Genomic DNA, 59,140 nt, shown 5'->3' on the forward strand with positions numbered 1-59,140 from the left:
ACAAAATATGGTGGAAGGCTGGTTCAACAATCGCTGCATTTCTAAACACATGCTATGTGTGAGGACATTTTTTTTCCAATTTTTTTCTTTTCATTTGCAGGGCCAATAACTGCACGACCCTTCCGTTCAGAAAACTGTGTACAACCTGATAAAAATACAGGAAGTAATTTTGAAGAATCTGGCCCAATTAAAGATCAGCTACAATACAGCCAAATCATCCTCCAGCCTGATCACCTTCCTTTCTTCTGGGTATGAAAAGGTTTGGTTTGGTTTGGTTTATGGGGTTTAACGTCCCAAAGCGACTAAGTCTATGAGAGACGCCGTAGTGGAGGGCTATGGAAATTTCGACCACCTGGGGTTCTTTAACATGCACTGACATTGCACAGTACACGGGCCTCTAGAATTTCTCCTCCAAAGAAATTCAACCGCCGCGGCCGGGATCGAACCCGCGTCTTTCGGTTCGATCCCGGCCGCGGCGGTTGAATTTCTTTGGAGGAGAAATTCTAGAAAACACAAGCTAAAAAAACGTGCTAGGCTATCATCATCATCACCACCGCCAGCCTAACTACACCCACTGCAGGACAAAGGCCTCTCCCATATCTCTCCAATTCACCTTGTCCTGTGCCAGCTGCAGCCAGCTTAACCCAAGCAACTTCCTAACCTGATCTACCCACCTGCCTTTCTGCCGCCCCCTGCTATGCTTGCTTTTTCTTGTAATCCAGTCCATTACCTTTAACGATCATCGGTTATCTTGCCTTCGCATTACACTCCCTGCCCATGCACATTTCTTCTTCTTGCTTTCGACTAGGATGCCATTGACCCGCATTTGTTACCCGACCCATTCTGCTCTCTTTCCATTTTTTAACATTACACCAATCATTTTCCCTTCCATAGCTTGCTGCGTTGTCCTCAAATTAAGTTCAACCCTCTTCACCAACCTCCATGTTTCTGCCCCATAGTAAGTCAGGTACACAGCTGATTCATGATCTGAGAGTACCTGCCATATGCACTCCACCCCATTCTTATTCTCCTCATTATTTCACTCTTATGGTCCAGATCTGCAGTCATTACCTGTCTTAAGTAAATGTATTCAGTTTCCACTTCTAAAAATTCACTGCCTATCATAAACTGCTGCTCCTTTCTGAGACTGTTGAACATTACATTAGTTTAGTTCCTACTCTGCCTGTCTAAGTCATTACTCAAGATTTGTAATTTGCCCCCTGAGCTACTTATCAAGGCAATGCCATCAACCAATCACAATTACTAATGTATACTCCAATAGCTCTTACCCCAATTTTTCCCAACCGAGATCTCTGAATACCTCCCTTAAACAAAAGGTGAACAGTATTGGAGATCTTGTCTTCCTGTCCGACACCCTTCCTAATTGGGATTTTATTACTTTATCTCCGCATGACTACAATGGTTGTGTAGCCACTACTCCAATACATTTACATATACCTCTTCTACACTCTGGCTCTGTAATGCTTGCATGACTGTTGAGGTTTTGACCGAGTCAAATGAATGTTTTCCCCTAATCTATGAAGACTCTATGATGGCTATGTATGTGGCTTGGTTATATTCCAAGCATTTCTCTGTCACCTCACTGATAATCTGAATGTGGTTTACTGCCGAGTGACCTTTATGAAAGTTAGCCTTAGTTGATTTAAGTCTAAGGTGGCCCTGATTCTATTAGTGATTCCCTGGGTAAATACCTCATACGAAACACAGTAAGCTGACATGTATGTAATTTTAAGGTCCCTGACGACTGCTTCCTCACTCAATGGGCTCAATGTCGCGAGGCATTGCGTATACAGGGTGGCCAGTTTTTCTAGAAACAATCTCTCTACCGGATCTGCAGTCACCTGATCCTAACCAGCTGCTTCCCCCTATGCATTGCTTCTAAAGCTTTCTTTACTTCCTCTTTCGCTACCCATGAGATGTCCAATTCCTCTGCACTGCTGCAGCCACCATTATTACATTGATTATTTTGGCTACTGTACAGTTCTGTGTAGACCTTTTTGGCTACTGTAATTATATTAACTATATTGGTAATGACATTGCCCTCTGTCTCTTAGTGCGTACATTTGATATTTGCCTATGACTAGCTTCTTCTCGACAACTTTTAGGACTATCTCTGTTCCTTACAACGTGCTCCAAATCTCTCCATACCATATTTCCTTATGTAGATTACTTTACACTCATTGATTAACTTTGGTAACTAAATTCGACAGCTCTGCCAGTTCTATTCTATCTTTAGGGTTAAAGACTTCATGCTTTGGCATTCCTTAATCAGATCTTTAGTCTCTTGAGAACCCAGGTGAAAATATTTCCCAGCTCAACTGGTTTATGGAACAATTTCCAGTTGGTTCCAGTTAGAACCAAGTGGAACCCAGTCGGTTCCAACTGGAACCAACTGGAAATTGTTCCATAAACCATTTAGGCTGGGAAAGATTTTCGCCAGGGAAAGCTTACCGGTATCCTGTCTAGCTATCCTACTCCCTATTTCAACTGCACGCTATATAACAATATCTACAAGATCATCACTGATTGCTTGAACATTATGGTTGTTGTCCCTAGACAAAGCGGAATATCTGTTCTGCAACGAGATCCTGCATTCCACTACTTTCCCTCTGACCACAAACTCAGTGGTGGGCTTCCTCCTTACTAGTTTCCTCCATTCCTGCTTCATGTCTAGGCTAATTCGAGACCTTACCATCCTCTCGTCACTATACCTCACCTTGCTGAGCACTTCCACATCCTGCACAATGACAGGGTGTGGAGGTACTCGGATTTCTTAGATATTTAACATCTTAGATTATATTTATTATCTCAGATATTTAACAGAGATTTAACATCGACATGATGTTAAATAAACGTGGCTGATATAACCTTAAAATATTTACCATTACAATCACTACCTAGAAAGCAACCTGCTTTTTATCCCATCATAATTTGTCTCTTTTCAAGGACACATGCACAAAGTAGGTATACTATATTATCACAGCTGCCAAACGTAAAGCCATCCACTTCAGCCACATCAACCAATGCTGCTGAAGATCACCTCCCTAACAATGTTTATTTGGTCTCATTCACTGCTTGCTTCATATATTTGCCGACTCTGAACTGGAGCCAATACAATATACAAATAAGCAAGCATCACCTGAATAACAGTGATTGGGAAGATGTACTGGCTCTTGTCAGGTGCCTGCCCAGTCTGGCTGTGCTCAGCATCGGTACATTCCTCGGCCGCATCCAGTAGGATCCAGTGAAGAGTATACAGTAGCTTGGTCTCAGCTGCCCCGAGTTTCTCCAAGCAGCTCTCCTTTCTAGCATACAGCAGGGCAGCACAGCAGTGCATCACGTGCGGCAGGGCTGCCCGTACCAGGCGCCATCTGACGGCAGCACGAGACAGCAAAGCAACATATTTCAGAAGCTCCAAAACAGACCACCCACACAAACATTTCGCCTTTATCAAGATTGCACTACAGTGGAATGCCGAGCAAGTCAGGCAGCACTTTTCTTTAAAGAAACATGAAACACGACTAAATTAGAAAAGGAACACCACAAGTGTTTGTGGAGTGTTGCCACCCACTACTAGTGTAGTTGTGCTACACATCTATTCAGTAGATAAGCCCCAAGAGTGACCAACTTGCCTGATGTGACAAGCAGAGCAAACCATTGAAAATTTCAATTTTTAGTTTACCACTGCCATTTACACTTGAAAACTCTAATGAAGCTGTATGCAGACAAACTTAAAAATTGGAAGACACTCATGTGTGCGTAATGAAATGGTCCTGACATACATCACATACAGAACATGACATAGCATGTAAAGTAGCCCCATCCTCTTTGCATCCACATCACAGAACACTGTACTAGTACTAAAAAATTAGTCTGGGTTGACAACTCATCACGACAGAAATCAAATTTTGCAAGTTTTTGGCAGGTGACACAAACAGCTGGCTTCATGTAAATCCCAACACAAGTGCACATCAAGTGCAATGCAACTCACATTCATATGAAAGAAAAGGTATCCCATTTGTACAAAAACCAAAGGGAGGACACAAACCTTTTGATGCTTTTGATAGCAACAGTCAAACTGGGTGATAGGCCAAACTGAATGTTTTGCACCAGAACTTTCTCAAAGGACTGGAAACAAGAAAAAGAGCACTATCAGCATGCCCGCTTGATTCAAAATGATGCTTAGTGTACCATACTATGACCTTTAAGTGAACATAAAATTGTCTCTTCAATGCACATATCAAGAGGACCTCAACGCATTATATTAACACACATTAATTCCAAAACATAAGTGCATGAATGAGCCAAAATATTAAATACACTGCTTTCTGTGCCTACATGTATGTCTTGCTTTCTCTTTTCTTTCACATGTTTTTCAGCACAGTAAGAGTAACAGCAGACAAGTGGTGCGACTTTACCTATTACAATTTTAACAGCCGCCAGAAAACATTTTGAAGAAAAGAACACAGCAGGCAGAAAGAGCTTTAGCGCATGTACACAAAAATAGTGCATTTTAATATTTTCATTATCACTTGCCTATAAATAAAATCATTGCCATAGCTAGCACGGTACAACAAATATGAAAGACAGTACAAGCTGTACTGCTAAGAATGATGCTCATGTATACCAAACATGTTCAAGTGAAGTAGGAGGTAAAATATGAAGCTACTAACCTTGCATGCTTCTCGTTGCTCCTGCAGAACAAATACAAAATTAATCAACTTTTGTTTTTGTTTTTGTTTTTTTTTTTTTCAGTTTGCACCAAGAGTGGAAAAACTATTTTACAACATTTAAGCCAAGCACACATCCCACACGTATACAGCCTGCAGTACACCAGCATTAATTGACCACAAGTGTTTCCGATAAAAATCAACAATTCCACAAGCACCATTACTATCACAAAATTATGTGACACTGGAACTGAACAAAGCAAGTCATACTTTGCTCAATTTCCTTCTGCTGCCATAGATGCTCCTTGCTAAAAGGTTACTCAGCAAAATATATATGTACCTAACATAATGACATGCCTAAGACCAATAAATGTTCAAGGAAACCTCAATTAGCAAAACTTACCACTGCATCAAGGTCCTGTCGCCTCTCAACTTCCCTTCATCTCTGCATCACATAAATCTAAGGCATGCACTAAACTGCTAAAGTCCCAGCACTATCTAGCATATAAATAACACAAACAATGCAATGGCAAATGCATCATGCTCATATCACTGCTCTGTGCACCAAGCATTTTGCCGGAACTATGCTCTCGTGTAGCACTGTCTCTGATTGAAACGATGCATGAGAGATAATTTACTATTAAATGCACCTTGTCACCAAAATTGAAAGCGCGAATTAGGCAAACTGCAACACAATGAACTCAAAATCTGAACAGGCAGGCACCTTCTCAGTGCCGACTGCTTCTTTCGTATATAACATTGACAGTGAAACTGATGTGCCTGACCTTGCAACCAGCTTTCGCTTGCATGTTCTTACACCACTGATTTATTTTCTCCAGACAAGTAACGAAAAGGTTCACCCAGGCACAGAATGCAAGTATTTGGTAAATGCCTAAAATAGAAGGAATCTGACTTGTTTTCTGGCTTGTTTTTCTTTCACAGGTGCCTGGAAGTGCTTCAGACCTACTCTTATTTTTCACATTGCAGTGTCTTTTTTTAGCTTCTCATGCTCATTGCACACTTTTGTTGCCATTACATGTGCACCAATGTCAAGTCTCCATGATGTTCCTAGGCATGCAATAATGAATGAACGAATGAATGAAAATTAGCAAGCATCTGAAATCAACAAAAAAAAACCCACTGTCAGTCCAATAACGAGTGCAGTAGGCTGATTGAATAACACCGCACCGACGTTAGCATGTTTAATGCATTGACCATCTACTACTGAACCAAATAGTATACCACATTGAAACAATTTACACGACAGCTGCGCACATCCCAACGCATTGCATACTGCATACATAGCAGCAGAGACCACTGGATAAAGTGTGCAACTGGCTCTGAAAGATTACGGTTTATACCTATAGGACTAAAGCAGATCATGATGGATTTCAATGGCACAAGGGAAGCTTAAGCCAAAGAGCGCCACAGCACAAAGCATTTTCGTCTGCTCAAAACCCACCTCCCAGGCACCTCACCCAAAATAAGCCGAGCACCAGGACGGGGGAAAGCTTGTACCAGGGACGTATCGAAGAGGAGAGCCGAGGAATCCCACCCGCCCACCTCACTTTTAAAGCCGAGCTCAATCACCCCCCCACTAGCTCTGTTAGAAGTTTCTCTTTAAGCATGGACCGTTAGCCCCCCCCCCCTGGTACAAAATTCTCTTGGGCCCCTCCCGAAAAAAATTTCTGGCTACGTGCCTGACTAGTACCCATAGTATCACCATTGAGTACCCAGTGTCACTAAGGTGAACTTCATACCTCCCGCATACGAGGTGGATGCTCAAATCACTAGCTACCACTGTGGTTTACCGCAAAGCTAGAACCACCTGGCTGGTCCATCTATGAGTGAGCCTACATGCAATGAAAATTGATTTCATGGCTCAATAATATGAGCATGCTATCCAATTTTGAAGTCATAGTAATTCTTGGGTGTTTCGCGTGCAATACAGCTTCCAATAATCTAGGGAATCTAGGGAGTAATTACTTGTTAACATCCCTGAGCAAAAGATATACGGCTACAAAGGAACGTTATACTGCTTTCTCAGAAACTTTTTGCAACTGAAGAAAAGCTCATCCTGGTCCCATGCTAAAACTATGCAAAAACATTGTATTAAACCTTCCTATAGTTAAAGCTGATCACATCAAACATTACTGAACATAGGTGATACGCATGTAAGGGGTTTCCATCATACTGTGACAATAAGGAATTTTCTTAGAATAATCAAACTTGTTCCAAGCAGACACAACTCAATGACAAGCCAATTCACAGCCAGATGAATAAAAATACTGCTCCACAAGGATTTGGAAACTAAAGGAATACTGAGATACAAAAGGCAGCTTATACAAAGTAGCTAAGCATTTTAACTAATATTTTTAGACATTCAATTTCATCACTATGCCGTCGCCACGGTGGCTCAGTGGTTATAGCGCTCGGCTGCTGACCCGAAAGAAGCGGGTTCAACCCCGGCCGCAGCGGTAGAACTTCGATGAAGATGAAATTTTAGAGGTCCGTGTACGGTGCGATGTCAGTGCATGTTAAAGAACCCCAAGTGGTCGAAAATTCCGGAGCCTTTCACCATGGCGTCCCCAATAGCCTGAGCCACTTTGGAACGTTAAACCTCCCTAAACCCATAAACCATTATCACTATGCCATTCATCACATTTGCCGTTTTCAATGACGCAAACAGTACAAGACTATTATGACAGAAATAAAATCTCACATGGACTATAACCATTCATTCATTCAGTCGTTCATTCAACAGACCACTGTTTTCATTCACGGTCTTCTATCCATCACAATTGCAACTTGATCACAATGAAATGACAGCAGCCTCAAGAAGAATACTGTAAATGGTCCCATCTTTCCATTTTTTTTTTTTTTTTGTAAGTAGAACATTTAACAGTCTTGTTCCATACTGAAATTGCAGAATAATCCGAAGACATGAATTCTGTGAGCCTGCCAAACGAGAAGACTGATTACCACCAGAAGGCACTGTATGAAATCAAGACTTTCAGATGATCAACCAATAAATCTCAATTTTGCATCAGTTTGTTCATGTTCTTGACAGAAAATTGACTGTCACAAGAAAGTTTTTTAATGTGTCCTGCTGAAAATATACGCCTCTTCGATATCCCAACTTCTTTTGCGCGAGTGCAGGCCATCCACAAACACTGCAAAAATTAAATTGTTCACAGTATTAAAGGCTACTCATGTGTGAATGGTGGCCTTTAACCAAAGCAAATAGAAAGTAAATCAATTTTTTTCTTCAAAGAGTTTCTGAACTGAAGTGAATATTTTGTTACCATAAACATGGATCAGGATATTGGTCTGCGCTAGTTGGTTCATTGTTATCAACAGATCAGCCCGGTTGATAGCATAAACAGTTGATAGCATAATCTGATAGCATATTTATTTATTTATTTATTTATACAGAATACCCCTAAAGGCCCTCGAGAGGGTATTACATAGGGGGGGGGGGGCACAGGCAATTGAACAGAATAAAAAAAAAACACAAATATAAAACAAACAACAAAAGCACAAATAAGACACACTGGATGAAATAAGTAAGCAAAAGAATCAATCAAAAGCACAAATAAGACACTTTGCATGACATATAAGTAAGCAAAAGAATCAAAAGAATGGCAGCACGGCAAAGAACGAAGATACAGGGAACAGTGAAAATTCACAGACAGAACTTTGGCGAAACTGTATAGGTATAGGGCATTATCAACAATATTCTCCCAGTACAGACAAAGCAGCCAACCTGTAACGATTGAATATAAAGCCAGAGATATGATTAATGCTCTTTTGTTTGCTGATCACCAGAATGGAGTGCATGTCAGAAAACTATCTGTGAGAAACCAGTGAAATCACTTTCATTCCTTTGAGGCAGAAAAGCAAAGGTGTGGCACTAAGTGCAACTGACAGAAAAGAATGAGAGTGTGTGGGTACCCTCAAGGGCAAAAAAAAAAAAGGTAAATGCATGAATCAAGACAATTTAAAAATACTTGTTTTTGTCTTTCCCTCTTCAAGGCTTCCAATGAAGTTGCACTTTTCTGTACACCCAAAATATATGAAAAATTTAAAAATGCCAAACATGGTGTCTACCAACTTAATGAACACAATTTTTTTTCTGAAAAATCTGCATTTGGGCAGTTTGTGCATTCACTAAGAGCATAAAATATTAACAAAAACCTATTTTCACTGCCAAAGCATAATATATGCATTTATCATGCCAATGCATCATTATGCAAGTAAATGTGGAGCTCCTGTCCATAATAAAGCCAAATAAAATATGTTGAATTATGCTGAATTCTTCAATTTGGAATTTAAAAGTGAAGGTATCACCTCACCCTTCATAGAAACAGCGGCTTCCCTTTTCAGCAGCAATTTAATACCCAGCCCTGGATTAAGTTATGATTCTGACATGCAGTTTCATTGGTCAATTAGTACCACTGGTTCAGCATGTGCAAATTTCCTTTCGCAGTGAACGTGCAAAAATATGGAAGCACCAGCAGCACATGCATAAGTGTGAGAGAGAGAGAGCAAAACTTTTATTTTGTTCTCAGAGGTAATAATTAACAATTAATCATACCATTGCTGACGCATCATGGGCTTTGCCAATTTTTGGACGTATGAATGGGCTGCAAATACGGAAGAAATGCATACAATTAATCACCTATACTGCGATACGGATTTAATGTCTAAAAACCAGCGCGGAGAGATTAAAGGGCATTTTTATGACAGAAATAACCACTCAATATTTAAAAAGCTCATTACACTTAACGCAAACATGATAAATTAATTGGCACGCTAATGATCACGTAAAGTTGAGCGGTGTGCGGCATAATTAAGCGAAGACTAGAGCGCAGATTAAAAACGTACACCTAAACAACATATAAAACATGTGTCGGTTCACTAAGACAAAATAAACATATTACGTTTTTGTTCGCAGATCCATAGCGTTAATTTAACGAACATGGAAAGCGAACACTTTGATCCTGAAGGACCTGTGAATCACAAGTAGCCACTACCGCGCTCCTAGACCGGGTACGTTATTTTTACTGGCGAGGAAACTGTTTAAAAAAGGTAGTGCATCATCTCGCCAACACGCAACAGCACTTTTTGCCACCGTTGCGAACGATGCGCAACCTGCAGCCTGCTTTCTCTAGTGTTTTCTGGGAGCAACACGGAATAAACACCTACCTTGTCTGTCGCCAGAGAAACGTTTGTATCGGCAGAGGCACTGACAGCTCGTCGGGTTCATGCTGATCCTCTTCTAGTTTCCGTTTCGGCATACCGATCGAACGTTTCAACGAAAACTAAGGATACCCTTAAATGTCTTTGCGGGATACGTTAACGCGCTACCAAGCAGTAACTAGGGCGTGAACGAAAAAACAATGGGAATGTTGGGGGAAAAAAACATTCGTGTTGAAGGAGCTCGCCGGCGCCTCTTCAAGTATCGTCGTCCATCTTTGGGTGGATGATCCTCCGCCGCCTCCGCATCCGGAGGGCACGTGATCCGCGCGTCCGAGCGCCACCGCGCCGGTCTCAACGGAGTAGCGAGTAATTTTGCAATTTTTAAACGCTTTTTTTTTCTCTCTCTTGAATCGCGCTCGGGCAGCTATATATCTATTACGGTCGAAGCGGGCACAAAAGAAATACATCCTGAAAGGCGTACGTAATACTAATACCTTTCACGGCAGCGTAGAAGGCGTAATATTTTGCAGGTAATCTCGCTATTGCGCAAAGGCAAGCTCCTCCCCACAACGGGCCATTTGCCCGTTGACGCAAAAGCGTCAGGGTAACGGAACCAAAGAAACAAATGCAAATAACAGTGGGGGCATTTATTGCTTCTGACAATATATACACACGTATACACAACTTTTTATTACAGAGAACACATGAACATGTAATGGTTAATCACATTCATCCATGGTTTCTATGTATGAAAAGATATATATACATGCGCAATGCCTTATAGGCACAGACTTATCAGTAAAAATAAAAGGACGCATTTGATCCACTGCACAGAAACTCTGAAGGTACCTTCGATATTATACCCATTCATTCACACAGTATTTTGTTCACACCGAGGGCAAGCACTTCTGTATGCACACGTCAGCCCAGATTACATACTTTTCATGTAGTTTCATGCTGGTGATATGCCAGTAATAGCGGTACTTAACAGCGGCATGTCCCCACTCTCCTCTGTCTCAAGTAAGTGCTGTTTTTAACCGCAAGTAATAGCGATGTTTGACTGGTATCTGGAAAGTGCAAAACCTCACACTAATACCCAGTTAGTGCATCAAAATCAATGCAAAGTGATATGTAAAAGGCACCCTTTACCCAAATGGGTAAATGCACCTGCCCACCCCGCCCTCCCCTTGTACAAGTGCCACGCTCTACAACATCAAAACAGACCTTGTCTGACACATACCCAGCACTCAACCACAGGACACCAAAACAAGCATATGTGACACTTTTCTCTGCTTATCCTGGCACTACAGAGCACGTCCGAACAATAATGACTCGAAACAAGTGCTCAACATGTATGGTTACGAGGGCAAAAAAAGCCAGCAATGCCATAGAAATTGAGACTGAATTCATTTGTACATAAGTTATGTCATCAAAATGCAAAAGTGGCATTCAACAAGGGTAAAGAGAAACAGCATGCCATTAATTCAACCAACAGGTTTCACCGTCACAATAGCTGCTGTGAAGAAACTTTCGCACAAGCACGCACACACAAATAACTGGGCTCTGCGACAACCATTCACACAGTTAAAACCAGCTTCAATGTGGTCAATGTAAGCAAAAATGGTTCTTAAATACAGTAAGCTGACTCACAATACTCTTCCACATGATGTAAACTTTGACATAGCACAGGAATTATAATAGCAGCCTCCACAGTTGGAAATAAATCTCATGTAAATAAGACAGAATCACTGAGGTGTATACAAAGCTAGGTACAATACACACGTGTTGAAAATACACACACAGAGGACGGACCAACAATAAAGTCCTGTCTTCATGCAAACAATACAAGCAGCATATTTTAATTGCCTATGATCCTTTCAATGTCTCAATCAACCTCCCACAGAAGCTCCCGTAGAAGATTGAATAAAGTATTAGTTGCACTCAACAGCAAAAAATCACTGCAGTAGAAAGTCAACAAAAGTTGCAAATGCTGCATTTTCATTTGGGAAAGAAAGACAAAATGCACATTTGGCAATGTGACACCAGAAGAGAGCTCTTAGGTTAATTATTTCAATTTCCCACCAAGTTTAACATTTCAATGCAACGCATGCAGGGACACAGAGTAAACCATAACATTAGCCACACACACACACCTGTGACATAAGGAACATCACTGATGCAGTAACTGTAGCAACATCAAGGTGACAATGGCTAAGTTAGATACCAGCACATGTACGTGCTTCAAATTTTTCAGCAAGAACTACAGTCATTCAACCCACTTTGCTCAATGTTCTTTGAAACAACAGCCACAGCCACCACGCTCCGCATCACAGTGCTCTCCAATGCTTGTCAAAGCTTGCTCAAGACACTGTGCGCATGCAAAAACACTGCATCACACAGGCATCAAATTTAGGCACATGTGGCACTGGATACGGCTGTTGTCAAAATGAACTTGCGAGGCGGCATAGTTGCCTTATTATCCAAAAAAGTTGCCGATCATGACCCGTCAGTGATAGCTTTCTCTAATACAGCAGCCAAAGGAACACAAAATATGCAATTGATAATGGTTATTTACATTTCTTCTAATCATCATCCATAGAACTCGACATTTCCCACTAATAGCCAAGAAGCAACATGACAGATTTCTTTGGGAAGGGTGCCCAAGCTGCCATAAAGACATACCGACAAGCAATGATTACCACACCAATTTGAACAGTTTTGGGACTCGTCCTGAACTAGTTTGAACACCTGATATTCTTGGCGTGACGGAATTGTTTACAAACTGAAGACAATTTGCAACTTTTGTTGCATTTAAATAAAAAAGCAGATTGTTGCTATAGGTTGTCAAAAAAGTCCTCTTCTTCAGCCCAATTTTCATCATCCTCTGCATCTACACTATTGCTCTCCTTTTCCACAGCTGGATCAGTGTTACTCAATTTATGAAACCTGGCAAAAAGTATCTCCTTAGCATGGTTGTACAACTCTACGTCTAAACTGTTAGCAGCTGTAACTTGCTCCACCTCACCTGGTGAAGGAACTGCGCGACCGTGTCCCATTGATCGGCCCCTCAAAAATTTACGAGGCCTAGCCCTTCTCCGGAACTTCAACTTGAAAGTGGCTTCAAACAGAGACTCTGAAAGACGAGGAAACTCTGCAAGGCCAAAAAAAGCCATGTGTTCAAGGTTTTTTTTTGCACTGGCCAAAAGTACTATATCACGATCTTCCTTGGTAAGTAGTAAACCAGCAGAATCATTCTGAGGACAGCCATCAATAAGGTCATGATCTGCAAGCATATGTGTCTGGCGATTGATAGCTGGGTTCGCTGAACAAGATACAAATTCAGCAAAAGTTATATTTTCAGGCCTCCTGCCCTCGAAGCAAACATTGGGAGCAGGCATGGACACTGGCTGGTCCAGGCAAAAATGAGGATGAGGTCGGGAGCCATGCCAGCCTCGATTCTGGTGAAACCGTCGCCATTCACTGCGAAAGCGTGCGACTGGATCTCGCAGCACAGTGATGTAGAAATACCTGCGGGTTCAAAGAAGGCAAACACAAAACTTCGTGCTTTAGTACTGCTGCAGAACAATAGTAAACACCCATGAATATATATTAAACACATGGATGAACACATGCACACCCATTTCCACGGGCAGTGTGAATAGGCCAGCAGTGTAGAGGTACTTTTCTTTTTCTGCCTACCATTTTTTACCATTCCCCATTGCACATATATGTGCTATGGGGAATATATCAGCGAGGGAAGAGCTGTAACTATGACTGTTGTACCAAATGAAGTGATGCGACTTAATTCCGGTTAACTGTTGATTTAAAAACACCTGAAGAAATGCGTAGTCGACTGTGTTATACTTTGGCCATACTAAAACAATTTTTTTTAAACGAATGCACCCACTGTAGCTCTAAAAAGGCAGCCAAGTAAACAATCGACGCAAGTCAGCTTCAATATGCGTATGCCGAATCCACAACTGCGAGATACATTGTATGGATCACACACCTAAATGCACAGGGCAGCGCTCGATTTTTGGATGCATGCTTATGCCGCGAGTTTTTCTGTGGTTTCCACGTTGTGAAAACATAGGCTGCTGAATACGCTACGGTTACTTCACTGTGCGGCAACATTACGACGAACCAGAACTTACCTGCGTTTTGTCGGGCTTCCTTCATCTTCGTCAAGCACACGGTCGACACAGGTGTTAAGTTCTGTCCAATCCGGGTGCACGCCGCATTTCCACCCCAGTGTGTACCTGCTGAACAGCCACGAACTGCGTTTGCGAGGTCTGTAACAGTGACAAATTTTTCGACGTCGTCGGCACGTGCAAGGTCTTTGCAATACCAGGTCTTCGATCAGTCGCCGCTCCAAGAAGTTAGCGCCGGCGTTTTGTATTTGTAAAAGAACTATCACGTCCGCGCCGCCTATGTCGAAGTCCTCGCCCCGGACGGATGGTACTTCATAATTGCTTTTATGCAGTCCGATCCCCGTGTCGTTCGACGGGCTATCGTTTGAATGTTGCGATCTGTGAACAAACTGCAGCCCTTTCAGTTTCTGCCAATAATTGGACGGTTTTAGTCGCACCCAGTGATAGGCAAGTCGCGACGACGAGCTGCCGGAACTCACCAAAATGAACACGAATGCGGTCACAAACGCTGCACAAATGAGGACCGACCGACAAACTGTCGGCGTGATAAAGTGCATGCCACACGTTTCTGTATAGAATTTTGATCTACGGCCACATTGCTCGTCGCTGGAAAAGCACGCTCATCATCGATTCGGAAGCAGAAGCACGTAAGCTGCCATGTTTGTTGACAGAAAGGTGCAGTGACAGTGAGCGGAAAGAGGATAACACCGGACATAGCCTCACCGGAGATCCGCAAATCCCGGAGACCGGATTGACCGCGCATGCGTGTTGCGGCTCGGGCAGCGTCGATTCTTGTATTTGCACGGAACCGCTCGCAGTGGAAAAATCCCGACCAGGCCTCTTGAGTGCATTGTTGTCGCCCAGCTCAGGTGCGCGATAACCGAGGATGCATTCTCAAAGGCTTTTGTAGGCGGAAGCGAAAAAACAAATGCTGGGAGGCGGTGTTCGCGTAGTGTAGGGTGGCTGACGCCACGATTATTCCGGACGCACAAACGCTTTTTCGAATTCTGAAATACCGCCACGATTTCGTCAAACGATTGCCTGTGGCTTTCGTCTAAAAGCGACAAGATATGGATGCGTTGAACTAACCAAGTCGACATAAGCAAAGTCCCAGACAAGTCCTGTCCCGTACGTCCCGATGAAGTCCCGTCCTTCCTCTAAGTCAAAATACGATCGCGGTACGTCCCGCATGGCTATTTTGACCGTTCCACACGTATAATATTGATTGTTGAGTGCTCACGGAAGGGCGCGTTCACTGAAATCGCTCACCCGTGCATGGCCGTTTATGATTTCTTTCTTTTTTTTTTCTCAAAGGCGAATAGCGGGGTATGCTTTCTATGTTCCGCAAACGCTTTTTTGTAGTTCTGAGCATTAATAGGAAAGAATATCAAAAATTATTCTTGCTCTTTCCTCACTGAGACCACCATAAGAATGTTTACTTGCAGTTCCAATAAAAAGATCATCTACTTAGTTCTCTATGGGATATTTGATGCGCTTTTTTTTTTTGGCAAATGCTCTTGCATCATCCAAAATATCCCACACATGCACTGCCGACATCTTCATTCGATGCTTGGTCCCATGATACTCCAAGACATCCCTAGGATGTGCAACATTAACTTGTAACGTTCAGCTAATTTGCCGATATCCTCAGAATGTTACCATCTACGAGTACAAAATTTGGCTTTCTGCTGGTCCTGTGGCACGCTCTGTGCCTGCGGCATTGAATTCACTTCAAAAGACAATGCCCCAGCATAGCAATTAAGGGCATTATGGATCCACAGCTTCGGACACATGGTGTGGACCCACCCAATGCTTTAACTTTTCTCTGTCCACTCTTTCCGCTTCATTTATCCCTTTCCCCATGGTGCAGTTTAGCTGTCAATTGGAACAAGATAGTTACTATGTCATTCTTTTCTTCATAAACTGCTATTCTTAATGGATCCACAAAGGCAACGTCGTGGACAAAGATGATGCAGCTGGCACATGCTTGTGCAGCACTCAAGAAAACCATACCTTCTCTGGCTGGATTGCTCAGTCCCAATGGCAACACTGACATTCAAGGGATGTTCCTGCGAAATCTTGAAAGGACATGGACATGCAGATTTCCCCAGGATGTGCCAAGAAAAACCTGCGGACATCCCTCACATTTTTTGCATAAAAACAGCGCAACAGACGGGACCAAGAAGCGAAGACACAAACACGGGGGCTGACTTTCAATGCAAATAATGTACCAACTAGCCCGGCTTATTCCTCTCTTGGATCCCTCACATATCTTTATGGCCGCACTTCCTGTATCAAAGGGAGGACCACAGGAATTCCCGATGATTTTCATAGGCCTTAACAAGGGCATGTTGGTCAAATAACAGTAAATTTCCCTGGTGATCTTTATGAACTCGAGAGAGAAAAATTGCTCGGCCCCTGTGAAAAATATTTGCAAAGCTTAACTTACATTTTCTGTGATTTAGACTTGAAGAAAGATATGACTACAGCTGATTACAGTGGTGTAGTTGCTTGGCCCAGTGCCAACACTTTTACGGGCAAAATTTTCATTGCGTCTCATGCTGTCACAGAGAACATGTCAAACAAGCAAATGTGAAACAGATCAGGCAACAGAAATGCTACAAACCAGAAGTCATGCAGCGCCAACGCATTAAGCATATGTCCAGAGAATGAAGAATTTCCACCAGCTTATATACTCCAAATCTATGACCCTTCTTTTGAAGCCAGTGGCTCTTACACGTCACGCAGTATGATTTCATTCAATTACAAATCTGTAATGACACGAACAAGAAATGAAAATGGGCAGACCATGTTATCTTCTGTTCGAAAAAACATGAGTCCACTCAGCCATGTTTGTCGCGAGCATTATGCAAATGTAATGAGACGTGTTACCGTAATAACGCCTGAATGGGATACCCACCGGATAACGTGTCAGGACATCTCTACAGAAAGAAATGCATATTAAGTTAGAGTCTATAATATGACCCGAACGGGATATTCACAGGATAAAGTGTCAGGACATCTAAAGCAAGGACTTCCCCCGGACATCCTTCACAAGCATTCAACGGTGTTAGGATATTTGGCTATGATTCCAATATCACTGGGACCTAGAGCTGTCACTGGAGTAAAAGGTTAAAGACTAAGGTTACAGCCCTCTTTGTGTGTGACAGCTGGGTTTTGCCGTGTTAAAAAAAAAACAGTGAATTTATGTTCAGAAACTCCGCTTAAACTAAAAACATTCACTGACCTAGCAGTATAGTTCCTGGCATCCTTGAAAACTCATTAAAATGTTGGTGTCCTGTCAAAGCATAATTAAAAGTGTAAGCACACAGGGCAGAAAAAAAAAAAAGGAAAGCATAGGTCTTGAGCAGAGGCTTTCAGTCGGCAGAAAACCAACTTCATTAAGCTCTGTTAAAAAAAAAACCCGATTTTGTTGCATCTTAATATGTTCGGACTTATCACATCTTAAATGACTGATTTTAAAGGCAGAAGGAGCAAACTTTTTCATAATAAATGCATCGTCAGTTAAGGGCATGCTCTAGAGGCTCTAGCAGGGCTACTTCCATGGCTGTGTGTGCAGCAAGCCAACAAGATCATTGCTTGGGCTACACAGGTACTGTCAGAGTATCACTATGCAGCATTGCCAGAAATGCGTTCAATCATAAAACATTTCTAATACGACTTTCAACAGAAAATTGTTCCTTAATATGGAAAGAACTGTCATCCAAAAATATTTGAAATTTCGCTTCTAAATGCAATGCACGAATTTTCAAAACAGAAATCAAAATCACTAGAGCCTAGCAAACAATAGTGCTGAAGCTTGGCAGCATTTTTTCTAAGCATATCTTTCGTAATTGAACTTATTTGCAGAAAGGCCACTGCTTTTTTTTTTTTAATAGGCATTTGGCAACAGCCTTGCTTCATTCCAAAGGCACAAGCAATAAGCACACACACCCTTGTCATCTTCTCTCTTTATGTAACCCTTGCATGCAATATCAACTTCCGTCTATGCCTCATTTAGGTAACAAATTGGTTTTCATTGAATGAATAAAACAAAGCTAGAGATTATCAGGCATAAAGGATTGCATTAATACCACAAAAATCACAAAGTTCAAATCTCACACTGATATTATGGTAATATGCTCAATAAATATCCAATAAAAAATGATAATAGTCATATTACCACATACAGCAGTACAGTTAAATGTACCTGTTTGTAAATTGCTTTGCCTTGCCTTGACTGCACTGGTTGCACAGCAGGTCAAGCATTTGGTTTGGTTTGGTTATTGGGGTTTAACGTCCCAAAGCAACTCAGGATCTGAGGGACGCCGTAGTGAAGGGCTCCGAAAATTTCGACCACCTGGAGTTCTTTAACGTGCACTGACATCGCACAGCACACGGGCCTCTAGAATTTTGCCTTCATCGAAATTCAGCCGCCGCGGCCGGGACCAAACCCGCGTCTTTCGGGCCAGCAGCCGAGCGCCGTAACCACTGAGCCACCGCGGCGGGGGGTCGAGCACTTCAGATTAGCCATTTCAAAGTGTACCAGGTATAATCAAAACTATGGAGTAAGATTTTACAATTACACTGCAATGATGACGTGATAAATCATGAGAATCAGGTTTGGAGTGTTCATGTCCACCTATCTCAGTTGCATAGTAAGGCAAGAGTGCACCGCTTTGTTCCACATACTTTTCTCCATATCTCATAAGTGTAAATGGAGCTGTTTACAAGGAATACAATAATAAGGCTTGTTTAGACCTCAACACTACTTTGTGCTTACTTCCAGTTGTACTGAAACATCTTGCAGGAAACGTGTCCTATCCCGCATGCTCATTATACATCTGCAATCATGTGCTGAAGTTCAAAATGCAAGATGTACACATCACATAGAAATGTAATCATTCACTAAAGCTGCAAGTAACTTGATTTCAAGGTGCAACACTCATGAAATTAATAGCTTTCTTCTTTCGGTGGTACTTCCCGTAAAAACAGTATTACGCCTAGAAGTGGAGAGTCAATCAGGCCTAGCAAAGTTAGCTTGGCCAGATGCAGTTTCCAGAATTCTTGGAAGATGTCACTACAGTCTCAGTTTTACATAGTTTTCTGGCTTATCTTAACTCTGCCCTCAGTAACAATCACATATTTCAGTCCTGGGACACTGATCGCTCAGTTTAGCTGGACTTAAAATTCTCCCTTTAGAGTCTCGTTAAAGCATCCATAAAAAATATTTTCATGAATGCCTTAGTACATTTCCACTCAACTACTTGGTTGCTTTCAGTTCGAGCCCTTTCTGCGAATGTTGCTCTTATCTCTGCCCAATATGTCCTGAAGACTGCTCACAACCTCTGTGCACTGACAAAGCAGAATAATTCTAATTACACATTGCATACAAGGCCACTCAAAATTCACCAGTTTTAGCCATGCCAAAATAACATCGGTGCATATAATATGCTTTAATTATGCTCTTGTGGCAATACTTGTTTGTGTTAAACAATGAACTGGAGTAAAATGGTTTCCCTTTCCAATTTGTTTGGTTTATTTTGATTTAAAGTCTCAAAGCGACTCTGGCTATAAGGGATGCCGTAGTGCAAGGCTTCGGAAAATTTCGACCACCTGGGGTTCTTTAGACATGCACCGACATCGCACAGCACATGGACCTCTAGTGTTTTGCCTCCATCAAAATGTGACCACCGCGGCCAAGATAGAACCCGCGTTGTTCGGGCCAGCGGCCGAGCACAATTACCACTAAGCCACCGTAGCAGCTCCAGTTGGTTTCTTTCACTGTATATACAAGAAATTAAATAATGGTCTCTCAACTGTACAGCTTATCTTTGAGTTTAGATAAACAAAGTTTGCCTCAAAGCACCACAGCAGCACTCTTCTCTTGCAGGGGAAAGACACACACTCCATGTCCTCGATCTGTAATAAGTCGACACAATCGGAAACTGCTAAGTATGCAGTTTCTGCCACCTTATTATGCAGTTCTCCTGGCGACGAGATGTATGGTAGTGACAGTCGCTGCCTGCTGCTGCCCCTGGTATACCGGCATGAAGAGAAGAGACTTGACAATGAAGCAGTGCGTTTTCAGTGTTGCTCTGTTCTTACCGCTTCATTGTTCAGTCACCTTGCATCATCAGGGAACCATAGCTGTGCTCGTAGCCCGTTTTTAAGATTAAACAGCATGAACGATAAAAGCAATGATGAAAATTATGGTAATACATTGCATAGGGACACAGTGCACTGGTGCTAAACTACATTCTATGGTGCTGACTTGCCAAAAGTAATGTTTCTCTAACCCATCTTTCAATAATAATTAACAATATATACACCACAACAGCTTTTTCTTTTCTTTTATTACCAAGCATTCAATGCGCTATTCTGATGCATGGCTCAGATAGTGAGCATTGGCAGTTTCTTCGCTGAAACCGCACTAGAAAAAAACAAAGTTCACTCGCAAAATAGCTAGATAGGAAGTTGCGTAACTCCAACGCCTTCTGCTATTGGCTAATCTCGTGAGCTCCATTTGAGCGATGAGCGAAATTTTCTGCAAACCCAGGAACTGAGCAACACGGTAAGACAATGGTTCCACAGCCCTCAGCTCATTGTGCGATGCTGCCATGAATTATCGCCACATGTAATTAGCGCTTAAAGTCTGTGTCTGGAAAGCAACAAGCCAGCAGCCAAGTAAGCACTCATTACTTATATGTGGCCATGTGTCAAGTCTATCAAATAAAGACGTCCTTCGAACAATGACCTGACTCCTAAAAAGAAACTGTTGCCCACAAAATAGCAAAATAAAACAAGCCTTAGAGTCCAAGCGACCATAATACAAATGAAAGTTGGACAGAAAGCGTTATTGAAAGCATTTTAATTTTTTGAGAAACTGCAGCAGCCGAGTAAAACTAATAAATATGTAAAAGAGCGTCACAAGAGGATACTGTAAATGTTGGTAATGATATACCTAATGAACCAAGCAGTGCCAACAAAGCCAATTGTGTTTGTTTTGCCTCATCTCTAACAAAAATATGCACTTTATTGACCCGGACATAGAAATGGCTAAATACAGCAGTAGAAATGCCATATAAGTTATTCACCTTTTGCATCCTATGTACAGGCATTACACGAGCAACCATGTCAAAGACACCAGTAGAAAAAAAATCTAGGCTTTGCACAAGTAAAAAAAAAATATGTTAATGCTGCAATGAGTCTTCACAATAAGGCCAAATACAGTAAAACTCACTAAAAGTGCGTTGCCGTTAGTGTCTTTCACAAAAGTGAAATTGCGAACTTGACTAAAGCTCAGAGAGAGCTCAACAAGGATTTCCATCTGTCAAACTTGGTGGGAAAAGGAATGGACACACAACCCATGCTGAGTACACTATGCAGTTGGGTCAGAAAATTCTAAACTGACAGGAAGATAGGAACTGCTTATTATCGGGATGCTTTTTTTTTTAAACCTCGCTTATACTTATATTACCAAGAAACTAGAAACAGGCCCAACATGTATAATACGCCTTTTCTGAAAAGGGTGCCAGACTGTTTTTCTCTCACAAGTTACCTAGAAACTTAAGCCTGTTCAGTTGCAATGTGTGAAACTGACTGCTGTGAGCATTCCGAAACACACCGACACTTATTTGTCTTGCATCAATTCATCACACACACGCACACACACAAATACCACACACTTGGGACGCATACAGCATGTGACCAGACTTTGCTTTTCTTTACACAACAAGAGAGGGACAAGGAAAAAAATAAAGAAAGGTGATGACTCGAGTGCCAGCGCCAGAATGAGCGGAAAGTGTCAAATGTCAAGAAAAACAAGAAACAATGATGATAACTGTACTTTTCCTTGACACATGAACGCAGCACACTGGGCTGAAAAGAGTGAAATGTGGCAAGACAAGAAAAAAAAAAAAGTAGGTGTGGGGGGCGAGGATGGAAAGGGGAGGGAGGAGTGCCACAAAACATTTTTTTCATCACAGCACCTCGTACTTCCAAGAAAGAGAGAGAAAGAGAAGGCAACAAGGTCCGGCTACTACCAGGTTGGTCGTCACTATTCCACCCACCAGTAGCTTGTGGAAAACCACGCTGTCTATGTACACCTAAGACACTTCACGTAAGACGCACGCTTGTCCTTCTTCCTTGTCTTGCATCCCTTTTCGCCCCATCAAGTGGCGCTTGCCTGGTTAAACTGTCCTATGTACAACTAACACGGAAGCTACGTGGGCGGCTGTTGCAAGGGCTGTTTTTGTTGCTGTTGTTGCTGTGGTTGGTGCGGCTGCAGCGGCAGGGGTTGTGAAGGCTGCTGCTGTGGATGTTGCAACTGCTGCGGCTGCTGGACGACCGCAGCCAGTTGAGGAGCAGGAGGAGCCTGCGGTTGCACTGCCGCCTGCTGAACAGCTATGGGCTGCTGCATCGCAGCCACAGGCGCCTGCGGCTGAGGCGGCACCCCGACTGGCTGAGCTGCTGCCGCCGCCGCTGCCGCCACTGCTGCCACTGCTGCTAGCGTCTGCTGTGGCTGAGGCACTGGCTGCTGGGGTGCTGGCACCTGTTGCGCAGGCTGTGCTAATAGGCTCAGGGTCTCGGGCGACGCACCAGCACGCAAGATCCCATTCTCGTACTCCAGCTGAGCTATCCGGTCTAACAGCTCCGTTATCTTCTCCTTGAGCACGTCCACCTCCTCACGCACAGCAAACATGAGGTGGCTCTTGACTAAGTCCTTTGGTGAGAAGAGGAGAAAAAACCAATACGTAGGTCATTAAACTATTCACATGAATGCAAACTTTACAATGCATAGAAATGAAAATTGCTTTTTGAGGAAAGGAAACCGGCAGACACCCGGAAGAGATGAAGGAAGGAGTGAAAAAAGTTTCAACCACCTGGGCTTCTTTAAAGGTGCACTGAAGAGGAATCTGAACTTGTCTTTTTGCCGCGGGAACTCGATCTACACGTTCCGAGCTTTCTTAGAAACTGCGATTTACTGCCCTGTGTGGCCGATTTCCCCAATTAAATCGAATTAACGTCCGGCTCCCGCCTTTTTTTTTTAATTCTGCCTCATACGGTGGGCGGAGACAACCAACACGTGGAGCGCCTTTCACCCAGTCCCGTGGCGGCTTGCCGCTCTGCCATCGGCGGAGTAATACGTAGTAGTCCGTAGTAGCAAATAGTCCGCGCATATTTTTATTTCTTCGGGCTTATTTTGCGGCTATATTATCTGCGAATGAAACTATTTATTCATGGAAACCTAAAAAACAAAATAAAGCGAAAGCAAAGCCTCCACGGGACTGGGTGAAAGGCGCTCCACGCATTGGTCGACTCTGCCCACTGTACGAGGCAGAATTAAAAAAAAAAAGGCGGGAGCCGGACGTTAATTCGTTTTAATTGGGGAAATCAGCCACACAGGGCAATAAGTCACTGTTTCTAAGAATGCTAGGAACGTGTGGATCGAGTTCCCGCGGCAAAAAGACATGTTCAGAATCCTCTTCAGTGCACCTTTAATGTGCACCGACATCGCACAGTACATGGACCTCTAGAATTTTGCCTCCATTGAAATTCCACCGCCACGGCCGGGATTGAACCTGCGTCTTGCATGTCAGCAGTGGAGCGCCATAACCACTGAGCCACCCCGGCGGCTATAAATGTTTAGACATTTTGTACCACAAAAGGCACATACGCTCAAATGGTGGGAGGTTATAATTGTAAACTCCACCCTGTCTAGGGAGTAGGGACTGTTTGATGAATGAACAAATTCATCAGATATGGATACTTCAGGATTCTAGGGATATCTGTTGAATAACAACGGCTTCCATAAGATGCCAAAGGCTTCTGCTGGATCATAGAATCTCCCTGAATCTACTAACAGAGTAGAGCTAATATTTGAGCATTTCATGCTTAAAAACTGCTAAATTGCATGTTGCCAACAGAGAAGGCTGCAAGCTTAACTATCCATTTTTATAAAGAGTTGCTCGTTACAGAGCGTGCACTAATCGCCATAGTTCCTCAGATCAGAGAATGGCAGTTTCCATAATTAAAAAAGCTGCCCAATTTGTGCAGCAAAATCATAAAGTCTCTGCTTCACACAACTAGGGAATGTGTCATGGCAGGTGAACACAAATTGTGCTGCCACCTAGGCAGCTAGGGCAATAACAGTTCCACCCTCTTTGCAAGCAGGGAGAAGCCTATTTATTTGTAAACAGGATGAAAGCCACCCTACTCCAAGATTATTTTACTCTCTCTCTCACACACACAAAATGAGCCATTCGCTGAACCGATATGACTAGGTAGTGAGGTAATGCTAAAATAAGTTTGTTCTTGAGAGCATGCATCCCATAAACTTTTGCTGCCAACTGTACATGTAAATTATTAAAGCCACAAAGCTGCTTTTTCTTATTAAACCGAACAACAAAAAAAAATGTGAGGATAATAACCTTTAGACCAGAGAATCGATTGCTAACTCCTGTGGCAGTGAGTGGACCAAGGCCACAGTGGACATACTCTCTCAAAGTGAATCCTGCTAATCCAATGCTTCATCAAGCACCAGTCCACAGTCAGTGGTCGGACACACGAAAAGAAATTTAGAAACCACTTGTGAACACACCTTATTGTACAAGATATTTTCCGCCCATGGTGCCTTTGTAAGAAAGCAGTTTTGAATCAGTTGCAAGGCAATTTAATTCGCTATGATTGCATTTTTCATTACAGTTTTACTGCAGCTATAAAAACAACATTTTTAGATGAAAAGCATCACCTACAATCTTGTTTTTCAAATTTCAGTATGACTAAATTTGACTGCAGCGTCAAGAGTGGAGCTCCCACAAAGAAAAACGCTCTGAAACCAGGAGACCTTGTGCACCTTTTTTTTCTGTTAAGCTAAATCAAATATATCTTCACACAAAATGTTATGAAGGCTTGAAGCAATATACTATTTAATTCTAGGGGCCCGTGTACTGTGCAATGTCAGTGCACATTAAAGAACCCCAGGCAGTCGAAATTTCCGGAGCCCTTCACTATGGCATCTCTCATAGCCAGAGTTGCTTTGGGACGTTAAACTCCCATAAACCAAACTAAACCAAACTAGTTTAGATGAAAGTGTATACAGAGCTACTGATATCACAGTTTTCCCACAGGCACCAGTGTAACGTAGTGAAAACAACTGTCTGGTTCACATGAAAAGAAACAGAACAGAAATAGCATGAATAGTTGGCATTTTCTACGAGTACTTTGAATGAAAGCGGCACTCGTGATAACGCTTTCAATCAGTGCTGCTTACCATGGCCTGTTCGATTTTGTTGTCGATTGCCACTGTGCTCCCAGCCGATGTGCTGCAAATAAAAAATGCATAATAAGCACAGAATTCACGTTGTCTTTTAAAAGATGCAAAGACGGAAAAACAGCTCACAACGAAGGCATGCAAATCACGACTGGATAATCATTAGCAAATAATACATATCAAATTCATAGCGTCTACATTTAAAGATGTCTCTCTGCAGGTGAGAGTCATCGTGATCAACAGCCTTAAGTGTCTTGCCAATAAGGATTCTGTGTCACGAGACCACATGAATCAACTAGAAGATTCAATGGGTGTGGCATTAAAACAGTTCCCTTTACATACTTCCGACACATTCCACCATTTCCAGACATGTGCACAGCTTCACTGATTATTTGCATTTTGTGCCAAAGGCCATTTGCAGAGGCAGACGGCTCGCTGAAGCCGTTTTCAACAGAACAGCTGTATGGGCGTCACTGATAAGGGCGTAGACAAGCAGTATTCGCCGATGAGTCGTTTCAGAGTACAGGCAGCTCCGAAATACCGCAAGACACGCTGTTACACGATATCACAGCGAACACACGCATGCGTGCCTGTGACGCTCGCCAGCGCGTGTCAGGAGGAATACCGTAAAGGCGCGATCCCAGCCATTGCGGACGACGAGAGGAGGTTTCGAAAGAGACCGCTACACGGCCGGAGATAGCAAAAGCCGCGATCCGCAGCTGCCCAGCCGCGGGCCGAGCGCAACACAGCACGTCCCGCGAGAGCGTAAGAGAGTGGAGAGCGAGAGAGAGAGGGTCGACGCGCGCGATAAGTAAGGTAAGAAACCTCGTCGGGCACGGGCAGCGCTTACCCAATGAACTGGCGGACGATGCTGTACACCGGATCGGCGGCGAGATATCCCGCAGCGAACGGGGCCGCCGCTGAGACCACCTCGCCGCGACTCATTCGAGGTTCAAGCGCCGTGGCCAGAAAGCAAGAGCTGCCCCGCGCGTGTCCCGGGCGGCGCGCCGCGATCCTCTTTTCCTCCCCGATCGGAAAGCTATCAAAAGCCTCGGCTGTCGCTGTGTCAACCGGACCGCCCCCGCAGATCCAGGAATAAACGAAGAGACGTGGGCACAGCCAGCCGACCGCCGGCAGGAACCATCGCTGCTGCAGCGAGCGGGCTTTGATGCACTGCCACCGGCGTTCCAGTTCGATCCGGTTCCCGGCCGGGGCGAAGGGGAAGCCCCCGAGGAGGAGGGGCGAAGACGACCAGCTGCGGCTCCCTGCGCGCGCCGCCGTAGCAGCAGCAGCAGTAGCGAGAGTTGGGGTGGGGGGGGATGGGGGGGGGGGGTGGCAAGATCGAGGCCACAGCAGCCGCCCCCGGCAACCGTAAACAAACCGCGCGCTACACGTGAGTGACGACACAGCGGCGTGCAAAGCGACGACGGCGGCACTCGGTTTCGCCACTTTCTGAGGAGAACGCCGCAGGAGAAAAGACGGGCGCAAAGGAGACGCAGTCATCCGTAGATAAGCAGTCGCGGAGAAAAAAAAAAAAAAAAACAGCTACAGTAGGAGACGAGACGAGACGAGCCCAAAATGAACGCAACGCGTGTTGCCACAAACGGGACTCCACGGGAAAGCTTTCGCGTGGATACATGCGCTCGATTCCTGTACGCGCCTCCAACAGCAGCCGGCTGAGCCGGTAAACAAGCTCATCGCTTAGAACAATGTGTTGGGGAAGAAGGTCTGAGCTCGCTTCGTTCTCATGGGTGTGCCGTAGAAGCAGTGAAAGATACTGTGCTCTCGTGTCACCTCAAGCGATCAATCTCCACTGAAAGCGTGCCAGTCGCGACAATGCCCGTGCTATAGCCCACAAAAAGAGGAAACTGTACGATAAACTACCACGATTCACCCTGGCGGCAAGGAAAAGCCAACTCAGACACGCAAAATCCTGAAGACACGTTGTTAGGAAGCGCACTAAATGTATCTGCACGATGTATCTCAACACTTTCAGCAATGTGCACATCTCAATGCCAAAGCAGTTTCAGTACTGGGTGAAAGTGGCATATCAATCACAGTGGGAGCATTTTCCTGACATATACTTTCTGAGAAGCCATAAAGGATTGTGGCACAAACAGTGGTGCTGACAATGCTACAGATAATTCGCAGCATATTTCAAACCAAAAGGGTAAAGAACGAGTACAAGAACTATCAGAAAGCGCAAGCATTACCGACTGCTGCCACACACAGGATTGCTTGGACTTTTTAATGCAATAGCGTTAAGGAGCTCGTGTCGCAGAAAATCTGGCGTCGGCGCCAGCGGCATCGTTGACCGTGAGCGAAAAATCCGACGAAAAATCTCCAGAGAAGCTACCCAGGAGGCAGGTAGGCCACCTATGTCACGTGACCTTGCGGCGTCATCACAACGTGCATACTGGATTGTGAGCAAACCGCCCACCATGGCAGGTGGCAGTTAAATTAATGATTGGTCGCTCAAGAACAGCAACCTGGGTTGCACGAGACCCACTGGTAGCAGCACCTACCATCGCAGGGCAGTGGCACATCGATTAACCGCTGCACCACTGCGCCAGCAGTGGTATGAGGACTCCTAGAGATCTATAAGCATAGTGGATGACCAATTCTGCATATAAGTGAATTAACCCATTACACTATCACATCATACCCCTCAGGTGGAGCAAGTGTCCCCTTCAATTTTTTTACCATGGGTTGACACCCAAGAAATCTCACCCATTCATGTCATCCATGTTAGCTTTGTTTATTGAAAGAAAGCTACTACAATTCACAACGCACACTAGCATCACACACAAACAATTGGAGCCATCAAAGTAAGGCGAATCCAGTCAAAACCAAGATCCACGAACACTAGCCAGGAGCACTGTCAAGGTGTTGACTTTAGTCAGGGTTGGGAGGAAGATTCTTTGGCAGCAGCAGCAACCCACCCCTTGCACAGCTCAAGCTGAACTGCACAAGCTTCAAGCATGCTAGCAGGGGGAATATGGCCCTCCACCTGATGTACCTACGGTGGCTAACATTTCCATGCTTCACTTGCTCTACTGGAATGACATCCAGGAAGCCTAGAACATTGTGCTTGCTGCCCAACTACAAGAAATGCCCACATACAATGCATAGAAATTCTTTACCGCTCTAGCTGCAAGTTTCTTTCAAACTGTCCTTTAGCAGCACCAATTGTATGGAGGGTTCCTCATTTTCTCGTTCCATATTTTTAACTGCCTGGTTAAAAATAAGGTGCTACTTTCCAAGCGCACACTAAGAAAAAATCTAGAATTATTAAATTGAAAAACTGAACTAAAACGTAATATTAATGATGTTTTCAACAGCCAAAGCTAACTACAAATGCTGCTGATCCAGCTTATGGCATTTCTTTAAACAAAACAGTCCTCAAATAATGATGAACAAGTAGAAATACTCTCCAGCATTACTAGTATTTCTTATTCTTTAAATCCTTGCCTATCCACTTAACAACCTGTATTAACAGCTTCTTAGCATACAGTGGACTGCCGTTAATTCAAAATGATGTTTTATACCCGTCAAAATCAAGCATCACACAGTTAATCACCAGACCAGTAAATATCATGAATGCTTCTGTTAATTTGAACGTCCCTTAATTCGGACACATTTTCAGACCCCTTCCAGAGCAAATTATCAAAAGTCCACTGTACACACTAACCCTGAAGCATTTTTGAGAACGTGGCCTTTCAACATGAACACTTTACTTCGTGATATGCAATGCCAGCCAGCATTACTTTACACATGTGGCCACTTTACAAGGCAGCCATAATGGTGCAAATGCTGCTTTCTAGGCCAGTTCAAACAGGTTACTGAGAAAGATGTGCATTGGTGGTCACAAAATTTAAGATAAGCTTGAAATCATTGCATGAATCACTAGTGAGACACTTCTGAAACCTATTCCCAGTTCCTAATATTTTCCCAGCTAGTTTCTGTGAAAATGTCAAACATTTAGCCTCTGCAGATAGGCTTTTGCACAAAATATTATCTCAGAAATTTTTAGCAATCTGAGAGTGCTGAATTGCTTCAATAAGTTTTGTGGGTGGTCACTCTTTCAAAAAATTTTAACTTTTGGGGAAGGAAGTGTGAATGATCTGATTTTATTCAAGACCTCATTAACTCTTACCTTGTAGCATATCATATATGATACGGTATATTTTTTTTGTCCTAAGTAATCATGAACGGTAAAAAAAGGAAGTCTTGCTTATTTAGCATCACAGTGGGCACTTTCCAACAGCTATGCCCACAGTAACTCAACCTTCAGAAGGATTTCTCCGGTGGTTTCCTTTTCAAATGCATGTGAAGCAGTGTTGTGTTTCTTATAGAAATTCGATCGGTAAAAAAAAGATTCTTCATTCTAACTGGAGGTGGCGATATAGAAAAATAGCTCTGTCGTTTCTTCATGATAATCTTTTAGACTGAGTTCAGAGAGGTATTTACTTGCGTACCACATATACCACACCGTGCCGTTATGGGTCATTTTTCCACTCTATGACAATCCATAATTTCAGTGGCAGAAAATAATTACCACAAAGTCAAGTGGTTCTCCACTCTTTTTCACACTACAAAAACTAGGCGCCCTCCTTATTCAACCCTCTGATATATGTGGGACTCATATGTGGACACGTACGTATCCTATTTCCTCTCCACTTCCCTATTCATGTCAATAAAGATTTTATGAATGAATTAGCATCACCATGTAGCTAGTGACACGCCGCAAGCGATGGAAGAATTTTGCAGCACGATACATACGTGCCCTAATATAAGGCCGTATGCATGATAGGGTTCATTCGTTATTTTATTAATTAAAGCGGTATAGCAGGACCATTGGAAGTAGGGTTTAATGTCCCTTCGGCAGGTGGTGATAGGAGCAGTGTCTGGGTACTGAGTGGGGATGACAATGAAGTTGTTCTGTGGATAAGAGGAACAAAAACATAAGACAAAAACCGACGAAGAATGGAAATGACCTACAAATGAAGAAAGCAATCTATAATGAAGCTGCTCCTGAAGTGGCAAGTCCTAATGGCCAAAGAGCAGCTCACAAAACAAGACAAAAGAAGCCTTCGAAGGAATTCAAAAGAAACTGGATTTGTCTAAAACACCAATGAAACGTGCATGGTCATTGCACAGCAAAGACAGACAATCGAAGACAACGACAAATTTGAGCAGAAAAACCAGGGTGTGGCAGGTCATCAAATCACAGTTGTCAGCCTATCCCTTCACGGGAGCATTCTTCGAATTTCTTGCAATGTACGACGACATCATGAGAGCAAAACTTTACGCAGAAAAGTGTGCAATGACACCAAATTTTACACAGCGTTACTCTGCCTAGTCTAGAGGAGAGAAGTGGGATTGCCTTCAGTTCAACCAATGCTGAAGCGCTTAGAACAGCAACACTGTATTGGCTGGCAAAGGAGCAAGTGCCTACTACTTCTACAGCAGCCCTAAGTACATCATGCAAGCTTGTTTCATCGCATTTCACCCCAGCGCACTCCATGTTGCTTTAGTCTAGCACTGATTTTTCCACTGCAACAAAGACGACCTGCAGATATGCAGTTTGCTTCTCTACGATTAAAGGAACACTGCGAACACATTCAATTATTATTCTCAGTAAAAAATGATTTCCTAGCTCTTTCTGGATACGCTGACGTTTGACCGGCAGCAAAAGAGAGATTTATTCCCGAGAAAATCGTATTTAAAAGTCTTCCCGCCAGTCGATTCAAACTCATGATGCCCTTGCCAAAAAAGACGGGTTGCTACCATTTTGAAGTGAATGGCGCAGTTGCATAGCCTCTGTAATCCAAAAAAAAAAAAAAATTGCTGCCGATGCACACATTTTACTTGTCAGATCAGCCAGTGACAGCAGCAGCTGTATTTTGTTTTATCGTGATAGCATTGAAAGTCTTATCGACAAAAAAACGAGTCACTGGTCATAAAATTCACCCATTGGCTGGAGGGAAGCGAGCTCACCAGACCAGATAATTGCCACTGGCTGAAGAGAAAGAGGCATCACCAGAATGGAAGTGAAACCAGAGGCAGTGCTCTTGCCAACACAAAGCAATTCGGTGTTCCTGTGAATTTTTTTTTCTTTTCTAGCTTATAAAAGCTCCGTTTTCGGTAAGAGTGGTCTCTTTGTGAATAGAATGTGATATCCTATCAACATAGGGCAACTTCTACTGCTCCTGAAAGTCCCTTTGAGAACACATGCAACTCGAATAAGGCACTGACAAAAAGAACCAGGCATTAATTAGTAATGTGCTATTCCCAACATCTTTTCATAGTTTAGTTTCTCACTGACAACAAAAATTGCTGCCATTCTCACAGATAAGAGGACAGCACAGTGCTGAAAGATCATCTCACTTATATAAAAATTGGAAACATCCCTGATATAATCAACAAGCACCCCATAGGAACTCCTGTATAAAATATATTTAATACATTAGGCAAACTTCCCGTACTTTTAAAAATCCATAATAATTTAAACACTTTAAATTTACAATTCCTGATAAAAATGTCACAGCCAGCATTTCCAACCTTTCTGTTACCAAGCTCAAATTTGAAACTTCCACAACTGTAATTAAAAAAGAAATAAAGAAAAAGAGGCCCTTCAGATCTGGATATTATAGTTGGAATATGCTGGGCTTAAAAAAGCCCACCATATTTCAATCACAATATTCAGATTATTTCAAAGTACTAATAAAAAAAATTGCATTCCTGCAATGGTACATATTAAATTTCCTAAACATGAATCAACTTATAAGTCTTCCAATGTGTGAGTGCAAATTAAACGTAAATATTAAATCCGTTTCTCTTTCATTACTTTACAGAATAGGTGTACAAAACTGGCAAATCTAAAATTCAAAGAAAATGTATTTATTTTTGTGCACAAGAAAAGTGTGTAATTAGATGCAGAGTTTGCACTGACACCATCACAAAAAACACTCAGTGAAAAAATTTTAAACATTGTATGGCTGGCATAGTGTTCTGTCCTAGTAGCCAATGACTAATAAAAGTTATTAAACTGTAAATATGGTGATGTCTGCACATGTTACATTATCAGGCAATGTCACCTGTAACAGGACGGCACACAACGTCACATCATGCTGCTCTCAGTTTCTTTGTTTATATGGACTCACAGAAGAACACGAATTGCATTTACCCAAATGTAGCACAGCCATGATTATACTACAAGAGTAACTTCTGCCAGCATGGAACAAGCAAAAGGGATCCAGTTATACATATCATAGATTCAGTCATAACACGAGAAGTGACTCTGCACTTCTATTACCAGTAAAAGAAAAAAGGTGTTAAAGTAAATATGGTATGCTACTAACACTATTTGATCAACTAATTATGCAAGCATTCACAAGCAGACATTTGACTCAAACAATTTATGGCCTGCTTTTGAAGGAGTGGCTTATATAATTGATGTTCTTCAAGCCAGAAAGAACTGAAAAGACACTAAATTGTTCTGGAGGCTTGTTCTGACATGTTAACGTGAACAAACTCGTCATGCTGATTCAGATATGGTACCACTCTCACATGCCCCTAACTAGCCAATAACAATGACTGTGCATAATCCTTATTAAAGGGGCCCAGAAACACAATCTTAGTTGGCTGTTTTGCCTGTTGATCGCATAGTTAGTTATAATGGTGCTATTATCGTCGGTAATGCCGCGTATATTACGTTTTTTAATATTTTAATGTCCTCCCGAAAACAAATTCATGGCTCTGATGGTGTCGCCACACAGTGGCGGGATTTTAGCAGCGGATATGACATCACCTGGCGCAAGCTTGATGATCGGACAAACAGTAAATATACTGCAAATTGTGTGAATAGAGACACATTTTGTCACCTGTCTGCGTTTTATATTAGATCAACAAAAACAACTTGTTTGTCTTAGATAAAAGCCCAGCAAAGCAAGTAAAATAAAAAATACACCACCAGGGGCACTCTGGCATGGAAACGACGCTGCCGGTCTCAGCAAGAACGAGTTACAGAGAGCAGGCAACCATGGAGTGCAAACTTCCGCGACGGGCTCTGGCAGGCTGTTTTGATTGGTTGCGCCAGGTGCCGTCATTGGGAGAGCGAAATAGGAGTGGGAAGCCCCGCCAAAATCGAGTTGAGGGCAGCGTTTTGTTTGCTTGTATTTTGAAATTTCTTCATTGAATAACTCCCGTTCCTGTGCATCGATTCCTGTAATTCTTTTTAAGTCAGCATCTGTGTGACATAAAGAACCCACCTAAAGTATAGCCGGTATCCCCCCAAGCAGTGTTTTGCAGCCCCTTTAAGCAAGAATAGTGACTGGCCAGAGTATCTCAGTGGCTAGAGCGTCCTGCTACTCTGCGTGACTTCGCACATTTTATCCCTGGCCACAACAGCCATACTGCAATGGCGTAACAATGCTAAAAAACTCCTGCGGCGAGATTTCAGTGGGTGTGAAGAATCGCAAGTAGTCGAAACTAGTCCAAATTCCTCTGCCTCACAATCCTCCTACTGCTCACAGAAATCTTTATAAGTGGGCAGAACATGTCCTGGACACGTTCTTTGTGTTCTTCTAAGTTCTTTGGCAGGAAGCTGAACAGTGACAACATTCTCAAACTTGCGTGTTACTACTTCCACAAACGCAATGGCAGATTGTACAGCGCTGACAGCAGTCTCACCACAAATGCTGCTGCATTCTTTGGTGACTGACAACTTTGCCTGCATAGTCACGTGAATTTTTTTAATACGCTGTAGCTGAAAACACCCATTTCATTTATAATTAGCCAATCACCACTTCGTGTACCTGTGACTGACATTAATTGACATGCGTTCGCAAGATATGCTCAACCTACATTGCTGATATAGATTCCTTTAACATATGGCAGTGTTCTTTTCAAAGTGCTACTTGAATTTTAATGTTGCCGGCATGCTTGCTGTTTACATTCATGCACGGCAAGGTAGTAGTAATCTTGTTGCTGGGATCTTTCAAATGTATTTTTACAAGACTGGGCTCTTGGAGAGTTTTTGAATCCATTCTCTTGGCTCACGTATCACTCAAGACTACTCTTTGTAACATATACTTCCCTTTTATGCTCGAATAATTGCCAACCCTAATATCTAATAACAATATCTTTCTCTAATATCTGAGATCTAATATCAAGTTCTTTTGTAGTAAGCACTGACTGCAAAAAATAGACTCCATGCGAAGCACATATACACAGATCATTTGGACGTTTTCTGGAGAGGAAGAATTTCCTGTTGCAATCTTTATTCCAAGATTCAAATGCAAATTGGCACGTACTACTCAGACTGATATGCCAGACAGACGATAATATGAGCACTCAACCAAGGGAGGTTTAAAGGAGATCCAACACTAATTTCCACTCCAAAATTCACTCAAGAAGTGAAAAGAACAAATTTTTAATTGCCATAAGAGAGTTTCCTGCAGTTACCTAGTCAGGACAAGAACAACGAGGTCCTTGCAGGTTGGAGGGATGAGTAAGTAATTTAACCAAATTTACTCTTTCTGCACACTGATTATTAGCTATGAATGGAGCATTGTTCGCTTAGTAAAAGCCTTCAAGCCCTGCAAGTGTTGTCACTAGTGGCAGCTAAAGACATCATTATCATCATCAACCTGACTACGCCCACTGCAGGGCAAAGGCCTCTCCCATGTCTCTCCAATTAACCCTGTCCTTCGCCAGTTGCGGCCACCGTATTCCCGCAAATTTCTTAATCTCATCTGCCCACCTAACTTTCTGCCGCCCCCTGCTACGCTTGCCTTCTCTTGGTACCCACTCCGTTACCCTTAAGGACCAGCGGTTATCTTGCCTTCGCATTACATGCCCTCCCCAAGCCCAATTCTTCCTCTTGATTTCAACTAGGACATCATTAACCCGCGTTTATTCACTCACCCACTCCACCCGCTTCCAATCTCTTAACTTTACACCTATCATTTTTCTTTCTATAGCTCACTGCATTGTCCTTAACTTAAGCTGAACCCTCTTTGTTAACCTCCAGGTTTCTTCCCCATAGGTGAGTACCGGTAAGACACAGCTGTTGTGTACTTTTGTCTTAAGGGATATTGGTAAACTGCCATTCATGATCTGAGAGAACCTGCCATAAGCGCTCCACCCCATTCTTATTCTTCTAGTTATTTCCCTCTCATGATCCGGGTCAGCTGTCACTACCTGCCCTAAATAGACATACTCTCTTACTACTTCCAGCATTGCACCATCAATTGCGAAATGCCGTTCTCTTGCTAGACTGTTAAATATTACTTTGGTCTTCTGCATGTTAATATTTAGCCCCACCGTTCTGCTCTGCCTGTCTAATTCATTGATCATGCTTTGCAGTTCATGTCCTGAGTGACTTAGCAAGGCAATGAAATCAGCGAATCGCAGCTTAAGTAAAGTAGTGCCTGAAAATCATGCGCAACTAAACGAAGCTCATCTTGAGTGACACACACACACACACAAAAAAAACCCCTATTTGTACCCTTTGGACTCATCTACAGCAAGATATTAGGAGCAGCAATAAGTTGAGGCCATGTGAGTCATCTTGATACAGGTGGAAGCCTTCAGCAATATAATATGCGCAGAACATAAGTAGAACCACCACATATAGATAGAAACATCACTAGACAGCACAGCGAAACTTGTCTGCACGGTTTACCATGCTGCAAGACTGCACATATCGAACATTACCAGCCAGCGCTTCAAGGTTGTCTGTCAGTTATAGCAACCCTCAACTTTCATTCATTGTATTACGTCTCTACCACACTAACTACCATCATGCACATGAGCACGGCATTGCCGCTGTGGCAGTTTAGCACCTACGGATACTTACAGGAGCAAATCATGCACCTTTGCCTTGTGGGCACCTTTGCCAAAGGGCAACCGGGAGGAAGGACCCCTCGCCACTGGGTCAGGACACCTTGAGGAGCACACATACACGCTCAGGTCGAAAGGAGGGGCTGTTGGCGGCAGCAGCCCTCAAACTGCCCACACAAGCACCGACAAACAGTGAATGAAACGCGACAATAAAAGAAAGAAAAAAAAGTTAGGGCCTTCACAGCAAGCCTGCACACTCCTGAGGAGAAGTCAAGTTCCCAGCAGGCAGATGAGGAGCGAGCACAACAGACTGGGAGGAGAAGGGTGGAGAGAAACAGGAGGGCCGTCCTTGCACTAAGCAAGCACCCCACACGCAGGAAGCCAGACAAGCCAAGCCAAGCAGCAGAGCGGAGATTAAACCAGGGCCACTGGAAAATGCAGCCAGCCTCCAGCCAGAGTGACAAGGCACTGCACTCACCAAGGAATGCAACCCAAGCAGAGAGTGTCGACATCCGCCGTGAACAAGCCCAGCCACAACTACTCTCCAAACAATCAAACCTCCACACCAAGAGACAAAAAAAAAAAGAGCCTACACAGTTTCCCAGCCTAGACACGGCAGCTGATTTCATTGCAATCTCTCACTGGCTTATGTGCTAAGGTATAATAGACAATGGCGCTAGATTCAATTTATGAAGTGCATCAGAAAGCGACAGGTGCATAACAACTGCTCCCCTGTATCAACCAAAGTGACTAAACAGCTAAAATGCAGGCCCTAGAGCTCATACAGCTGAATGTTGCAAGGAACGGAGCCTGCTCTAAATGGAAAGGTGAACAAGAAGTTGAGATCAGAATCCACAAGTGAGACCGACCAGTAAACATGAAGAGCATGCTTCAATGAGATGAAAATGGCAAGTGGTTCGTTGTTTTCAGACATTACTTGAGCTACAATTTTTACCAACTGTTCCTAACAAGGAACAAGGGTGAAGGGCAATTTAAAGCGAAATGAGCGACTAGACTTCAGAAACACCAGTGTACAGTCACCACAAATGATACTCGTTATACTAAGATGATAATGGCAACAGCGTCTGCTCTCACCGACCGCAAGTGCATGCTACAATAAATGAAGAGTGCTCCTCATGACCTTTTGATGTGTTCATACAGCTAATAACAAAAATTTTTGCTCCTGGCAAAATTCTTCACACAGCGTAATAACATGATGTGACCAGCTACACTAAGGCAGAACAATACTCCCAACAGCTGACATAAGATCTGCACTAGTAATGCTACTTCTTTCTTTCAGTGACGAAGCATAACATTCCCACTGCACAATAGTAAATCGTGAATTACTTTTTCCACAATCCCCAGTGCAGAAAACAAAAAAATTACCATACAAGTTGACAGCAATGGTAGCCTTGTGTAAAGACAATGGCTGATAATCCCGAATATATATGCCGTGGTGGTACTAAGCTCTCAGAAAGAGGATGCTCATAAATGTATAGACTCACTGATACACTTATTAAGGAACCACCTAAGTGCAGAATGGAGAGTAAATGTGTGCATCTGACTTTAAATTATTACCATAATAATCAATCCAAAGCGCAGGTCTGTTTCCATAATGTCTTCAAACACACAGTGCAGATAATGTCGGGAGTGAAAGCAATCACTCCTTGGCTGAAGCGTAGAATTTCATTTTCTTTTGCACAGCATGCAAAGATGCAATACTGAGTGATTTTGAATTTCACTTTGGTGAGGTGCCATTCTACCAACTTGGCACAAGCAGTGCTTTTAATATTGAATCAAACTAGAGTCCCTAGCACAAAAAAAAAATAACAGAAAGCCTCCGTGTTGGTTCATATAAGAGTATCACACTGGCAGAAGCATCTTATCTGACTACACTGACAAAGGACCAAAGCTATCTACTCCAATGTGAGCGATGAATGCTTAAAGGGCAACTCCGGGGGCTTTTCGAGATTCATGTATTCATAAGAAACCTTTACAGTAGGTGTTCCATTTCATGCTGATAATTTCCATCAAGTTTGGGAGTCATGCAGCAATTCATTCCTGCACAAATCGATATAAAGTTTGTAGTTTCCATGGCTTCAGTTCAGGCAATTTCTGTGGACAACACTGCATTTGTAACATCACAAATATAAAACGTGTTATTGCGAGCTCCCTACGTGAACAACAAATTTTGAGGCATGTACTAGGTCGTCTTCGACATTTTATGAATGGAGTCGTCATTTCCAACCGTTAAAGAGTGTACAAGTGCTTTTCCAATAACGCCCGTGATGTCATTGCTATGACAACCTGAGCATTGTCTCGGGCCATGAACTGAGTTTCGCTTCCGGTTATGTTTTTATGGTGCAATTTCAATTAACCTCATACTATGGAGCTGTGCTATTTTTTTATGGCTGAGTCAAAGATTTCAAATTTTGTTTGGTTTGGTTTTGTTTATGGGGGCCTAACGTCCAAAAGTGACACAGGCTATGAGGGATGCCATAGTGAAGGGCTCTGGAAATTTTGACCACCTGAGGTTCTTTAACGTGCACTGACATTGCCCAGTACACGGGCCTCTAGAATGTCGCCTCCATTGAAATTTGATCACCGTAGTCGGGATCGAACCCGCATCTTTTAGGTCAGCAGCCGAGCGCCATAACCACTGAGCCACCGTGGCGGGGCTGAACCGTAATGTCAACTAACCATATTTAATAATTACGGTGCTTCGACATATGAACATTTTTATATAATGATATATCTAAATAACAATGTAAATAGCATAGCTCTGCATGGCAGGTCTTTGGCTATAGCACCATTTAAGTCGAAACCAAAAAACATTGAGGGAAAGTGTCTTAATTACCAATAAGAAGTTACCAATTACGCTTCAGTTATTTTCCCATACATGGGAACTAATTGAAATATACTGAGACTAATCATATTTTTGAAAACCGGAAGAAGAAATACATACACTCATAATTTCAGTACGATATCTCTAATAATAAAAATTCCCATTTCAAGACTCGTGTCTCCCTTAAGGCTGCAATGCTATAGTGTTAATGGGTCCCTGCAGCAGCCCAGGAGCCTCTTTGCATATCACTTCACAGACGCTGTCATTCTCTACTTTATAGCCATAGATCGCTGGATATATCCTCATACCACTCCTGGCCCAGTGGTGCAGCAGTTAAGCGATGCGCACTGCCCTATAAAGGCAGGTGCTGCCACCGGTGGGGCTTTTGAGACCCAGGTTGCTCTTGACGAGCAACTACTCGAGACCAATCATTAACTGCCACCTAGGTTGCCTCTCTGGGGATGCCAGGTTTTCCGCTGAACGGAACCCTTAACACGCTGTCGTGTTAAAATGAAAAAAAAAAAAATAATAACACCATTTGCCCTCTAAAATTATTAAAATTTAAATAGAAGGTTTTTTGAACACCAGTACATGATTTCATGGGCTAATAATTAGAGGCAGAAAGGACATAAAAATTTGTTTTAAACTGAAGATGACCGCAACCAAAACTTTTCATCTTAACTAAACAAGGAACTTTTGATACCTAGCCAATAATTACACAAATTAAGGAGACAGAAAAATAATTGAAGATCACAATTAGGCCTCAATTGTATCCCCCCCACCTTGTGCAATGTCCCCACGGGACCCTTAAGGGCTAATAAATGATGATGATGAATTATGTGAAAACCTGTGAAAAGAGATTGTGTGCTAGTGTTTTGTTCATAACAAGCTATTCTAGCTCTTTTACACACTGCGCTAAAGTATAAAACTCAATTATTCCTACCCCTAGCTATACCAGTGCAACTAAAAATCAGTAAAGCGAGGCTAGATCATTTAGAGAAAGTCTGTGTACCTTGCAGCATTTGCTTAATCATATGCCAATGACCATGACTACTTTTTGCAGGCTCTCCCAAGGCAGCAAAACTGCAAATCTCCGAATGAGAAGGTTATACACAGTGCGAAAGAGCATGCATTAGCATAGCATGCAAACCACAGCACCCATATGACAGCCAGTGTGAACAAGGTGCAATGCCACCAATGCTCTTTTTTTCTACCACCACCACATTTCTCTGCATCACACTAATCAAATCCCCGAACCAAACAAGGCAGTCCAATGCAAGAACCCAGCAAACCCAAAGAATATGAACAGACAACAAAGCGATGGCGTTCTGGAAAGCTTTAGAAACAACATAAACCCTGAATATGAAAGGCAGTTTTTGTCAAGAAATAAATAAAAAGTACAACCCTTATGTCCATGCCTGCAGGTAAGTTACAGCAAATATCTTTTCTGCTAGTACTTAAAAGGAAAAAGACTCATTACAAAAAAATAACAAAACATGCATGTTGTCTGCTCAGTAATAGCGACGCTATGAGTTAAAAAACCCGAATTTTCCACCTCACAATTCAATTATTCGCTATCCCAGCAGTAGTTACACTGCTGAAAAAATAGTTTCACTCACACAGACAGGCGTTTGTGCAAAAAAAAGCCAAATGAGGAGAGCAGATAAGCTAAACAAGGAAAATGGACTGCCTTTTCATTTCACTCACTCAAGCATATACTTTATATGTGCGACATATTTAAAAGAGATGTCTAATGTACCTCTATCAATCTCTGCACATGTGATGTGCCTGTTTCACAATGATTTTAATTGCAAAGTAATACTTTAAGCAAGGCACTGCACTCTGAAAGTAGAAGCACAGTGTAATGTCCCCAACGAATTACTTTGATGTACGCTTCCATCTAGCCCTTTAGACAACATCGATATTCACTAGCCTGAGCAAACAGAGCTCAAAAACACTATGCTTGCAATCGCATCCCCTGCTATAACAGTGAACTAGATAATACTGAGAGCAAATTCACCTCACGTATGCACTACTGCAAACTATATTACAATGTGCTTATCTGATAACACGGGGTGACTGCAAGGAAATACCAACAACATAACTTTGGAAGTGGTATTCTGTAGGCGAGCAATGCAGAGAGATTAATATTTGAAGTTCAGGTTTACAATCTGACAAGACAAAATTGCAGCAGAAGCAATTCTGTGCAGCTGTGTCAGTTTCACGGCATCGCCTACAGAATGTGGTTCTTAATTATAACTGATATGCTAGCTGAACTAAAGAGATGACATCAACCTACACAAAAATTGGCACACCTCTGCCTTAAGTTAATGCAAATCAATTAAAAAACAACATTTAAAACTTTGTTTGCCAGCTGCTGTGCAGCCATACTGTGATTTAATAAAATCCCACTGCGTGTAATCTTTGTCCCCCCACCCACCGCACTGGTTGCACTTCCCAGGCAAACAGCCATTCCCAAGAGAAACATAATTACCATAAAAAAAAAAGGGTACTAAAAAAATGCAACTCATGCTGCACACTACTCCAGTGGGGTAGGCAGGCATTAAACTCCCTAGCAATAAAAACTACTGCACCTGACTGCCACTTCACAAGTCATGACCATGGGTGACAAGTACTAGCGCTGCATAACACAAGTGCCATATGCATTCCGACAATTTCTCGGAGCAGCTAACAAATCAGTTCCATAGTTAGCAAGTACTCTCATGTTTCTATGGCCGTCCATACCAATTCAAACAAATCAACAACTTAGTTAAATCCGTCTGAACTTCAGTGAGTGAGGAAAAAGCATTAGAGTAGAGCGATCAAGCTGGGACTTTGCACTGCTCACACCAAACTGCATTTCATTGTCTTGCATGCAGTGCACATGCACACTGACATTGAAAGGGGTCAACTTAAATGGCTTCCTATATATGTGGAGGTCGTGAACTTGACTCTAGCCTTGCATATGAGGGCTATTTCTATTCTGCTTCAAACTAAAACTTACACATTACACTTCCACTAGTATGCTGTATGTCACTAACCCACAAACAAACAAAATGGACCGGTTTTTTTTTTTTAATCTAGTGTAATTTCTGAAGCCATGGTGACATGTAGCAAACGAGGGCAGACAATGTTTACTAATCAGCTTTAAGAGGGAACCCTAAGCACCTTTTCAAGGATGTAATAAAATGCGCTTTAAATATATAATTTGGCACTGAATGCCCTGCAATATGGCACTGGATGGACTTCTTGATTATCCGCGTCAAACGTCAAACACCCAAAAATAATGGTTAACGTCAATATGTAGCAATGCCGAGTGCAAGGCTAGCTTTGTCTCGGCAAAAGGCTGTGACAGAGAATGACAGCACGCCATACGGTGGCAAACACGTCTTTGTTGACTGCACAACTGTGGGGCGCCTCACTCGAGCATCTCGAGACGCAGTCAGCAGTGCAGTTACCGAAATCGCGGACAGCCATGCGTTATCAGGTGACCTCACACACGTTTGCGCTACGCGTCGGAGCCGCGATGGCTGGATGATCGGATGAGTCACGCCGACGTGACCGGCGCCGCGCAAACTGCAGGGGGCAACAAACGTGGGCACGAACCTCTCGGAGTCTTCCTCCGTGGCAGACTTGTTGGCGTTCTCAGGAACGGGCTCGGCGGCCTGGGCTGCGGCGTCCGCCGCCGCTGGAACCGGCGGCAGCGGCTGTTGCTGTTCGGCCACGGGTGCCGGTGCCACCGCTGCCGCCTGCGGCGGCGGGGCGACCGGTGCGGGCTGCTCGGCCGCCGTCGCCTGCTCGGCGATCGGCTGGAGCACGCCCAGGGGCGAGGCCCCCTGCCCGCCCGCAGACACTGGCAAAATGATGCCGTACAGAGGCCCGCTCTGTTGGCTGTTGGTCGGGTAGGTCTGGCCAACGGGGATTTCGTACACGTGTGCCACTGCCTCGTTGGACACGGCCGGTGGCAGGTCCGCGGCGGCAGTTCCGCTCTCGCGCTCCTCACCAGCCTTGGCGTCGCCCTGCATTGCAGGCGGGTCGACGAAGTCCATGCATAGCCAGCGACCCCGGCCGAAGGGCTCCGAGCTGACGATCTTGACCACCTTGAAGCGCCGTTGCCAGTGGTCGGGGTTGATGGGGCCCTCGGTCGCGCTGGGCGCCGCGGGCGCGCCGGCCACGATGGCCAGCGTGCCCGCGGCACCGGCAACCACAGCCGGGGACACGGTCACCGCGGCCAGGCCGACCGACGGCACAGGATCGCTGGGCGCACTTGCCGCCGTCACCGGCTCGGCCACAGCCTCCGCGGGGGCGGGCGGCGCCGGCACTGTCGCCGCGCTGCTGCCGTTCTCCTCCGTCGGTGACAACTGCTCCGTGTCGGTCGTCTTGGAGCAATCCAGGATGTCGGAGCTCAGGTCCTCCGTGTGGCTCTCGTCCAAGTCGTCGGCACTCTCGTCACCGCCGTCGTTGCTTAGCCGGGACCCTTGCACAGTGACGCTGGTGATTTGAAACGACGTCGGCTTCTTTTTCGGACCCGCGGCATCCACAGATTGCACCAACGTCCTCGGCTCGCCGGGGCTACTGCCGTACATCGTAGTCGGTGTTATTAAGTCTACCTCGGCGTTATACAATCTTCCAGTACTGTTCCCAATGCCATCACCACAGATTTTGTCGGCCATGATTACCTCCCGACAGAGGGAGTGTTTCTCTTTTTTTTTTCACCTCCGAGTGGATATTTTACCAATCCTACCTCGGACGAAGTGCTCTAAACTTTACAGCCATTATAATTATTGACATTCATAGCGAACAACAAGCACACGCCGTGCAAGGCGCTAAAAATTCGTGACAGCTATCTAACACTTCAACAATCCCGTAGAGTTACTTCGCCTAGCCCACTTCAGACAAAAATGGCGACCATGTGTTGCCTTGTGGGAAATTATGCTTCATGTTGCCAGCTTTGAAAACAGAACACGCGAAAATTTACTCATAGCAGCAAGCAAATTTGCCATCTATTTTTAAGCAATCCTTCCTAGTTGCGCGAATGAGATTGTTCTAAGGTATCTCTTGTTTTCACCGTTGCCCGTCTCAGTCAACAATTACATAACAGGTGACAAACATCTTTCAAGAAATTCTTTCAACATTTTTGTGTATATGCTATACCTAAATTGTACAAACTTTTATTACCAGAATATTTTAAGGCTAATGTATTTTAGTTTCAAGAAAAACTTCTATTGACGAATTGTATTGCTTATTGCGGCGCTTCTAGCTCACTTCTGCAGAGCCGCCATGTTTAGAGAGACTACGTGGGAAAGCACGGTACAGCTATCGGTGCAGAAAAAGCGTTGCATTCATCGCTGTCATTTCTTCGCTCTGAAAGAAGGTGAAAAGCGTGTAATTTTTTCGTAACCTCTATAAAGTTTTTAGCCTTGCTAAAAAAGACCATAATTAGTGCATTTACCAGCTTTTAATGCGCGGGCTCTTCAAATAACAACACTGATCACTATCGTGGTGTCATACGTGAATCGGGGACACAAGGAAGACTAGATGATATTCAGTGCATATGCATTGTCCTCCCTCTCCCGCGACGACCTGGAACAGTAACACTGTCTCTTCTCTTGCCCCGTCGTTTTCACCGCTATCCGCTATCCAAACTCCCCACCCCTTGCAACTACCTGGGCCGCCTGGTTGGGGGCCCCAACGAGGACCTACGGCGAGCCGTGGTATGGCTTGCTATCGATACCCTAGGAGTCTAAGACTGCCATAAAATGCTTTCCTCCTTCTCCATGCATGCCTGACTCCGTTTTATACATCAGGTGCGATGCCCCTAAAGCTAGAGCCCTTGTTCGTACTGCCTACTCCCACGATCAAAAAGTAAAGCGTTCCGTGTGGTAAGCAATAAATAATAAATGCTTCGCTTGCAGGCTTATGACAAGACACATCTGTCATGGGCTTGATTAAATGCTTTCTTACTGCTGACGACACGCTGTCGCTTTCTCGTGCCCAACAAGCGCGAAGTAATACGCATCCTACTATTATTTCATGCGGATTACTTCCGTACATACTGGTGAACAGCGCAAAAAAGGCGGGACAACGACAAGACAAGCGCTTGTCTTGTCGTTGTCCCGCCTTTTTTGCGCTGTTCACCAGTATGAATGCATACCAACTCGCCCAGATCTCAGGCTTACTTCCGTACGTTGCACAGCGTTGCATATAGGGTAAGAAACGGAGTTATAGTCAACTATAATACACATTTGAGAGCCGGCGTTCGACCTAGCTGTGTACTTAGCCTTGCCTGTCGTTTCTTTTTTAATGCGATAGCATTTAGGCTGCAGTCTCACAAAAAATTTCCGGCTTCACCGTAACGAAATTCTCTGCATGGTAGATTTCTTGATGACGTCATCAGGGTCATGTGACTACAACTGACCAATCAGAGATCATCGCAAAATTTTTAATTCCCATGAAATTACCTGTGGCCAAGAGAGGTCACTGACCCGTTGACGTCATCACAACCTACCAACCATGGAAGGTGGCGGCCTATCCACTGAATTGTGAGAAAACTGCCCACCATTGCCAAATTCAATGCACTTGCCACCCCGCCCACTATCGCGCTGCGAATGAACCTTTCAGGAGCTCGGGAAGAGCAACGTGAGTCTCAAAAGCAGTGGCGCGCCGCTTGACTGCTGCACCACTGCGCCAGTAGGGGTATGAGGACCACCTGCGGGTCATCTACATCACGTGACCACCAGTGAACCAATAAGAGAGCACCGCCAAAGTTGAAAATGTGAGGACCCCCAAAATTTGGAACGTGGCCCAACTCCAATAAATTCAACATTAGACATTCTTTATAGACACCACAGAAGACAACCTATATGCTGTCGCATTTTCTTTTTTAAGAATGTGGTTAACAAGCCCGCAGTATTTTGCTAATTTTTTTCGCTGCTTTCCCGGGTACCAGCGTTACATATACTTGCTGTAGATTGCAGCTGTGTATGCTGTTTATACTGCGCACAATTAAAGATATTTTGATTCTGATTTCCACATTATAAAATTTTCACAATGATGGAACCGTTACCGGCTGCTCCTGACGCCTTGCACTGCATCTTAAAAAAGAAACAATATGATGGCCATGAGTTTTAATGGCGCATGGGCAGCTTTAGCTAAAAGAGCGCCATGGCACAAGGTATTTCCGTTTCATAAAGTAGGGCCAAATACCCATTTTCCAAGCATTTCACTCCTGAGAAGCCGAGCGCCAGGCCCATTGTATCGCCGGTGGGTACTCAGCGACACTGGGGCTCGAACCCAGCCCCTCCCGCATGTGAGGCGGATGCTCAAACCGGAGGTGGAAACACAGTTTCAGTGTACAGTTTTTTTTGAAACACGTTGCATTTGAATAAAGTTTGGATGACTGCAGACTATCGCGTCATCTGGAGGCGGATAGGCAAACGTCTCAAGCGTCTTCGTATCGTCACTGAGCGGCTGTTCGTTCCGCCAAGGACGGCCTGGAGGCGGCGTGTGCAGAGAGGCGTCGCTCCCCTTTAGCCCCGCCGTGGTTTATCATCACAGGTGAATCGCGAGCGATCGCTCTTGTGCCACCATCCCGCAGCAGCTGCGACCGTTGTTACTCTCCCACCGTTGTCGAATTTCCTCCGCCATTAATATACAAACGGTCGTCTCACTCAATCTATCTCATGATGATGATTTTCCGTTAAACCGAAGAATGACATATAGCTAATATGTTCTTTTTATTTTTCAAGCATTTCCCCACAGAGAAGCCGAGCACCAAGTCAGGGGAAAGCTTGTGCCCATTGGAAAACCGATGGATACATGGCGGCAATTCACTCTACATATCTGCTAGCTTCGCCCCTTATCTCAATCTACCGAACCTGTTTGTTTGCGTGATAAACCAAGAAGGCATGGCGTGGAATAAGCGACTACTGTAAATAACGCATTTATATAGCCACCATGACGGCGCCAACGTCGCCACGTCCGCTCGTACCATTCGTAAATGTTCGTAGCTGCCATACGTTTAAGAACGATTTCTACAGGAAAGGGAGACAGTGATGGGAACAAATCTGCCGAGGACGTCCTCCACATCTTCTTGTCTTGTCTCCTTTTCTTGCGACAAGGCAATTTCTTAAAAAAGGCGTCGATCGTTAATCTTTATTTCGTTCACTGAAGAGCATGCGCGACAAATGGTAAGATTAATTGTTGCTTTTTCCACGTTACATATCCTATCTTTCAAAATACAAGGCGTATACCGCATTCACTCGACTAAGGGTCGCGCTTGTGGCAGTTGATACCCACAATTTCGAAGCCAATAATTAAAAAAAAAATAAATAATAAAATGTCTGCAAAGGGCAACTGCGTTTCAGGCGTGAATAAATTTCCTTGTGCGACACGCTATACTCGGTGAGCTGCCAAATGACGACAGGTGCCTGCTGCTGTCATTATCATCATCTTGTGCCATGCACTTAAAACAGAAGGTAGACTCCTTTACTCGGAGTGGGCGGCAAGCCACTTAATGACAATGGCGTCACTGCGATTTGTCTACTTATGGATTTCAATTTCGTAGCGTGTGGTGTTCCAACAATTTGTTCAATGTTTTAAAATTACAGTAATTTCGAATGCAGCAGCTGGAACCGAAGCTTTCATATCTGAGGGTGACGAGATTAACTTAGCCGCCCTGTTGGCTAATACGCTAAGTAGTGCTAAATAAATAAAAATGCCGGCAAGGCTGCTTACCGCTTGGCCACTGGACACAGTTGACAGGTGCATGTTCGTCAGACAGTTGTGATCCCGGGACCAGGACTGGGTCTTTCGTATGGCGATTTAGGCAAACGCTTCTACATATACTTCCAGATTAAGTTTCGCCGAGCTCCAGAAATCAATTTAGCCTTTGCGAAGGCACTGCTTGCCTGTGGGCCACTGCATGTTTACTCGGCGGCGAATACTCAGCCGCGCGATGGTCTTACCGACCGTTTCGCTGGCCGCGCTACGCGTAATTGTGGCCGAGCTGGAAGGAGGCGCAAACTGTTGTGATGCGGCCTGAGGCCTTCGTCGTCTTCTTCTGCTGATGCGGCGCAGAACATATCGAGCGCTATTTACAAAGGCCATAACAACCATGCTATGCAAGTTGTCATCACACGAACGCATGCACTAAGGAAAAAAAAAATAAATGAAACAGTACACAATTTCACGCGATAAAAGCAATCCAGTTTGCCAAAACCAACCGGATTTTCATTTTTCTCAGTTCATGCCGTTGTTGTTGCCGTATTGACCGCATCCGACCATGATATCGGACAGTTCTTCCTCTTTCTTTTTCCATTTATTCACGTTGTTTAATTGTTTATCTTTTGATTGATTGATTGATTGATTGATTGATTGATTGATTGATTGATTGGAATCCTTTATTTTTAGTAGTATGGCTCAGTGGCCTAGTTATTGGGAGAAAAAGTTGGGAGTTTATCTTTTGATTGATTGATTGATTGATTGATTGATTGATTGATTGATTGATTGATTGATTGATTGATTGATTGATTGATTGATTGATTGGAATCCTTTATTTTTAGTAGAATGGCTCAGTGGCCTAGTTATTGGGAGAAAAAATTGGGAGGGAGGTCACATTTTGTGATCCACGCCGGCAGCTTGCACAAAGGCCCACAACGATAGGAGCGTATCTTTGGAGCCAGAAGTGTTTCGGAGCATAATCCGGTCCTGTAGGCAGCGGATATCCAGGGTAATGTGCTGGACGCGGATGCGTTGCAGTACGACACACTCCCATGAAAGGTGATATATGGTCGGTCTCGCGCCTGTGTCGCAGGTAGAGCAAAACACTTGTGGTAAATGCAAGGCATCATGATGCGCACCAGGCAGTCGTCCTCTCTTGGCTATGTGGCTTCTCCACTTAGCAGGAATGTCGGCAGTGTAGGCCGCTCCGACGCGCGCCCTGTGGACAAGGACTTGCGCGCCCCGGGGAAGCCCAGCTGGTAGGGGTGCTGGTTTGTGCAGCTAACTTTGCGCGATTGTTTCTGCTACGTCTGCTGAGCAGCACGTGAGCTGTGAGAGACGCTGTAGTGGGCACCTCCGGTGATTAATTTCGGCTATCTGTACACTGACATTACACAGTATACGCGAGCGATTTTTCCTTTCGATTATATCGAAGTGCAGCCGCCACGGCGGGATTCGTTCCCGCGACCTCAGCCTCAGCAACCGCCGAGTCACCGCCCAGGGTCGCGCCGCGTACCGTACATTCCCAGGTATACCGCAGTGTCTTTGAAGACACAAGACACGTTCCTAGCGCCTCGTGCCACTCGACTTAAATGCGCAGTATCACACAAGTCACAATGCAGAGGCAGATTTATGGGCGGCGGGAGTAGTCTCCCCCTCCCTCTGAGCGAGAAAGTTTACATACGAAATGAAAATTAGGCTGAATTTCATATATTTTTCGACGAAAAAAGTAAAAAACATACAAGGTTCAAATCAAACCCCTCGTCCACCTACGTTTGTTGAGGACAGACCCATAAATCCTTCCCTGTCACAATGCCATTTTAGAACTTGTGCGATATAGTTGCGATAGCTGTTAGTGACGGAAGTTGTTGGGTCTATGTCCGCAGTAGCTGCAGATTAATTTTGGTGGTGGTGATGATGATGTAATCAGGCTTAACAGCATATACCCACGGCGGGGGATTGGCCAGGGTGCATAGCAGATACAAACGCACTAGGAATGGAGTATTTTCATAATGTTGGGACTTACAACTGGCATTTGTACCAAAAAATACCGAAAAGGAAAAGCAGTGAATTCTCATTCCAGGAGAGGAATCTACGTGATGTAATTATATAGTCGTGAACTTAAATTCACACTGGTTTCTGCGCAGGAAGCCATGCGGTCACGTGACCACCTCATGCACACAGCCCGTGCCTCGCGCAACCTTTACCTTTGTTGGGTGCGTTGCACGGTCGTCAAACGCCGTCAAACGCTTCGAAATGTCTCTAGAACGCTGCAGGCGGAAGGCCGCAGACATGCGGTGGGTTGAAGACCTGCAGAGAGCACACGATGCCCGATAACATCCGCAGGCCTGCGCCTGCACATTCAGCAGACAATAATGCTCGCGGCGGCGGCAATACAGCTGCGGCGACAGGTGGGCGAAACTCGGCGATAGCTGCAGCACTGTCCCACGTGTGTGACGAAGTCGCCGCAAACAACACAGAAATGGCAGAAATATCAAACGACACGAGAAGCTTGCGCGATTTGGAGAAACACCCAGCGGACAGAGCGCCTTCCAGCTTCACAACGCAAATTTATTGTGGCGTTTTAAAAAGATAGCTTCGAAATGACGGAGCGTACTTTGTCGCAATCTTCTTCAAAGCCCTCGCCAACTGTTAACGAAGGGCCGCCTCCATGGGTGCTCTGTCAAACGAAAAAAATATTTCTGAAAGTTTAGCTTACATGTGCATAAATGGGCCGCGCTCCCGTACCCCTTGCCGGCAATTACCCCCACGCGCACTTAATGCGGTGTTTTAAAAATACGTAGCCTTCTAAATGACTCATCATACTATCAGAATCTGTTCCAGGATTAACTTGATTGTTCTTCACTAAAGGACGACATCATAGGTGCTCTGTGAAATCAGAAAACTGCTTTGAAAACTTTTGCTTCCATGTATTCCTATGGGTACTAAGACTACTTTTCACCCCTAGGCGTGTCCGGCTGCACGGTGTTGGTCTGTAGCGATTGAAGATGAAGCGAGAGGCAAGATTTTGGATTTTTTCGAGTACGGGTCCATGCAACGCAGCCATATTCGAGGCTAGGCCTTACGATGGATTTATATGCACTCAGCATTAATACACTTAGTTTAACTACCCATCCGAAACTTGAGAAATCCGAGCTTTTTACAGGTGGAGGAGCATATATTATCAACATGTTTCGTCCACTTCAGCCAGGATGTTATCGTGGCACCTAGATACTTATACTCTTTCACCTCTCTAATTACATTGCTATTTATATTTTATGCAAAACAATTTGCTTAATTATCTTGCTGATGCAGAGGGAAACTTTTTTATCAAAGTTAGTAACCAATTCCCATTTATCGCACCGATTTGCTAGTGGTTGCAGGCTTGCATTCAAAACAAGCTGATCACTGGCTGACGTGACAGTGTTAAAAATATTGCAATCATAAGCAAACAGCTTAACATATACACAGATTGTCCGAGAGCTTGTACGAGGTAATTTATATAAATATTAAACAGTACTGGACCCAAAACCGGACCCTCTCCATCGATGTCGACAAACTGTGTCCGTTTTGATAAATATGACGTTAACCCAATTAATTATCTGACAAGAAATGAATATAATTTTCATTTTTGTTATTAATTTATTATGTGTGACTCTATCAAAAGTTTTGGAGTAGTTTAGCTTTAAAAAAATGGCTGAGGCTTAGCTAAGGTTAAGCCTAGTCAGATGCGAAGCATATTGATGGCTAGGCTTGGTAATACATGGCTTTCCTTGGTTGAATACTTGGTCATTTTAATACAACCACTAGAAGTGTAGCAAGGATTGCCGTGGCAGCTATATACGGGATTTTTTTCGTAGCATTCCAGCGTTCCGAACTTGTAGAACTACTGACGGACTCGGTGGCAGCACTAGTGGAAGCATTGCTGACAAGTTCCTCGCTTTGTTCTTCAGTTGTTGTAGAACGTTGTCGCCGAGCCGCATATTGAGCACGCCGCTTAGCCAGACGTTCATCCCGCTCTTCATCGGTCTCTGTGGCACGCTGAAGCTTTCGCTTCTCGTTCAAATCACCCCTGCTTCTAGGCGGCATCCCAACACCTGGCCGCCTCGTAAGTGCCCGGAGAGCGAGGCAAGCTCAGCTTTATACCGCTGCTGTAGAGTCACGTGGTCAGCTGCAGCGCCTCTGATGTGGAGCCTCCACCGCCGCGGCCGACCGCGCGAGCCGGCAGCCCATCTCTCCTCTGCTGTGACGTCATGTTGTCACGTGGTCAGCCGCCGCGCCTCTGATGTGGAGCCTCCACCGCCGCGGCCGACCGCGCGAGCCGGCAGCCCATCTCTCCTCTGCTGTGACGTCATGTTGTCACGTGGTCACGCTAAAGGTCAATGGTAGCTCCACCGCCATGCACGACGGGCTGTAGTGTAGCTCTAGTAATATGCTTCGCATAAAAATTATGTCTGACCGCCCTCATCAAGCACTTTGGCAGGTTTATCTACATGTATTGTAGTTGATAATCCTCGTCGGAAACCATGTTGTGAGTTAGTTATTATTTGTGACTGCTTTAAAAGGTGTTGAGGTATTTCGTGAGTGCGTATTCTAGGAGCTTTAAACAAGTGTAAGTTAGTGAAATCGGGTAGTAATTTTCCAATCCCCATTCGGCTGCCATTTAAAAAGAAATGGAAGCTCACGGAAAATTTTCCGATCACCCGGTGCAGTACCCGAGTCAAGATACTTTCTAATAATGTTATAAAAAAAGTTAGCAAATATTTGAGCGTACATTATAAGAATGTTAGCAGGGAATATCACCTTGACCGGAAGATTTCTTCAGGTACAACCGCAAGAGTAGCTCTGCGATCCCTTCTCTGCTAATAGTAACCCTCTTGTGAAGATTTAACGGGGAATCATCGCTGAACGCCGCATTAAGTTTAGTAAACACGCTTTGGAATAAACTATTGAAAGCATCATTATTTATTTATTTAGCATCAGCCTTTTTAACTGTAATGTCAGAGTCATTGACGATTATCTTGGCAAGTTTCCGGGCTCCTTTACTTGACAAAAACTGCCAAAATTTACTAGGATTTTCAGTGAAGAAACGACCAAGCGTCCCACTAAAGTAGCGGTCTCTTGATTCATGCAACTTTATACCTTTTATACCTGCAAGGTATACCTGCAAGGGTATACCTTTTAGTCTATTAACGATAGAAGTGATCGCATTTTTTTTGTCTGGTGCAAAGTTTTAGTTTACGCTTAACTTGAATTATTTCTCTAGTTATCCATGTATTTGTCTTATCCACCTTCTTTTTGTTTCTATCTGGAACAAAGTTACGCAAGTAGTAATGGCAGAGTACGTTTCACAGCAGGATTCGTAATGTGGAGAAGCCCAGCAATGTGGAGAAGCCCAACATTATTCCAGCATATTTCTTTAACCTAATATCCCCATTACCCTAATGCCCTAACCACAGTGTGCCCTAACTAATCTCCTAACCTTGTCTCCCCCTGATCAAAACCACAAGGAAAAAAAACTTTTCCCTGCGCTTTCCTTGCTTTGACGACTGTCGGCTTCCTTCACGTATGTTATAACGAGCCCCTGATTTCCCTACCGTTGTCTACTCAATAGCTTCACGAGGGCCTCGTTGCTAGCATTCTTGATTCAATAGACAGCATAAGAGAGTTCTCGGATGGCTACCGCCCTCATCGTTCGATCACGTTCCACGTGGCACTCGCGGTAATGCAGTAGTACTACGTCCGCCACTATGGACGAGGGTGATTCTGATGAACACTCCAAAGGATAGATTACGCGCAACACAAATACTCCCGAATGTAGAAGATTGGATAGCCGCCGCCGTAACTCAGGTGGTAGAACACCGTATGCGAAATTCGGAGGTCATGGGTTCGGATCCCACCAGTGGCATACGGCTGTTTTTCTTCGACTTTCTAATCAGTTATCTTCCAGCCATAAAGTAATTACAACATTAATTTTCAGTTGATCAAAACCACAATAAAAAAACTACAGAGAATGTTTACTACATTCGAATCGGAGCGAAAGCACGGATTTGTGCTACGTAGAAGACGACGATGAGCAGGCAGTGCCGAGGGACAGAGCAGATGGAAGTTGACGAAGACGACGCTCTCCAATGCACAGCGCCAGAGTGTGGTGCAGTTTAACACGTGCCGCTAAGGCAACAACAACAACAACACGAGGCGTGTTGACTGCGGCGATAGCCTAGTGGTCTTGCTGAGAGCGGCCCTTAAAAGAGATCTGCTCGCGCAGCCTCGGCTTCGACTCCCAGTCATGAATATTGATTCAATTTCTTTTTTATGTTATTGCGAACGCAATACTACTCTCGTGAACGGCCTTTCGCGTAGCGGCGGCCGGTAGCCACGTTTGACCTCGGCCGGTAGCCATGCGTGACCTGTAGACGCGGCGCACTGCGTTCCTTCAGTTGAAGGCGCTGCGCTTTTGCTTTCGCAACCTACCAGGCTTAACCAAAGCTAAGCCCCCGCTAATTTTTTTATGGTTTGACCTCTAACACAGCTGAAGGTCAAATTTACATGGTCCGCGATTGAATCCCGAGGTCCCGTAGTGAAGCTTTCGCTTTAAAAAAAATGCCGCTATGCTTACCTTGGTTTCGATGACTGATGGCTTCCTTCATCTGTGTGTCATAACGAGCTCCTCATTTCCCTACCATTGTATGCTCACTAATCTCTCCACCTTATTCTCGGACGCCCCACGGTTACATTTACCTTCGTTTGGGAAGAAAGTATATTTGCATGATCAAGCAGTTTGTAGTCAAGCCAGTACACCTGACCATTAAAAAAAAAGAGCTAAAGAGAGACTCGGAGGAAATGGAAACGCTCGCCCTGCGTTTGACTTTCATCAAAATTTGTATCGCGCTCTACAATTATGGAGCACTTTATCGCACTTCACACGGCTCGTAGAGAAGCTCCTACTTCTCCCTCTCCCTTCATTTTCCTTCTTTTTGCTCTTTGATCCAATCCAGAAGGATGCGTGCAACGTCATTGAAAACGCTTCTCGGTCTTAGTCGTCACCTGTGGTTTCTCCACATTACGGGTTATAGTGCTGTGAAGCCAACTCTGCATTAACCCCCTTACGGACACTTTTTTTTTTGTTTATGAAAATGGTACCACAACCGTTATTTAGTACCCGGTCTGCCATCTGTCGGAAAGCCAAAAGAAACGCTTTGGACGAGCCCTGCCTGCAAAAAACCGCACAAAAGGTCAGAAAGCATACCACAAGTTGGCCTCGCAATGAGCCAAATATTGACAGTCGTTTTATAACGAGCCTGGCTCGTCCAAGCCCACTAAGGCGTTAAACGTCTCGATTCGTTCATCACAGATACAGACATCCCTAACTACTACAGAGGGATCAGACGAAAATACCCGCCCCCACACAAACAACTCAATAGAGAAGACGCCGTAGCATGGCTACAGTTACAAACGGGAACATTCCCGTGCCTAAACATCCTAAGTAAAATCTACCCCACACAGTAAAGAGCGAGTGCCCGTGGTGTGGAGACAAACCAACCCTATACCATACCACATGGGCTTTCCAGAAAATAGACAAGCTACCCATAATTGAAAACCCGAGTGCGGAACAGTGGGAGAGGATGCTATCCAGCGACATCCTGAAAGTCCAACAAGGACTAGTAAGGCGTGCACGCAGGGAAGCTACCCTCAGCGGAGCCCTGGACTAGGGGAACCGACCCTGATGATAAGATGGAAGACTCCATCTGAAGCCGAAAAAAAATATCGTAAAATAGAGCAAATAAACGTTTTCCACAACCACCACCAGGAGGCGTTCAAAAGAAAATGAGTCGAGATGGAGGCGAAACGCATAAAGCGCCTGTGTGCTGTGCGATGTCAGTGCAGGTTAAAAATCCCCAGGTGGTCTAAATTATTCCGGAACCCTCCACTGCGACATCTTTTGCTTCCTTTCACCTTTCACTCCCACCTTCTCCCCTTCCCTCACGCGCGGTTAAGGTGCCCCCCGAGATGTCAGACAGCTACTGTGCCATTTCCTTTCCGAAAAAAAAAAAAAAAATCCAATCTTGAGCTGGTCGTCTGAGGTGACACAAGCTGTTTGCACGAAACTGAAAAGATCAACGCATGTGCGCAACATGACAGAAAAGTGGTGGTGGCCAACGAGTCAGCTCAAGGAGCCTTCAAATGCGTATTTCTGACATTCGATATTTCGAATCACATTGCCGATAAGGAAAATAACTAAGCTCAATAGGATGAGAAACTAAATAACTAAGAAATAACTAGGCTCACTAGAAACTAGAAAAAAAATAGGAAGAAATAACAGGATAAAAAGAACTAGGCTCACGGTCGACGTTGACGGCCTTCAATTTCGCAATATAATCTTGCCCCTAGAATCAATCATGAAAAAGTTTATTGCTTAATTTTAGTTAATTAGTCGTCTAGTTATTTACCACTATCACGTACATAATGTCCCCCTTGCTGCACAATACATCTGCCCAGACCGCACGAATGTATTCCTCATAGTTTCGAAATGAATAATCTGCGAACTTAAAATAACTCGGTGTAAGAACGCGTCCTTAAAAACTTACCTGTTTCGCAGCTCTCTCTTTCTGTTTCCTTCTTTTAAATTTACAGCTTCATGATTGACACTATTTTCACGTCCCTGCGGAGCCCAATAAGTTAATTAATCAGCATTAACTCACATCAACTACATAGGAACGCTGCTTGGCGAGCGGTAAGAGCTCAAAAATTATTTTCACACAAAATGGATCACCGCGCACTTTTGAACCATGTTACCCTTGCGAACGCCCTCCATAAGGGCAGTCGCCGAGGGAAAGAAATGAAAAAGAAGACGACGTATAAAATAAGTGGATGAGAGTGCGGCGAAGAAACCAAAAGGCACAGAACATGTCAGAAAATACGTCGCTGACGGACGTTATAGAACACTCGAGAATTGCTAGCGTATGACTGCTCTGGAGGTCCCAATCTCTGACGGTAGACCGCGACAGATAGAGGGCCAACGCACCAATCCAGCGGGCTTCTTTCCAAAATTAGCCCGCTCCCGTCGCACATGCGGCGTGGAAGCCAGCACCTAGACGTATAAACGACGCTCTGATATGCAGCAGCAGACCAGGTTCGTGCGTGGCGTTCGAGACGTGATCGCTGCGGTACGTTTTCTTTGCTCATTCGTCCCCCTCCCTCAACTCTGGGTGATTTTGTTTTGTTTGATTTCGTGTAGTCTCGACGCAGGAGCGTTTGCTCCCAGATCACGCCGACCGGTGGCTGAGGCGAGACGGGCCGTCCGAGCAAGTGTTGCGTTGCCATGGAGACGACTAACAGGAAGTAGAGCGAGAACCTTTTCTATCCCGTGCACAGAGTGCACCCACCGCGCGACGTGACACCACCGCCGACCACATCTGCAACGCGGCGAAACCAGACTGCCGAAACTCGCGCATAACAATCGCCTGAATATACAGCACAACTGCTGTCTCGCGTTCAGGGAGTGGACGCCTCGCTTCCTATCGTCGTCATGACTAGTCAGCTGCGCAGGATGAGCTACTGCAGGTCCTCCGAGGAGGTGATGAACTCAGCAAAGAGTTGGATGCAGAAGGAGGTAAGTGTGCCACTCACTCACATATGTGCCGCAGACTCATTATAAACTCTTATGTCGTTAATATGTGGGAATAACCATGGCCTATAAACTTTCTAACCTTGTCGGGAGGTTCTTCCTCGTCCCGCGACATTTGAGCAACGGGAATTTGAGCATCGCTGTAAATGCACTTATTTTGAGTAAAATTTAGCGTTGTTTGCCTTCACGGAAATTTTTATCCTTTTTTTTCTTATTTTTATCTGCATTTATAATTTAAAACAAAAGTGATAGAGTATAAGATTATACTTTACCGCACAAAGACATTTCAGGGAGTGGTCGCAGGTCAGAAAAGGGCGGACACCATAATTACCGTGACATAATCAATTGGCGCTTTTCAACGAACTCGCGGTTAATTTTGAGTTGAAGAGCTGGTGTGAACAGCTGAAGTCGTTCGTTTCGTTCACGAAAGGCTCGTTGGCTCAGAGTGGGAATAAAAAGTTTGGACGAAGCTTAACCTATGCGATAGCATTAGAGTTCCTTCCAGTACAAGTTTCTTCTCTTTCATATATTCATAGAACGCGGGGAACCCTGATCTATCATGCAGTACTGGCGCAGTAGTCCAGCGGTTAAAGCAATGCGTCATTGACCCGGCAGGTGGCTGTTTCAAACACAGCCACCGTTGGGCCCGGCTTGTGAGACCGAGGTTGTTCTGCCCGAGCTCCCGTAAGGCTCATTCTTGCAGAGCCGCCGCGGTGGCTCAGTGGTTATGGTGCTCGGTTGCTGACCCGAAAGACGCGGGTTCGATCCCGGCCGCGGCGGCTGGAATTTCTTTGGAGGAGAAATTCTAGAGGCCCATGTACTGTGCGATGTCAGTGCACGTTAAAGAACCCCAGGTGGTCGAAATTTCCGGAGCCCTTCACTACGGCGTCTATCATAGCCTCAGTCGCTTTGGGACGTTAAACCCCATAAACCAAACCAAACCAAACCATTCTTGCAGAGGCAGATGCTGTCGATCTCTCGATCAATGAGATGATGCGCAGTGTCACGACGGGAAGGTGGCAACTGCACCGAATTTATCTGAATTAATTGCATTGCCATCTGATCTTTCCTGAGACAAACGGACATACACCGGCTTTTCTCGTGAACAGGACATCTGATAACATTGAGTTAATATTTCCGCTACGAAAAGCAGCTTGAAAATTTACGAATGCAGCTATACGCTGATGAAGCTGAGAACACGTGACAGGTGGCCATGATGGCGTAAAACATAGAAGTATATTGTCCTCTGAATTGGAGCAGTCGTTTTATACCGACAGCTCCGGTATACCGACAGATCTAGCTGCTGGCTGTCGTAAAGTGCCACAAAATATGGTAATCAGATTCACTGTATATAGATAAGTTCCTAGTTTTGTACAAATGTTATGTGGAGCTCTCTGGGCTAATGAGGGCGCGATAGCGCGCCATTAGGTGAAACGCAACAGAGCATACAGATTCTGCATACGTAAGAAAAAGAACAGCTATAATGCAAAATACGTGCGAGGCATAGGCCTAGCAGAGCTTAATTGTGCTCACGGATGCGGTGTTGCACGTGCTGGAAATCGGAAATACATAGTCAGTGCTAGAAACGAACTAAAAGAGCTGCGGCCTATAGCTGATTTGCGCAAGCTCTACGTGAGATAATTACAGACGCGCGGACTATGCGTCACCCGACGCAAGGGAAGATCAAAGTAAAAATTCCTTTCAAAGAGAAGAGAGTGCCGCTGTACAGGAAAGTCACTAAAATCTAACCAGCAATGCAGCCTGGCGAAACCTTAACAA

General features: G+C 44.2%; 4 protein-coding genes and 1 long non-coding RNA gene across 10 annotated transcripts in view; 2 read left to right on the top strand and 3 right to left on the bottom strand.

Moving 5' to 3' along the window:
- Window positions 1–6,324, top strand: part of LOC149342313 (uncharacterized) — a 7,521-nt gene extending 1,197 nt beyond the window's left edge. Inside the window, exons 2-3 of the long non-coding RNA XR_016283021.1 lie at window positions 101–249; window positions 4,777–6,324. This is a non-coding gene — a long non-coding RNA (uncharacterized LOC149342313). The remainder of the gene's footprint in view (window positions 1–100; window positions 250–4,776) is intronic.
- Window positions 1–10,177, bottom strand: part of unc80 (unc80, NALCN channel complex subunit) — a 139,197-nt gene extending 129,020 nt beyond the window's left edge. For all 5 annotated transcript variants that reach the window (XR_016283020.1, XM_089544604.1, XM_089544603.1 and 2 more), the window contains exons 1-5: window positions 9,900–10,177; window positions 9,289–9,337; window positions 4,695–4,715; window positions 4,070–4,149; window positions 3,161–3,392 (exon numbers count right to left, since the gene is read on the bottom strand). Coding sequence is in view for 4 of the 5 variants with exons in the window: in XM_089544604.1 (XP_089400730.1) it covers window positions 3,161–3,392; window positions 4,070–4,149; window positions 4,695–4,715; window positions 9,289–9,337; window positions 9,900–9,991 (474 nt within the window). In the remaining variant the exon portion in view is untranslated. The remainder of the gene's footprint in view (window positions 1–3,160; window positions 3,393–4,069; window positions 4,150–4,694; window positions 4,716–9,288; window positions 9,338–9,899) is intronic.
- Window positions 10,178–10,525: 348 nt separating this feature from the next.
- Window positions 10,526–14,787, bottom strand: LOC149342314 (heparan-sulfate 6-O-sulfotransferase 1-like). The gene is made up of 2 exons (XM_089544605.1): window positions 14,048–14,787; window positions 10,526–13,421 (listed from the first exon to the last, which is right to left on the bottom strand). The coding sequence occupies exons 1-2, from the start codon at window positions 14,599–14,601 to the stop codon at window positions 12,728–12,730; spliced, it is 1,248 nt and encodes a 415-aa protein (XP_089400731.1). The 5' UTR covers window positions 14,602–14,787; the 3' UTR covers window positions 10,526–12,727.
- Window positions 14,788–20,896: 6,109 nt separating this feature from the next.
- On the bottom strand, window positions 20,897–43,931 carry LOC149342315 (uncharacterized). 2 transcript variants are annotated; one of them, XM_089544606.1, is made up of 4 exons: window positions 42,619–43,931; window positions 36,184–36,270; window positions 25,320–25,371; window positions 20,897–22,769 (listed from the first exon to the last, which is right to left on the bottom strand). In XM_089544606.1, the coding sequence occupies exons 1-4, from the start codon at window positions 43,683–43,685 to the stop codon at window positions 22,269–22,271; spliced, it is 1,707 nt and encodes a 568-aa protein (XP_089400732.1). In that variant the 5' UTR covers window positions 43,686–43,931; the 3' UTR covers window positions 20,897–22,268. The 2 variants fall into 2 exon arrangements, with proteins under 2 accessions (XP_089400732.1, XP_089400733.1); XM_089544607.1 differs by lacking the exon at window positions 36,184–36,270 and having other exon boundaries at window positions 42,619–43,930.
- Window positions 43,932–57,033: 13,102 nt separating this feature from the next.
- Window positions 57,034–59,140, top strand: part of LOC149342316 (uncharacterized) — a 7,570-nt gene continuing 5,463 nt past the window's right edge. Inside the window, exon 1 of the mRNA XM_089542150.1 lies at window positions 57,034–57,346. Within this exon, the coding sequence (XP_089398276.1) occupies window positions 57,263–57,346 (84 nt within the window). The 5' untranslated portion in view covers window positions 57,034–57,262. The remainder of the gene's footprint in view (window positions 57,347–59,140) is intronic.

Source organism: Amblyomma mixtum, chromosome 5 (genome assembly GCF_055824585.1).
Source record: "Amblyomma mixtum isolate Tamu chromosome 5, ASM5582458v1, whole genome shotgun sequence".
NCBI classification, from domain to species: domain Eukaryota; kingdom Metazoa; phylum Arthropoda; class Arachnida; order Ixodida; family Ixodidae; genus Amblyomma; species Amblyomma mixtum.

Coding starts and splice junctions, on each gene's coding strand:
- LOC149342314 (XM_089544605.1), bottom strand. CDS start 14,601: ATGCACTTTATCACGCCGACAGTTTGTCGGTCGGTCCTCATTTGTGCA. Junction 13,422..14,047: donor GGAAGCCCGACAAAACGCAG/GTAAGTTCTGGT, acceptor TTGAACCCGCAG/GTATTTCTACATCACTGTGC.
- LOC149342315 (XM_089544606.1), bottom strand. CDS start 43,685: ATGGCCGACAAAATCTGTGGTGATGGCATTGGGAACAGTACTGGAAGA. Junction 25,372..36,183: donor AAGGTGCATGATTTGCTCCT/GTAAGTATCCGT, acceptor TTTTATTTGCAG/CACATCGGCTGGGAGCACAG. Junction 22,770..25,319: donor ACAAAATCGAACAGGCCATG/GTAAGCAGCACT, acceptor TTCTCACCAAAG/GACTTAGTCAAGAGCCACCT.